The 72,089-nt window shown below is 42.3% G+C and overlaps 1 protein-coding gene across 2 annotated transcripts; it reads right to left on the bottom strand.

Annotated features, from left to right (window-relative positions):
• Positions 1–25,452: 25,452 nt before the first annotated feature.
• Positions 25,453–64,317, bottom strand: LOC118788817 (rho guanine nucleotide exchange factor 7-like). 2 transcript variants are annotated; one of them, XM_036544925.1, is made up of 22 exons: positions 63,862–64,317; positions 61,627–61,710; positions 51,134–51,218; positions 48,893–49,026; positions 48,252–48,453; positions 46,063–46,151; positions 42,534–42,628; positions 42,243–42,338; positions 41,031–41,153; positions 40,585–40,723; positions 40,067–40,126; positions 37,310–37,456; positions 35,876–35,962; positions 34,752–34,830; positions 34,408–34,547; positions 33,588–33,809; positions 33,397–33,490; positions 32,999–33,088; positions 30,956–31,135; positions 26,894–26,993; positions 26,457–26,511; positions 25,453–26,267 (listed from the first exon to the last, which is right to left on the bottom strand). In XM_036544925.1, the coding sequence occupies exons 1-22, from the start codon at positions 64,024–64,026 to the stop codon at positions 26,145–26,147; spliced, it is 2,589 nt and encodes an 862-aa protein (XP_036400818.1). In that variant the 5' UTR covers positions 64,027–64,317; the 3' UTR covers positions 25,453–26,144. The 2 variants fall into 2 exon arrangements, with proteins under 2 accessions (XP_036400818.1, XP_036400817.1); XM_036544924.1 differs by lacking the exon at positions 30,956–31,135.
• Positions 64,318–72,089: the final 7,772 nt, after the last annotated feature.

Here is a 72,089-nt window from a genome sequence, read left to right as displayed (position 1 = left end):
GAAATAGTGAAAAAAACAGGCCAGAGTATCAGGTGTAATTACTGAAAAAATGATGAATGAAATGAAAAATTTAGTTAATACCTACCTGAAACTACTCTGAAATTTGGTACTCGGTGTCTTTGCTGGGATTAGGCTTCTAACATCATTGTGTACCACAAGAGTGAAAGCAAAAAAAAGGCCCCACACTTAACCTGTAGCCAAATGAGCAGATACTATGCACTGCATTCATTAGTGTCACCTCACTGACTGCCCCATGAAAGAAATGACGAATTAGCAATTCTGTGGCTAGCTTTATAATGCTATCACCCCCACATCACAAACTCAGCAGATCTCTGCCCCCACCTCTAATAACTCAGTGCCCGCTTATTCCCCTGGCCCTCCCTCTGCCCCATCAATAGGACTTTAAGGGTTTTGTGCTAATCACCAGCGTCAAGATAAAAAGGCAAGGTTAATGGTTCCTGACGGCATTGGGCGCATGAGGGATCTTGATAAGGGGGACCCGGCATTATTGCACTGTGTATGTCTATTTCCTGCTCAAAAATACAACAGTGTGGAGGGAAATCGATGCGACGAGTTAGTGGCCGTGCATCTCAGGGCAGAACATAAATTGCCCCTTCACTTCTCCATTCAGGGCGAGGGGAGTGCGCGTCACATGGCGGGGCAAGGGCGGGAGTACCCCTTTTGTCCCCCTGCCACTTCTTCTTCAGATTTATGATGTCCAATTACAAAAGTGTACAGCCGTTCCCTTTCCATTAACCTATCAAATTCTTTAGTGGCTTTCCCCTGAATGCCTTGAATGGCTTATCAGGCCTTTCAAAGGGTACAAAGAATTTGTAGTCCAGTAAGTTACTTCCCACAAAGCAGGGCGGTTTTGTCTACCACCCAATCCATCGCACAGGTAATCAGGAGCAGGGCAGTCCATGTTAAATTATTTTAATTACGTTCGAATTGTGGCTCTTCGATCCACGTTTCAAAATAAGAATCATGGGTGGACCAGCAGCATTTGTTGAGAGTGAATACAGATGATATGACTGGCGGAGTCAGAGGGACTGTGGAATGCTTGCCGGTTCTATATTTGCACATGGACATCCACTGAAAAAATACATTACAATTTTTTTTTTTTCCTGACACAAAATCTACCTTTTTACGGGAGAGACAGAACATTTCAATTTTGTTCTCTCTTTAGAAATTGGGTTTGTGGAGTGAGAGCTTCCTGATTGACAGGATAGGGCTCAAAAAATAAACTGCAGAAAATTTATGAGACTAAATGCACACAATTTTACTCTGTTTGTATTGCACTATTAGCATGGGGGCCAGCAACAGGTCAGGGTACAGGGTACTAGAGCTGATATACGATTTTTAATACCGATACCAATTTCGATATTTGAGGATTTAAAAATCCGATAATGATATATCAGCTGATTTTTTTTTTTTTTTCAGAAACACAAAACATAAACAAAGATTTTCCCTGACATTTGTTATGTGTAGTTATTTAAGAGTCCTCACCAAGATAACATGACATAATACAGTTTAAAAATAAACTTGTTTTATTGTCATAAATAGTACTTTGAACAAAAGTACAACAAAATATATTAAAGTTTTGATAAATAAGAGTCAAATGTATAAAAATACAAGTGTCCCCTCTGGTTTAACCCTTTCACACGTAACTTATTTTTATGCTATGTAGCGCGCATGTTACGTTACATGGTTCATTATGTTTTCATTAGCTTATTAAGCCTCTCATAGTTTTCAGTTAAGATTTTCTATATTTTAAAGAGTTAAATCGCTGTTTTCTCAAAGCTAAAATTAGCTAGAACCTAATGTACTAATCGCACCAGTTTTAGCATAGGCCTACACAATATACGGGTAATCACACCGGTGTGACCATACACGTGAAAGGGTTAATAATTTCCAATGCACCGACTGTAACTACAGACATGCGAGTCGCAGATATATTTACCATTGCTTCATTTAGGCAGAATAAGTTAAACGCTATAGTTTAATCGCTTATTAACATTAGCGGTTTTCCACTGATGAACATGGCATTAGCTAGTTTTGTGGGTAACCTAAATTAGCAATGGACAACGTTATAACCTGCTGTAAGCGATGTTGCCAGAGAATTTTTAGAAGTGACGAGGGAGAAATGATAGAACCATTTTTTTGTTTTCTCGCTAGAACTGTCACATTGTTTCATAAATAAACATACAATCAAGTTTGTCAAAAGCTTAGCCTACACCACTCAACTACCGTAACGTTAACCGTAATTCTGATGTTTGACTGACGGTACCGGCTTTCACGTTACTGCAGCAAAACCAGGCATGGCTGACACGAACGTCGTCAGGCTTATTTAGGCTAAGAGGAGAAATGATGAGGAATATTTATTATTATTTAAGTAATGTATTTCACGTGACAATTATCAATTTACCATGAACACAGATGATCTCCGTCGTGCCCAACTCTGCTCGACTCTGCTTGGGTCAGCTAATTGTTGTGATTTGTGGCGTTCCAAACACGTGTGTTGCCAACAGTGGAGTTGCGGTGTGCCCTCTGGTGGACAAACTACGCAACGACAACACTATACAACACAATAACATGGTTGAAGGATCCATCTTCTGTCTCTCCGTGTCTTTCTTAATTGTCATTTATCGGCGGTTATAAACGCCGATACCGATTTATCTGCAAATCGGGCTCTGCAGGGTACCCTTACATTCTGATTCTGGATCAGTTTTACTTTGTGGCTTGTATTGGTCAATGGTGTCACAGAAGGAGGGTACGTTGATCTTGGATCAGCACTTTCTGCCTAGTGAACATCAACAACAACAATTCTATCATCCAAAAACTTCCCTGACTGCCAAATTTCAATCATTCAGGATTATAAGAATCTAGCTTGCACAGTGTTTGAGCATTTTAGGTATAGTTATTTCAAGATCAATGAAGGCCATGAAACACAATATGGCATTAGCAGGGGAGCAAGGCTTTCCAGCATAGGCCTACACCACTACAATGACATTCATCAACAAAGGAAGACATTTGTGTTTACCATCTTTAAAAAATTCCTTAGCTACCTTTAGTAACTTGACATGACTGAACAAAAGCTTTCAATGTTAGGACATTAATAGCTTTATCTAAGTATCCTTCACACACTACCTTGATACACGACCATGCATAATGATTTGAACAAAGACGAAGAGGAGGACGAGGCAGAATGCTACAAGAAAACAGTACCTGAAGGTTCTGAAACTAGTATTTCCACTGCGATACATCCCTATCACACTGTACAATCAATGACATAAGCCTGCTTTTAAAGTAGCAGCACTTAGGTTCTGCAATGAAAATGTATTCAGGACAAAAGCATTCAGATACTTTCTAGTCTTTCTAATCTCAAGAGAAGGCCCTGGCACACAACATTGTAAATGTAAAGACAATTCTAGGAGCACAAAACAGAAAACCAAAACAAACGAAACACTCATTTCACAAATATGTTAACCCGTGCAATTCGTAAGATTCACAGTAAAATTAAATAATTACATATTTCATATGTGCCCAGGAAGGTTTAAAACAAAAATCATTTCTGAACAAACGCCAATTAGAGCTATCAAGTTGAAAGGTCACGGCGTCACTGCCCCTCCTCCCACATCAATGATTGAATGTGGAAGGCACCGCTCTGATCACTCAACCCCAACTCCCGTCAGTCCCATTTCAAATACCCTGAGCTAGAAGATGCTCTTCTTCTGTCACAATTGTTGGCAAGGTGCCATCATGATTTGACAGGGACATAACTGACTTCAGAGAAAATAATACAGTCGCTTCAGTTGTGCACTGAAACAGCTTTGGGGGGGGGGGGGGGGGGGGACATTACAATACACATACTGTCACTGAACACGCTACACTCTGCAAATGTATCTCTGAACAAAACGTTGCTGCAGTTTCTGAAACATTGCGCTACATGCATTAACTACAATACATGTGACAAAGAGAGGTTGGTACATGTCTTTTTAGAAATCAATCACTCTCATGGAGTTTGTATTTTGCAAGCAATTAAATAATTATGAAAATGACATAAGGTTGTCTTGCCTCATAACTGTATGTGCAGTTCAATTTATTTCAGTGCGCGCACACATGTATCACACAAGTGTGGTTATGTTTTCAATATTTATTTCTGTTATCAATTTATATTCATACCATGACCTTCATCTCCCAATTTTCAATGACAAATAGACAGTGGTGACTAGGAAATAGGACTCAATTTCCTTTTCAGTAATGCAAACAATATACATTTCTGAAATCAATATGACCGTGCTGTGAGAGGCTGACCATTACACTGATTGAATATCCACTCTAATGCACTTATATTCCAAAAACATAGGTACTTGGTTATCTCACGGAGGGCCGCTTAAGTAATGCACTAAATATTGATATTAATGTTGATGGTTCGGCATTACGGTCAATCTCCTTTATGCGGTCACTTAGGCGGTCATGGCTCCGCTGATGTATTTGACTATCAAAAAGCATTAGAGAGGGAAAAATGCTAAATGAATGATATGTGGCTGAAAAATCAATCACAATTAAAGCACGGTGTCGCAAGTCTGACTTCTGTAAGCAAGGAAGCCCAGAGCACTCCAGCACGAACATGCAAAAGCACTCCTCCTCACCTCCTTCTGTCACAGATAAAAGAACAAAACGCATACACCCCCAAACTGTTTTTGACTCAGGAAGAGGTTTCCCAAATGGACATGTAGTTTCACCATGTACTTGTCTGTGGACCATTAAAAAACACACACGTGCACATGAAAAAAATACACGCGTGCACGTGAATGCACATAATCACACATATGTGTGCACGTGCAAACACACACATGCACATACACCCTAAATTCTATGAATTTTGCACACCCAGGCAGGAAGTCTGAATAGATACACAGAGTACCAAGCATAAATCAGTCAGCTTTGCATGGGCTTTGTATTTTGTAAACATGTAAGTACTTCCAAAGAATATGTATTTCAAGTTCTAATCAATTAATGTGGTAATTTAAGCACACACACACACACACACTCACACACACACAGAGGTGCTTAGGCCTAAACACCTGTTGGCCAGTGCTTAAACAGTGGGCATTTGAAATAGAGTCAATTTAACATTCAGTGAGACATTTCACCAGAAGGAGGCCCAGAGGGAACACTGGAAACTGCCGCTGTCATAGCAACAACTGCAAAGTCTGCGGCCAGCTGAGTCACACCAATTTCCCTGACGTGGCTCTGGAGCCCCGGCAGTCAGACGGTGTCACTTTTAGGGTGTTCTTCTAGTTTCTTTACATCCCGCCTCAGAAGCAGAACCCCAAAAACACAGCCAGACAATCGAGCGCAGGGAGCAGAGAAGAAGCCGGAATTCATGGCAGGGGTGGGGAAACAGCACTTAAACTTCAGTCTCTTGCCTCACGGCCCCCACTACCCCTCTCTCCTGCCCCCCGCACCTTCCCCGACCGCCCCCTCCGACACCTCTCCAGCTAATGGCGAGAGTAAAAAGGCAGGCTTAAAAAAGGAGCTGAACTGCAGATCAGCTGATTGTGTGAGTGGCCGGCGGAGACTGGGGAAGGTAGGGGGTAATCCGTGGGGATAATTGCGCTAAAAGAAGTCCGCTATTTTGTCACACTGGGATCCACCAGTCAGACGGCTGCTCTCGCATGTGCAACACTGAATGGCTGTCAAACACAAACGAGCAGCTCCAGACCCCACACTGCCACGAATGGGGTTAAACAGCAAAAAATAGAGGTAATTTAATATACAGTAATAGCTGGAGAGGCATCGGACAGTCTGAGCAGACACAGTTCTTTTCTGTAATCTGTTTCCTTGTTATGCATTTCGGCACAATGGGTGAATTTGCAGGGCAGTGGCCACGAATGCTGCCGGCACGGCTCCTTATGGCCCATAATTCCACCTGGCTCAATGGTGCCGGATGGAACAGTTCATTACCACCCTCCTCCTTTCCATGTGACACACCTGGCACTGCAGGCGCCACTGTTGCATGAATTTAGCACGCTGTTGCTGTTTCTGTTTTTCTCTCCTTTTAAAAACTGAACAGTAAACATTTATATTCCTGAAAGGTAATATTACCGCGGGACATTCGTCAGTCACGGCTGCGCATGTTAGACGGCAAGGCATCCCACGCCAGTGTCACATGTTTTCTCTGCCTTGACGAGTAGTCAGGTTGCTCATACACGCGTTTACCATGCCTGTAATTTCTACCCCACAGTTTGAATGCTGTTTTTCCCCACATTCTGCACTTTAATAAAATGTTGAACTCTTTTATGCACCTCTACTCATAAACCTTACCTATTTTGCAAAATACAAAAGAACAGTGACCAAAATTATCCCCATATACAAAGACAAACACAGACACGTTACAGATGCAAAACTAGCTAACTATGATGACTCATGAAGAACTAAGGATCCTCTGATGACGGCATATGCCTACTGCAAAATCTTCAATTCTATAAGAACAACTCCAGCACAGCCAGGCACACAGTTCACCTGTTCCTGCTCTGGAAGTGTCATTTCCACACCTATGCTGAACACTTCCCTGCCTCTGTTCTCAAGTAAGAGCAACTCAACATGACCGCCTAAGTGAGGATATGGCCATCTGGTGAAAAGGGAGAGAAAATAATAATAATAAAAAAATATTAATCGGAACGACAAGGAGTACCCCAACTGCAGCCAGACCTGTTAATGATCCAAGATGGTTTTCATTTCAATGTGTGATCACAGAGTGAATATTATGGTTTTTCAGGTGGTATATTTTTAGTATCTTCCTGTATTAATTTGAAATATATATATTTGAAAAAGAAGTAAAACTGGATTTTTCGATTTACCTTAATTAATAAATAATGAAATGAATTGCTCGAGAATATAGACTTCCGGTTCATGCTGAAATGCATACAGTTAAACTGCGTTCCTAAATTCTGAAACTCGCGCCAACAATCTTACTAAAATGTCTAAACTTAGAATCGACAGTTTTCAAAGCAATACATTTTAGGAATAAACAATCAACAGAGTACACTATAGTTCCCTTACAGGACAGCCAAATATATTGTTACACACTTGATTTTTTTTTTCCTGTTGTGGGTTGTCTGTTGTATTTGTGTAATTTCAGGGATAATCAGCGATCAAATTGCTCGGATCGCTGCCACGGTGTTTACTGAGCGCCTAATTACGTCTATCGTGCCAACGAGCCACGTTGACCACGCTCTCCTCTGTTTGCCCAGCTGCACCGCACACATCCTGCTGTCACAATGCGCTTTAGCGAGCGCTGGGCCGTTCTGCATGCACGCTCCACTGTCGCTCTTTGCTCAAGAGCCACGATGTGTGTGTACAGCGACATGACACAAGCAGACCACTGTGCGGCTTACGGTTGAGGTCTTGCACGCTTGTAAATACGCCCACTTCGATTGCAAATGAACTTCTCTCTGTATGCATTATACTCGTGCATAATTTTGAAGATAACCGGACAATTAACAAAGGTGCATGAAAATGGTATATAATTGCAGGAAAGTTTACTTTGGTGTTCTGATATATAGCCTAGCCTAGATGGTCGAATTTAATTATTACATAACTGAATATTTCCGTGCAATGCATTACAAAAATTTTGACCGGACTTTTATTTGGAAACAACTTTGCCTTTCATATATGTAACTGATTGGCTACTATATGCAATAGTCCTATGTTGAAGGTCGTTATCTAAAACAAGTGGTTGCATAATACGTGTTAAACGTTTGACCAGTTGTACTATCTATATAGCCTACATGACGCTTCGTGCACACAATTAATCTGTAGCCTATCAAACCGAAAATACGACGGCAGTTTTTAAAAACTGATTCAAATAATTTGGTACTGCAAAGTCTTTGATTCGTGGATGATTGATGATTTTAAATTAGCGGAACGTAGTTGAAAAAATGTTATCAATCTATTTTAAATTAATTATGCCTGTAATCACAGCGATAAATGTTTAATTTTAACTCACTATTAAGGGTGAAAAGTTGCTCTCTACTGTAGGCTATGGAAATGTGGACAAACGTTCAAATTTTAGGATATTACTTATTACTCAATACTGTTGTGTCAATTCTAATGACCTCATTCAGACAAAATTATTTCTGCTTTAGTTTAAGTTGTATGACATCGTATGATACCGTTGGTTGCTTCTGAAAAGTTCGTAAAACGTAAGTAGGCCTATTAGGTCGTAGGGCCTACCGTCTCAATATAGACGTCTCCGCTCAACGGACGTCTCCTGAAGTTTTTCCAGGAAACCTATTCATTGGTAAACTGAAGGATGTCATGTAATTACTATCAACGTAAGGACAATACCTAATTGATTGATAGCTACAATACATCTTTCTTCAACTACGCAATGTCATAATAAATGTTTCATATCACAATAAAGCATATTTCGTGCCTGTATCCAGTTTTTAAAAATTTACAATATGATGTGCTCCGTCACTCATATTTGTCATCTTTGTTGCAAGATTTTTGGCAAAACTCTTCGCAGTAGCAAACCTTGAGCTGTGAAATGCCTGCTTGCTTTGTTTTTCTAATGATGGACTGTAATCAAATTATTAAGATATGGTAGCCGGGGAGAAGAAATATCTTTTAGTGATTTAAACTTAAAGCTCAACTTAACATGCTGTAATAAACGGTTATGATTTCAAGTGACTACCTGGGCAGTTGCCTCCTACGTGTTCCTCCATTTGTTAGTTCCGTATCTTCTTGCCTGCAATGGAGCAATCTCCCACTTTCTCATGGCTCTTGAATGACCTCTAGTGGTTACTCATAATACTGTCAAGATTACAAACCAGGAGAGGTTATGTTGGAATGTATATTACTCTGTGCCGACATTGAAGTTCCAAACAAAACAACAGAAACACATTCAAGGGTTTAAAATTTAGGGCATGCTTCGGTGTGAGTTTTGAGGTTCGGAAATGTTGTAAAAAATCTGTCCTATTGCTTTATTGCATCAAATTATTTATTTATTATTATATAATTATTTAGGCCTATTTAGTGCAGTAATAACCACCTCATAGGTTTGCGGAATCTATTTTATAAGACACGATAACATACAAGCTGTGTACTCATGGGTAGGCTGCTTCTGAAGACTCCAGTGGTACAAACGTACTTCCGAAAATCAGTCTATATGCATTCATTTAAACGCAGGATGGACATAGGAGCGTTTCAAAACAAAGGGATGGTAACGTTACTAAATCATGGAAACTCTAGATATCGCGTACACAGATTGTGTCGCCATGGAAAACATTAACCAGTGTGACACAGGTCATAGGTGAACGGAATAGACAGCACGGTACCTCATGTCCTCGAAACAAATTATTTTCATAGCATTATTTCACGATAGCAGCGTGTGACTGCATACAGGATGGATAGATAGATTCATGTCACCTCTGGCCAATGCCATTTCATCCTTGAGGAAGGACAGTCAGTAAACTATGAGCTTTGTAGCCCAGTCATCCTAGTCACCCTAGTCATCAAATGATTAGTTCTGTGTAACATAGGCAGACAAATAAGCAGATAGATAAAAGACATACAGTATTGGCAAGGTAGATGGATGAAGGTCAGAGACTTGAGAAATTAGCTACTCAAATTTAAAATTCCATAAAGTGTTCTTTTTAATGGCCTTCAGTCCTTCTGTTAATATATGCACAGAATATGACATCTGTTCATTCTGATTCACTATACCTTCTGCCTGAAGAGCACAATGTTCACAAAGTTTGTTTGACATGAGGAGGCTGTTTGAACCCGAATGCTTTTGAGAGCTGCTTGCTGTTTGTCACCTAACCACTGTAAATACTGCAGACATTAATCAATATCTCTTGTACAACTTGAACCCTTGAACATTACTTGCTAGTAAAATCTATACCAAAAATTAAAAAGAAAAGTTGATTTTAATTTCTTGTTTTGCAATAGTAATTAAACGATTGATATCATTTTAAAAGAATTATATTTCTCAACCATGACAAAAGCTATCCTGTGTGACTCCAATGGCTTTTTGAATGGACTTCTTAAACTACATTTATATTCAATCACCTAAGCCTACCAAGCAATTACTTAAAAAAATGTCAAGTTTGGATTTTTCTGAAAAAGAGTCAGATAACCTTCTCATAATAGCACGCTAATGCATTTTTCCAAAATTAAACTTCAGAGGAAATGAAGGTTGGAATTTTAAAGAAACCTGAATTGGATTTTTTTCCCCTCATCATAAAGGCTGAGGAATTGCTGATGAAATTTGCTCTCATACTGTCGGTAGTTCTTTCAGGCAGGCCCATATCATGGAGGTCAGAGTAGATTCCTGTATGCCTGGCCTTCAGTGTAGCCTACAACATTTCTCTCACTATTCCAAAGATGTATTCTTCCATTGAAAATAGAATGCAAAGATTCTGCAATGAGAAATGAGTGGAGAGAGTAGTCATAAGAGGAAGAATACTAGAGAAAAAAGTCAGTAAGTGATGACATAAAACAAGAGACAGACAAGCTTTTGCAGAACAGCTGGTTTGGGAATTCTTGCATTTATTCCTCTTTATCTGATTATTTAATCTACATATTGTAGTCTGTACATTGTTATATAATCCACAGAGATTAAAGTCCACAGTTACTACTGTACACATTGGTGCTATACAGAATATATCCCATTTTGTCTTGCAGTATAGTACCTGTCACCTGTCATTTTATTCCACAGTCACCATCAGTCATGTAAGACATATATTTTTCCTCATTAGTGTCATGTGAAAAAAGTATGATTTGTTTATTAAACAACTGTACTCAACATTCCATGTAACTTTAAAACTGATACAAAAAAAATTATTGTGCTAAATTGTGCACTTGATGAAGTGCAAGAATTTGATGCCTAAAAATGTTCATTGAGGATGGTAAAGTTGCAGTGTATGTTTATCACAGTTTGTATCCCTCTCACAGCACCTATTGTAAACTACAGCTTTAAACAGCCCCCTATGAGTGCAAACTGCTCTGTGGAAATCAGCAAGTTACAGCATTTTGGCCTTAGTGATTCTTGGTTTCTGGCTCATGTAACTCCCAGATTGAAAAAAAATGTTTTGGATTTCCTTTCATCTTTTTTTTTTTTGAATTGTTGGTCAAGATATGGGTGGCTGTGTAGCATAGTGGTAAGGAACAGGGCTCATAAACAACACGTCGCTGGTTTGAGTCCTTGCTGGGGCATTAGTGCTGTACCCTTGGACAAAGCACTTAACTCAGAATTGCTTCAGTAAATATCCATCTGTATAAATAGATAACAGGCGAAAATTGTAGCCTAGGTAAGTCGGTCTGGATAAGGCTGTCTGCTAAATGACAACAATGTGATGTAAAGATGTCAATAGGTGATTGGGAGGTTATCAGGACATCTTAACCTTAGATAGGGCTTCTTCTTCACCACTAGATGGAGACATACTGCAATGTGTTCTATTTTAGTGTATGTCATAGTCTATCGGGGAGTACAGTATTACTTTTTTAGTGCAGAATTAACGCGTAAAACGGCCATTAAATACAATATATATCACAACAATAACAAGCACCGTGTCCATAATATTACAATTCTATTTAAAATATAATAGATACATGAATACATTATTGGTTTAACATTTAATAGTCCAAATAAATTTGTTTTGCTAAAGTCAATTAAATTCTGCCACTAAGACAAACGTTTTCCATTTCATTTTTTAAAACAACACTGCCATCTACTGATGAAAAGTTCCTCTCAACCTGAAAAATATAAAGGTTACCTAGTGGTGTACAAGACATTTTAGACAGCGTCATCAGGCTACAGCGTTTGATAGGTGACCTGTCATAAGTCGGTTTAAATAAGCTTACTGTCATTCATACAATTCCGAACAGAGATATAGTCCATTTATATCTACTTACCAATTTCAGCTCAAAACGTTTGGTAAGAATTTTTATCCAAGGAAGGCAGGAGATAGTCACAGTACAGAACGGTTTGTCTAACGTAGGGATACTGAGGCGGCGTTTGCGTGGTAACACCAATGTATGAATTAAACACTAGCGGTAAGCATAACACCGTTTCATCACGGCCTTTCATAAACCGCACTCTCGCTAACAACAATCACCAGATTGCTCTTGACATCCCACCCCTGGGAACACCCGAGGGGGTATCCTTTATGAATATTTTAAAATACAACAAAAAAGTGCTTTTACAGTCGTCGGCTCGTTGGCCATTCAGTCACTCGTCGCTTGATCAAATAACCCCGTCTTCAGTGGCGGAGAACAATGCGGTTAAACAGCACGAGTCCGCTACGTGCCGTTGACCAGGTAAGTGAATGTGATGTGTCTCTGTTGGGGCTGCTGAAGTCCCACGGAAACACGCTTCGTTCTCCACATGGCACTTACGCAGAACAAAACGGTAATGAGGATAATAGTGTTCTGATTGTTGAAAATGAGCTCGTGTTCTGTATTGGGGGCGGGGAATGTATTCAGCCGGACACGAATTATCCTGCTGTTTTTGGACTTACGAACTACATCATGTATTAGAAGAACTGTATTCATAATTTGCTGTTAAGATATTTTGACCTCAACCAGGCATATGGACACATTAAGATCTATGGTGGTATTTTTGTGAACATTAATACGAACATGTCACATCGATTGTATAAATTAAGCTTTAATACTCTAAAAGCCTCGTGTGACATAAACATGTGTCATGTACCTGAGACATTCATCAATGTGTTCCGAAGCTGGTCTAATTAAGGTGTTATTCGCTAATGCTAAAGTTGCACACACGCTGACGCTTCAAGCCAAAGAGGTATAGGAGAGACCAGGCAGCCTGAACCTTTTACCGGTGTTCGCCTCGCCTACCCCCCATTAGTTTATGTGAAATGCACTCACAGGAGTTGATGCAGAGGGAGGAAGATATCTCTAGAGGTCACAGAATGTCTTAAATAGTAGCAAGATTGAATCGAAGTTTTCTGTATTCGGAACGGCTCTGGTTATTACAGCAACGACTGGCGGAATGACACGTTCAGATGTGCTCTGCCGTTCTCCTGTATGAAAAGTTATTCATGTGCCTTCATTAGATGCCGTTTTGTACCCTTGCTTTATAAGTGGCTAGGGATAAGAAGTACATGTTAATGCAGAATTACATTTTTTTTGTTGTAACCCCTGACCCGAACACAGTGATCAAAGATCCGATAGTGTACATTGGAAACGAACGAGGCGACTTAAACAGTAATACGAAACGCTGCAGGGTTTGTCTCTCATCGCACATTGCTGTTGACTTTTCAGTCGAATACAAAGTAAAAAATACTCCTAAAACCAATATGTTCCACAGCACTAAAGTCTTATCTGACATGAACATGGATGCAGATTTCGTCAAGGTGAAGGTTTAGAACACCACCGTACTAGAGCGCATGATACTGATCAAGATACTCAGGCGTAAAGGACGGGTGTCCAATGTCAGTTGCAGCGACTACAGTTGTAACCTTTGCCTGCCACACCCCAGTCTGATGAACGGTGTCTTTAGAATCAGGGGAGAATAATACCTTTGATTTTCCGCGATCAATTCCTCGAGGGAATAGGAACGAGTCTCACAAACTTCTCTCTGGTGAAAACACATCATGTTTTATTTAAGTCCAAGCCGTTTCGGACGGGAAAAAAATAATGGTGCAATTGACAGAATAACCGAGGAGCACAACGAGAGGAAGAAGCAGTAAAGGGTAACAAATGTTCATAAACTCTCATAATGTCCAAAAATGAGCAAGTTTATTGATACCTTTTGACGTTGCATACTTTGCCAAGGTGTGATTGAACTTCTGGGTGTTACATAAGTCTTGGCGACCTCACAAGAGCAATAAAACATGTGTGGCACTTCAGTGACCCTCTGTCCCTGACACTGTGTCCCTATTACACAATGTCTGGCCTTTGGTCATCGTTACTGACTGACTTTTTTGCAACAGGTTTGGTACAGTTCTGAGCAGGTGTTTTTTTTTTTCTCTGAGGAGTACAGAGTAACTTAATTCAAATTTGCTCTGAGTGAGCTTTTCCCACCAAAAGCCAGAATCTCAACATCACAGTTTTAAGTTTTGGATTGTCACTGTCCATGAGCTATACACAAACTTCCATCACCACAGAGGTCATGTTGCTTGAACACAGTAAGGATTTCATCTTAAAGCTGCCTGAAACACCATTACCATTCACAGCTCATTCAGTTGCATTGCAGTGCCTTGCTGAGATGCTCAACAAAGGTATTCACCTCAAACATCTTCATTTATATGTCCCTCACCTGTAGTACTGTGCTAGGTATCTAAGTGGTTCTACCTGTCACTGAGGTTTTCTCCACATTCCTGGAGCCAGAGACCAGAGAATGACAAGGATGTCACCATTGGATATGTTTAAATGTCAAAGGTTAATGCAAGTGAATTTTCCATAAAGTTACCTGCAGGCTTCAACGAAGAGCATAGACTTGCCTTTTCCTCTCAGCATCGTTCTACTGTTGTCATGTTTGCTTATCTCACTGTGTTCAGGATATACTGCATACTGTAGGATGCATATATGCAGAATGTATTCTCTCTCTCTTTCCCTCTCTCACTCCCCCTCTTTCTCTCTCTTTTTCCCTCCCTCTCTCTCTCTGACGCGGAACTGTGTTGTTCTAAACAATGAGAGTGAATAGGAAGATTACCTCTCTAAGCCGCTTTGCCCTCCCTCGTTCCAGCTTCTTTCTCTTTCCTCCCTTTCTCCTGTGTTTCCTCTGTCTATCTGTGCCTCTTCCCTTTCTCTCCTTCCCCACTCCCCCTGTACCCCTTTGTAAGCCTTGATCCTATTAGAGGAGGAACAAAAAGGCCCAACGTGAATGTCTCAAAATCAATATCTCTTTCTCTCCTCCTCTCTTTTCAAAGCAGGCCGCGGCACTCACTGTGCTGGCAGCCTTCAGAAGAATATGTCTCAGAGCACGCCGGCAAGGTATTTTATATATATATATATATATATATATATATATATATATATATATATTTTATCCTCCTCATCCATTGGGGCGGGCCTTTCTGTACGCCACCAAGATTGACCAAGATTGAAGGAGACTCACACGGCAGTATTGGCAGGTGGCATCTCAGTTGCTGCAGCCTTTGAATGAGCAATTTTATGAGCAGGACAAAAAAACTTCTCTCAGGACCATAAATAGAGGGAGCCAAGCAGCGCTGCACCCTGCTTGTATCTGGGTCCATGTTCAGGTCCTGGACCTTTCAGGTCCCTGTGACAGGAAGGCAAGGAAAGCCAGTGCCAAGCATCATGCTTCTGTGAGTTCACACACTCTGTCGCAGGCGGTAATGAGGGGTTGCATAATGGTATAGCTCACTGGGTCACACATGCAGTGCAGATCATCAGTGGCTGTGATCTGATCTGAGTTTCCACTGAGCCGTCTCAGCAGTGGGTCCAGCTATTCACGAGGAGAGCCAGATGGGCTTCCACACCAAACAGCTGTGCTACACGAAGTACGTTCTATCTTAGACCAAGGGAGTCAAGTCGAAGTTGCCGTGTTTATCCCATGTAAAATACCTTAACTAGAAAGTATAGTTTTCATATTCCTGCTAACTTACAATGCACAAACATTTTTCTCTTCCTTTTTGTTGTGGTCTCTCCAGAACAGGAATACCAAAACCACAAGCAAAGGGATGTCCATCTCCATAAACAAGGAGCAAACGCACAAATCTGCCAAATGAACTAGCATGTCCAATTACATATGATCATGATATGGGTGCATGTAGGCATAGCCAGAAAAGTTAAACTCAAGAGATGTGCTGGGGTCAGCGGCTCTTTAGCAGGAGGGGGAGTTTGAAACAGCTGAGGCAGGGACTGCTACACTGGGTCACATAAGAATGAAACACAGGCAGCTAAAGCGGATCAGCACAAACCAGGCTCTGGACCGAGTCGCAGATGCTGAGCAAAGAGTGATGCCTCAGCCATTATGAGCCAGGCTAGAAAATGACTGTTAATGTCTGCGGTCTGTTCACAATTGGAGCCAAGCTTTACCACATTCCTCCTTTGAAGAGAATAAGTGACGAACGCTACCATAAGATTATCTCACTCTGAACATATGATTATTTTTTTATGGAGGAGGTATATTGAGAACAAATACCCGTTTATTAATTTGAACCTCCATATATTGATATCGGTTTGACATGATGTTGGACAGAAGTTTTTGGAGACTTTGTCAAACTTCTTGTGACTTCTTGTTAACATGAAGCAGTCCCTAAGAGTCCAAATATGTTCAACTTTATGCCTTATTATTATTTAGATATTAAGAACATGGCAATGTTTTAAAATATTACATTCAGCAGTGCATACTTACAAATGTACAAAATAGGATGTTAGATTTTATAATAGTAAACACATATATGATCAAATAAGATTTGGAGGTAGAGGTATACTTATGTGTTAATTTATATGCCTTATAATGCCTACCCACTTAAATAATGAAAATTTCAATACTTTCTTCAGATCTTAAACTTTCCTTCTGCATCTCTACCAGTGCAGCACGCAAAGAAATCTCTCACTACATACATAGATTACACACACAACACTTCTGGTGTTTATGTAAAAATTGTGTCCTTGTACATTTTTTAACTTTTCCAAATATCAGGAAAAGCACTCTAGAGAAGCAACCCACAAACTGAAATACACATATGCATCAACTATGCACAGGAGCCTGACCCAAAACTCCACTGCCCAAAACTGGCTGGCTGCACACTGCTGCCAACAAGTACACCTTACACTGATCCTGATGAGGACCACGACAGGATCAGGATAACAAGATCCAATCAAGAGGCAAAGAAACTGTTGAGGCACATCTGTGGTCCCTTTGTGGCAACAGTGTGTAACCTGCTCTGCTTCTTCATTCATAGCTGTAGCGTACAGCATACAAAGTAACGTGCAGTTACTTTTCAATACAAGTTTCAATACAAATGCTAAAAAGTAAGTTTTATTTTTACACAGGGAGTTTTACTTCATAGACCTCAATATTCCTATATTCCTCTGGTGGTTAATCTTACTTCACTGTAAAAGGCAACATCCCAGGTTCAATTAACAACCAGCAATACACTCAGTATGACAGGAAAATGAAAGAATTTTAAGTGATAAATATACTGCGAAGCTTTGTGTATGTACAGAACCGAGTCAGAGATGAAAAAGGAACTGAACAAGGAAGAGATTTTTCTCTGTCTTCTTCTGCAGTGTGTTGAATGATCCACACACTCTATAAACTGATTGATAAAATTAGTAGGATTCTGTGTAACCAAGCGTGCCTATGTACATGACTATCGTTGTGTATCACATTGTAACCCAGAGTTACGCTGAGTCCTTCAAAGGGAACTGTCAGTCATAACCATGTCCTGCCCTGTCAATATTATCAGTTTCCCTAATCAACTGTTACCTTTAACAACAAATGACAAAATCAGTTTTAGGAGAAAATGACATGTATTAACTGTACTCTTAATCATGTTGTTTTTCCATTGTAGTGTGTGGTATCACAGTCTTAGGCAGACTTTCTGGAGGAACACTGACAGGAAAAAGTTGCCGTTTTTAACCCAGCAATTGGTAGTTATTCATTGACTGAAACAGTAGTAGTCTAAACACAGTCTTCAACTGATATACCTTGATTCCTTGATGTAACTGCACATTTACAATCAATTTTACCAGAGATCACATCCACAGTGATAATTGGTTAACAGCTGAAAATTCTGTATTCCATATACAGAAATACTGGGAGGTAGCTGCTGCTGCCTCTATTGACTTTTTGCTATATCAGTTATATACTGTCTGTCCCCTACATTCTGTTGGATTCTCATGAAAATTAAAGTAATTGAAGCCCCTGGAAATGCTATCAAAATGGAACCATCTAGCAATATGAGAGAGATGAGTAACTCATCAAAAGTAGTTTCAGTACTTTGTAGTTTGCAGACTGCGCTCATGGAATTGGAATTTTGGAACCTCCAGCCCAAAGCAGTGCTCCATGCCTCAACTACACCCATACAGCTCCACCTTGGTCTTCTAACTCGCTCCACAGCGGTGGACAGCAGTTCCTGCAAATCTGTTAACCACAGGCACACATGGCTATCCCCACCCACCAAACCCACTCCTACTGCCTGGTCCTACACAGCCCAGCAGGAACTAGGAGCTGGAACGCTCACTTACTGTGTGCGGAGTCTCCCAGCGCCGCAGCCAGTTCCTGGAAGTCCCTCTCCATCGAGGAGAAGACCAGGAAAGAGTCCGTCCCTCTTCTCCCTCCTCCTCCCGTTGCTGTCCCAGCCCCCTCATATCCTCCCTCCCGTGAATCATCCATCTCTCTGGAGACGCCGTCGCCACGCCGACACTGACAGTGAAAGCCCCCCGGCGACAGAGCAAACGTGCTCTCCCACCGTCAGCCGTGGTGGAACCACACAGACAGATCTCTCTCTCTCTCTCTCTCTCTCCCCTTCCCCTCCAAGGTGAATGCACAACACCACCCCCCACCCCCCCGGACAGGACTGTACCTCTAAATCCTGCAGAGGTAGTGGAGGTGCATGCTCAAGCTCGTTCTCTCTCTCCATCACCTCTACCTCCAACTCAGGAAAGTCCCCTTTTAAAAATAAAAGGGAGGGGAGATTCTGGGGAGCGTACTGAACCCCCCAGGCAGAAGTTCTCTTGGAGCAGAGCAGATGCATTGATGATCAGTAGCGTGAGAAAGAGAGAGAGAGAGAGAGAGAGAGAGGGAGAGAACGGGGTAGAGAGAGAGAGAGAGAGAGAGAGAGAGAGAGAGAGAGAGAGAGCACAGAGAACACAGAAGCAGCAACCAGCGCTCACAAACCTGGCAACTGAAAATGCACTTCAGCCAACCCATGCCGCCTTTTATACACTGTACCACAGTGCTAGCGCTCTGGCTTTTACCCCTCTCAGAGAGCATGAATATATTATTATACACACAAAGGAGCTGGTTATTGTTTATGAATTACCAGCCTTCCAGGCAACAAAGGCTATTTTCATAAGAAAACTCATTTCATTTCAGCTCCAATTTGATTACCAGCTAAAGAAAAGGAGCCCTTCGGTCAAACCCCCAAAGGATTTTTTTTATTCATGTCTTTTGAATGGGCTTTATTGCATTCTTTTAAAAGCTGACGTGGAAAGCTTTTAGAGTAAAACATAGACAAAAATTATTGCGCCGCTATTTTTGTGCAATAACAGACCTGAAGAGGACATCAAGCCCTTATCCATCCTTCAGCGTTTTCTTTTCTCTCTTTTTTCCTCTTTTTTTGGCAAATTGCAAAGGCTGGAAATTAATGACAGGCAGTGAAGAGGGAGGGGGTGGGGGGGGGGCAGCTCAGACCTCACAATACATGTCAAAGCTAAATGATCACTAGCCACAGAATAGACCCAGCCGAATAAGGAGACAAGTCTTGGAGGGGGTGGTAGTCTTGATTGATTCATGGCTCTGAAAAGAAAGACACCTTGATGTCTTTAAAGCCCCACAATTGGCCGAGCGTTTATTGTGAAATGTACACAGTGACTAGCTGTCACTTTTTTTCTGGGAACAGAAAATTGCCGCCAGCTGGATCTCTGGCACTTCACATGGACACAATATTCCTCGCTCTCTGCGACCCCAGAGACCACAGGGAACGGCTGAGAGACTTACAGTGACTCCGTCTTCTGTGTCGATACCAAGTGTCAAAACAGTGACAGGGAGAGAGAACGTTTCCTGTTTAGAAAAGACAGTGGAACTCTGTCTCATGGAAGACAGGTGCTTTTGTCCAAACTGTATTTTCTGTCCAAGAGTTTGAGATGAGTTTGACAGATAACCAAAATCATGCAGTGCTGGAATGAACTGTGGTAACACTAATTTCAGCAGTCTGTTGGTGCAGTTGTTTGTGAGCTAAAGGCAACAATCTGAGAACAGCAAGACTCAATTCCTTAGAACCTGACGTAACTGTAGAAATGCAGGTGAGCTGTACATATTTAGATGGAAATGTCAAACATTCATGGTCTGTCTGTAGATATTGACTGTTGGCAATGTGTTAGCTATTGAATGTTGGTGTACTGTACCTGTATGGTTTATCCATAACAACCCTTGAACTGAACCCAGAGCAAACTGGCAGCGCAAGTCTGAGAAATGTTAAGTGACTAGCCGTGTCGATCAGATTTCTCTGATCACCAGAGGGGAACTCTCTAGCAAGAGCCTACCTTGAGAAATATAGGTCTCCCAATGAACACTCAACCCTATTTCAACATGCAAACCCAATGAGGGCTCATTCCTTCAGCCTTCCCAAGTCTATGTGTCCATAGGCATTGCAGCTTTTCTCACACGTTTTAACACCCTACACCATTATCCTGGTTGAATCTTGAAAAATGTTTGCTGGACACAACATCAATTGTGATTAAAACCCAAAACCGTCTGTTTGCAGTGTCAATGTTTCCATAATAAAATTAGATATTGAGAATATATTTTAGAGAATATACATTTTTATCTCAATCAATATATTTCAGGTATGTAAATTATTTCCATTTTGGTAATTAATTGGTAATTGGTATTTGGCCAATTTGATCATTACTGCCATATATTGCAATATATTTCTGCTTTGCATCAGTATAAATGTAAGTGGTGTGTATTTGCAATGTATTCTTGGGCTGAACAACATATTTCTCAATAGATTAGGATATATTTTAATTTTGTATGGGTTGTAGGCCCTGCTGCACTGCACCTCACTGCCACAGGGCGGATGGTGTCTGACGCTCTCTTCATCAGCCCAAACACCAGCCAACTGCTGGGGAACAAGAGGAGGACGATGGCTTTGATCCTTTCATCATCCAAATCAAACCCCCCGAACCTCCCACCTGCCACCACAGGTCTCCCATCCAGCTGGCTTGGGGCACAGCCTGAGTTGGACCCTGTGGACCCATCAGCTATTTGTGGCAGCCAGTGCTATATTATGGATGCTTTGCTAATGCCAGGACTCACTCTGTAGTAATGCTACTGTGGCTGCAGTGATAGAGTGCCTCTGGTCTGACTTAAAGGGTAAGTTCCCAGTTTCACCACTAGAGGCAGAAGAGGGCAAACATACCAACAGAGTAGTCACAACCATCATAAACGAACAGTGCCTGTTCAATTGTTATTGCATACAGTTTGGTATTTACTGGAATTCTGCAAGTCTTTTGTTCAGGGGTACACCACTGCCCAGGTCTTCTAACAGGTCTTCTAATTACTTTTTAATTCCTCCCTGCTCTGACAAGAACAGTGAGTAAGTTCTCAGGTAAAGAAACATCCCATTGGAACACCAGACAAAAGCTTACAGATGTGGAGGTCTCCTGAAGCCAGAGGAGTTGAGACAGGTGAATTGTACTCTACAGAGAGAGAGAGAGACAGAGACAGAGACAGAGACAGGTATACTAACATTTCCAACTTCCCATCCACAGTCAGAAAAAAGTGCGATTCAGCACTTATCTCCAGATGTGATCTATATGTTAAAGATAAATCAGACATTCTTTTATGTTTTTACCCTCCTTTGTATTTATGCAGGAATATTTAACTGTAGACAAAAGGTGACTTATTCATTATTCATCTGAGAACAAGGGAGTGTGGCAATCTGAAAGGGATGACATTTGAGCTTTTTGCCAACACCAGCAAAATTATATCCTTTCCATTGTAAATCAATGAAGTAGAATCATCGCTCACAAAGGAATTAAATTGCCTTGTCACTTTAATAAGGCCACCTTATATACAACCTTCACCCAGCGCTGTTGTGGGAGAAGAAAAGGAGAGGCGCTGTGGTCTTCCGCTCCTCGACCCGCCTCGGAACCCCGGCTTTCCAATTAAAGCGGGGCCACGTTCACCCTTTCTCTCTGCCGAGCCGCGCCTCGCGGGCCGCTGATGTCACCTTGTCAGGAGCACAAAGACCTTCGGGTCGGGCCCAATCACGGCGCATTGAGTCCGGTTTGATGGGAGAAAGGCCTGCCATTACCCCCTCCTCCACCCCCTCCCTCCCATCCACCATTCAGGGCCTTGCACTGCAAGCTAAAGGGCTGACGCACACTTCCGTCATGTCGAAACGGTAATTGTTTTAATCCTTCTCCTCATTGTTTTCCCGCCTTTTAAATCGGCTCTCTTGTCAAGTTTTGCCTTTTTCCCCCTCCTTGATTGTCGCGGTGCTGTGGAGTAGGATTCCATGGTATTGCTTGGCTCCCCTGCTCCACTCCTGTTACTGCACTTTCAGATGTCACAAGCCAAGAGCGTGCTAATGCAGGCAATCACATGGTGTGCATACGCTTCACTGTGTGTTGGCTTGTGTCAAGCTAAAGCAGATATGGGGGTCACTAATTTCTGTGGGTGGTGTTAACAAAAATCGTTGTTGATGAATTCTTTTGGAGGCAAGGTCAACACTACTTATGATAATAAAAGTAAAATGTTTTTCCCCTTTTATATCTATGACATTGACATATTGAGCAAAATCTAAAAATGTCACTGGAAATGCTCCTTCTGGCATAACACATTCAGCTCAATGTTCCTTTATTTCCATAGACTGCCATTTCGTCTTTGAAACAAAACGCAACCATCTCTCCCTCAGTACCTCTCAAACAAAAGATTCTCAAAAGCGTGAGCGTGCGGAACATACTAATCAAGCCAGGTCTTCACAAAAGGGATGATGTGTTTGGAGCTTGTAGATATGTTGTAAAATGCAGGACTTTAGTGACAAAGGAGTAACTCAGTGCCTTTGAGCCGGGAGAGTTTCCCCAGAACCCTCTACTTCAGCTCAGTGGAAGTTAACTGAAAAACCTGCAAGTGAAACTCATGCTCACGCTGCCATCCAACTTCAGTCCACTCCAAAGAGCAGCAATAAACAAGCATTTCTCCACAGACCTCCGGCTATAGAGATTATTCTAATTAGGGACAGGTAACATTTTCCCTCCCTGTTCGGAGACGGTGATACAGCTCGTGGTGAGCTTTGTCCTCATGTAAATGTCTTCTGGATGTCATTCTCTCTCCAAATGTCATCCTCTCCTCTCCTCAGACAAAGAGATTCCGCTTCCCTCCGACTGGATCTTCGCCAGCGATTAAATCTTTCAATGGCATTTGCGTCCCAGTGGGGCAACATCATTTAGATCTTTTCCTTTATGTTGCGATTCATTATTTATTATAATAGGCTGGGGAGCAGGGGGTAGCATTTGTGCAACAGATATTAAAAGTACCTGATTTTATTTGGAGGGATGAATTGCTGTGCAGTTGTGTACCTGGGAGGGAGACACTGAAAGAGTACTGCTGGGCTTGTGGTCAACTGGCCACAGACACAACAACGCCTCCCTGAGGTCACAGTGTCAAGAGGCAGAGAGCCTGTGATCTTAAACACCCTTAAAATATCGCCTTCAGACTGGAGAGGGTATGCAACTGTTCACTGCACAGAGAGGTAATATATAAAATGAAGATGACAGACACTACACTTTTTCCCAGAATATCCATCCCCACATTACTGACCTGAAAGCTCCAATGCAGGAACTGGTTGAGTGATGTGGAAGGCAGGCTGAACTCTTTAGCCAAGCCAAGAGGAAATATGGTGTGTGTGATGTCCTCAGCAGCATCTGACTGCTTACTTACCAGGATTCCTTCTAGGATACACTTAATGCACTCTTCAGAGCTTATTTCCCAGAAGGAAAGCAAAGAAGTATATTGTCTGTGGATACAGGACTAACACCTTAAGTGACATTCGAACATACACATATCTGGTCCAATGAGTTCTGGCGCCTTTACTACTGCACCTAAACCTGCTTCCCTTTAAATGGACTGCGAGAGAAACTGCACTCCCCCCAGCGGTACAGGGAACACACAAAGGAGTGAGGCACGTCTTTCAGCATGGTGCCAGTCATCCAGGCTCCTTCCCTCTCTCAGGCCCAGGCCTGGATTACCTCCGCAGCACAATGCAGGGAAAAGGTGGGCTGAACGCTCACAATGGGGGAATTACCATTGTGGGACTTAAGGCCAGCTTATGCTAAGACAGCGCTGGGCACAGCATTAAAGGGTTCCTTTAGTTTAAATCACAAGAGCAAAAGGCATTTTTTTCCAAGCATTGATTCATCCAAGCAAGTTACAGAAAGCAAGACACAGAGCTCCCTACCAACAGAAATTGACCATGTGATGTTTCCTATCAAACAGGGCAGACCGATCATTTGCTTAGTGGACATGTGTTCCCAAGGTGACTAACAGATTATGTTTTACATGATTTACATTTACACAGATGGGTTAAGTACCTTGCTCAAGGGCACAACAGCACTGCCTCAATCCGGAACTGACCCTATAACTTTTGAGGTACAAGCCACACTCCTACGTACCTATGTCAAACTGCCACCTGCAGAGAGAACTGACCTTATTGATTACCTACCAACAGATTTTAGCATACACATTCAGAGATATTCATCTCCTTGCAGTACTGCAGATACATGCTGTATGCATTTGTACAGCTACAATCTGGACAAACGGGCTGTACACTATGGCACTGGCAATGGCATTTCATGCACTGATAAAGTTCAGAGAGTAGAATTTAGCTGCCAAACAGAATTGGCTGTGGAAAACACAATCACAACTCTCCAAAGCAAAGGAAATGCAAAGGGCTCAGGTCTGCACAGTGCCAAAGGTGACTATGAGGCAGGCCTTGGTCTGGCATTAGAATGAACAGGGGCTCATCAGCAAAAAAAAAAAAAGATGTGAGAGGTGGACTGCACCGCAACATTTAGGCTCCCTCTTTTAAGGGTGCGAGGCTCAAGTTACAGCACTTTAGTGAACAAAAGAGTCAACAGACAGAGGGCTCTACTTACAGGTTTAATTCACAGAAACAATGATACAAGTTAGTGAGGGGGGGGGGGGGGGGGGGAAATAAATACAGTGGTCAAAAGGAAGGTGTATGGTGACACCATCTCCAGACAATGGAAGCATAACATCCACACAGTGCACACAGGTTGTTCTCAGACAATTTCATTTAAATATATAACTTAGGGAGAGGACACAGAGGATTCTTGAAATGCCTGGTGAGTGAGTGTGCATTAGTGTTAATTATGTCAGTCTCTGTAGTGCGTTTTCTTGTGCAGGAGGCCTTGGAAGACTCCCTGCAGGACGGGAGATTGAATGTTTTTGAGGACTGCCAGAAATGCAAGCAATTTCAGGACATCCATTTACAAAGGCACATTATTTACAATATAAAGGCAATTATTTCTGTAAGACTCCTGTATGAGACATTGTAAATAATAATAAAAAGATAAAACAGGAGAGCAAAAAAAGGCCTACCGAACATGCCTTAGCCTTACAAAGACTCTCTAAACCCACAAAAATGAGGTAATTTAAAAACAAACAACAACATCTAGAACAGCTTCTAAGAGATCAGTACTGAATTCAACTGAAATGTTTCCACTCTTAATGCTGTATTGCTGTATTAAGTTATTGCTGTGGTTTCAGTTGGTCCAGGGTTCAGAGGGACTGCGTAAGGGCTCCTGAGAGGGCAAGAGAGACGACGCTCTCAGGTTCTCTGCTGACGGCAGTGACATAATATCTCCCATGGCAACAATCCACTCTCCTTGCCATGGATCCATGGTTACAGGCTTTACACCATTCCTATGTAACACTTATACCCTCCCTTTCCTCAGGTGAAGCGGAAGACAGAGATCAAAGGATATGTGCCACTTCTGAAGGGGTGTGCAGGGTACTGCTGATATGTTGGGTGGGGTTTAAAAAAAAAAAAAACAAAGATGTACAGCAAGCTGAATTTGACTGGAGCCGGGGTTTATAAAGTGTGTTCAGGACACCCTAACTCTTACATGTTCATAACAGCCCCTAGTACTGCAAGTCAGCTAAAGACCACACATAGCACCCCCCTTCCTCTTCAGTGATCCATCCCACAATTCCACAGTGGTTTAGCTAAGCATCACAGCTTTGCATTGAGGTGGCCTGCGTGGTCTCATGGACCCACTGCTAAATGACCCAGATCTCTGCAATGTTTCTGAGTGAACTGCAATGTCCTGCTCAACTGAAGAGGACATTTTGCAGCATTCATGGCCCACCAGGGACACGAAACAAAACAAACCCAAAAAAGAACAGAACAAATGAAACTAAAATGGAAACGATCTCTTTACAGATTGGTCTCGTCCCAGGAGGGATCGTTCATGCTTTTTAACACTTTCCTTACAATTTTTTCCAGCTCTTTCCGAGCTCTCTGTTCTTCCTCTAACATCCTCTTCATCTTCTTGTAGTCCTGTTTGGAGAAAACGACAGGGCAAGGTGTTACCACCATTCTGCAGCTAATAGCATGCAATCTAAGCTATGGGCTCCACCTTCTGAGAAGGTGATCTACAGTTCTACTGAAGGTAAACCCTAGATCCAGATTTTATTGTTGCAAAATAAAATCTGGATGTAGAGGAATAAAAATCCAACAGGGACCTACCAATTTAAGCTCCTGTACCTCATCCTTCAGAGCATATACAGTGTCCACTAGGCTCCTTAAAAAGAAAAAGGTTTTAAAACTTTAGCAGACAAGACCCAGGATGAACCCTAAACACATCATCAAAAACAAAACTCATGACAGCAAGGTACTATCTATAAATACAGTTATGTCACACCTCCACTCAAGAAGCAATCAGGATTCTCCACATACAAAATAAATGACCTGGTTATAGGTGCCATGCTTTGGCATAACATATTACTGTGCTAAGCTGGAATACACAAGAACAGGAGAATATCTGAATAGGACCTAAATGAATCCATTTCAGTACCTTACATGACTTAGTATTTGCACAGTCAAGCTACACTGTTGTGCTAATGTAACATTTAAAGTGAAAGTGAACTGATAAAGCACATGCAACAGGTGGAACATGGTCTTACTTCTCTTCAATCACAGTCTGACCATTGCTCTTGGTCTCTTCCACAATAATTTTCTCCTCCTCAGGAAATAGCATATGAGGTCCAGATTCCTTCCTAGATCCTGTTTTAAAACAAGAGAGTGTTCGCGGTTTGGTTTCAGCTTGCTGGCCACTGACTGATTCACTGACTATTTGAGTGACTGATTGTTGCTTTGACAGACTGAGGGTGATGCCGTGCTACTTGCAATGAGGGTGCTCGGAGATAAAACTAAATCTGGGTCCATGTGAGAGCCGCAGTGCCTAGCTGGTGGCAGCCGAGTCATGCAGTGGCCTGGTGCATTATGGGTTCATCCAACAAGCCAAGAAAGAGAAATCAGACCATCACACTTTTAAAAATCAGGTGCAGCTGGGAAAAGTGCAACAATCTTTCAACCCCCTGCCCAGTGTTGTTTTCAGTTTCATTGGGATTATATTTAATTCAAAAAAATATTTTATTTTGAAATAAAAGCCACTCTACTTCACAGGAAAGGCAAAGACTGTAAGCCTGTTCATGGCAGGTCACTAGGAAGTCTTTACCTGTATGGTACCTTCTCAAAAAGCTATTCACTGAATGGGATTCACCGAATCAATACCATGGAGTTTTTGTTTGTTTTTTAAATCCCACAGCCATGGACAAATTGATGATGGTTCCCATCTCTTTGATGTAAGACTTTTCAGCTCTAAGTTACCATGACTAGTAATATCCCTTAGTCTTTGAGTGTGTAGACTTGAAAAACAGCACAAAACTGACCAATTGTTTCATAAGTGTAGTGCAAATGGTCTGATAGGAGTGGGGAAATATTTGTCCATAGCTGTGACCAAAAATAGTAACTTTAGAGGCAAATAAGTTAACAGAATAATAATTTTAAAAAATCAGATCAAATAAACCAAAAAATACACATTTACAGTGAATGAACAGCATCTGTGTTACAAGTAGTGATCAGTTTGCATGTCCTGTAAAATACCTAATGAAATACAATAGCTTCATGTGACAAATCATAGAATAGCAAAATCTAACAAATGAAAGATTTATTTAAAATTTTATATTACAATGTTGATGACTTTTTTGTTATATATATTTAAGTCTGTATATATACACCACACTTCATTCACACCATATGCAAATTGAACAATACACATATATAGTACAATAAATATGCATCATTCAAATACACATATACATAGAAAGTAGGCAGAAAGGCAGTCACCCATTTCAGATGCTTGCGTTTTGTTTTTTTTTTTTTATATTTTTTTTTTGTTTTTTTCCCCAACCACAGAATACAAGCAAGTCACAAATATCATCACGCAATATAACAACGACCTTGTTTTCAAATACTCAAATACTCATATGCCATATTTGGCAAGACTTTTCCCAGGGCAAACACTATGTAGACAATTGGAGGGGAAAAGAGCAGTTGGCTTTGTTTTCACTGTTCCTTTCTGTTGCCTCAACCTTGGACCCGTTATTGTAAGACCGATGGGGCCCAGCGGATATAGCCTGCCGTTTTAGCGGTGGCTTCTCACCAACCAAAAATGGGCACAGTGTCGCAGATCTTATCGGTCAAAGTCTAATGCACAATGCCTGCTGCGCAGGGCAGTGATACAGGCAAAGAAGCTGGCAGTAACTGCTGCAGCACTAACAAGGGGGTATAAACCAGCACGCACACCACTCGCACACAAAAATGTGGAGAAGAAAAACCACTCTATCCCTTGTACACCTCGTACTCCAAGTGTATGGGAGAGATGACCCTGCTTACTTTGCTGCTCTGTGTCTATTGTGAGTAATGAAGATGATACTGTGTCTGATGCTAATGTCTGCTCTGTGTCAGTTCTGTACAGTTACAAAGTGACCACAGATGTTATAAATTAAAAACAGATATTGGGCACCAGCATTCCTTCCATCCTTATCTTCTACCTAGGAGCCTCTGGCTGGTAGCAGGAGGTGCTGGTGCTGTCTGCAGTTGCTATACTAACATTGGATGTTCTGTCTCAGACCAGATCCCATCAAGAATGTTTATGACTATCCAGCAAATCAGAACACTTACAGCATCAACAATGGCAGAGACATAACTTTCAAACTGATCGACTGGGAGATATTTTGTCCCTTGTAGAACATCTGTAGAAAGACCTTTTTTCATTTTCAATTCATGTGCTCACACCATCACCATCAGCATCAATGCTTATCAATCCTGAAAGAGACCAATGCTCTCTCCCTGTATATTAATACTGTTAACCTCTGACATGTAGGATCATAAGAGATCCTTTCCAGCAGCAGAACTATATGGTTCTCATTACAAGAGAACTTGCCAATTATGTGGATCAGATTAGGAAACATCACTAAGTATGAATATTCCCTTCAGAAAAATACAAAAAAGTGATGGCATCCACAGTGTTATACAGCATTTTTGGACTCTACGACAGCTAAGATACATAAACCAAATCAATTCCCCTAACCAATTCAAGTTATTGAATAAAAAAGTACATTAAAAACAAAAAAAAAGTATAAAATGCAACACATAAACGATAAAAGCATTGAATAAATTAAGAAATACATAAATAAGCCCATACAAATCCATCATTATGCACTGCAGGCTTCTGTGTTGCTATGTTGTAGCAGGAGAACATAATTGTTCAATGACATTGTACAAGTGAACAACAAAATACTTTCCCCAAGAAACCCTTTAGTCAGTAATTCGTAAATTTTTACTGTAATGACCCAAACATGTTCTACCTGTTAAAAATATCACTGTCAGTCATATTCCAAACAACTTGCATTTGCTGTGACTGCTCAAAGTATATACAGGGTGACGGACCACAAAGGATTTTTTAAACACATTAAAAAAAAAAAAAGTACGGAGGAAGAAGAAGCTGTTATCTAATGATATTTCCCAACAAACAAAATTCAGCTCAAACATGATTCAGATTAAATGTGAAGCATACATGAACCTGGGCATATTAAATGTAAATCCATAATTTTGGCAGCAGACATTGCTGAACAGTAGCTTATTTGAACTGTGTCACAAAGAGTGATGTAAACAAAATTTTGATGGGCTTTACAACACAGTCAGTTAAACATTATCTTGCCAAGATGACCAAGATGACACCACCTTTATTCTTCCTTTCCAATGTAATTCATGACAATGTAATCTGAGTATAACCATGCAGCTATATGGTACTTTGGTCATAAGTTAACATTTGTACTAATTTGTCTCAGTAAAAGAAGGAAATGAGAAAGTTGAGTAGACCTTTTTTGTTTTGTAGTATCAGGAATGTGGAATATAAGAAAGCTAAATCGACAGGTTCTGGAATGTACTTGTGGCAGTACGGGCACAGGGTGAGTATGGATCACTGTTCCACTACAAAGCTCTTGCCGTTACGCATCCAGCCAATCAAACAAACGCCATACCTGTGGCACTGACTATACGCATACCTAGAGCTCACACGTTAAAGCTATTACATTGATATTGATATATATGCACATAGTATTCAGCCCACAGAGACCTGTGTCTGCAAACAACGCCCAGGACAGCAAAGCTACTGACCAACCATTCTGGCGTTTGAATTGTGGTCCGAAGGCATTTCAGTGCATGGGAAAGGCCAGATGTGGGTTTGTTAAGCACAACATTTTAAGGGCTCAGAGAGAGGAGAGTTCACATTAGCACACATCAGAGCATGGGCAGCTGTGTGTACATACACATGTAGAGAAACACTGAACAGAGAGGAATTGACACCTCCCTCCGCTGTGCTACAGCACATCTGAATATTAGACACAGAGCACCCCCCACACACCCACCCTATCTCCCATCTCCTATGTCCACAGGGAAAAAGAAAACGTTGTAGAAAAAGGATTTTTTTTTAAAAAAAAAAACCTACCCAATAACCACAATGGGGCACAGAAAACAGGAGGAAGCAGTCAATGCAGCAAGCAGCTGGTTAAGAGGGTTTGAATACAAAAAGAGGAATAAACAAGTAAAGAAATAAATAATGAAGAACTATAAAGGAGTGCTTTAGTTCTGGTGAGAGATATATGAGCAGCAGCTCTTACGGGATGTGGAACCCATCCTGTAACTATGGGCTGTCCATACACTGTCATAGTCAGAGTCTTCAGAGAGGTCAGAGGTCGGCTCCGGGCGAGAGATACTGCTGCGCCGGCCCAAAGAGTCCACACTGGACAGGTCATCATCGGCCAGCACGTGATTATGCATCAGATCAGTGCCCTGCCATGCTGGTAGAGGGAGGGGGGTCAAACCATACAAATGGGGGAGGGGGGGGTCAAACCATAAAAATGGAAGGAAGTGGGGGGGATCATAAAAATGGGGGATGAAATTATACAAATTTGGGGGGAAGGGGTCAAACCATAGTGGGGATGTCAGGGGTAGTTGGACAAAGGGGAGGGTAGGACAGTGGATGAAGGTACAGGAAAGATTCAAAGGAGAAATCATGTTTTTTGTTAAAAAAAAAAAGGTTGTTCAAATGAAAAGGGAACAAAAACATAAATCCGTGAAAATAAAAAAGGGTCAGGGACAAAGAAGGGACCAAATTAATATGGTCAAAAAATGTGAAAAAAATGAAATTCAACCAACAGAGTGGAGGAGAAGAAAAGGCAAAGGAGGATGAAGGGAAAGAGAAGAGAAAACACAGTTAAGAGCGTGTCAGTAACACTGAGCCATTGTTAGCAATGCACTGGAGACTGAAGGGACACACCACACCCCCATGTGGGGAACCTTTTTCATGCTCAACTCAAAGCCTTGCCCCTCTGCGTTCAGCAATATATGCTGATGTCAAGGTTAGGGAGGTCAAAACGATTAGATGTAACCAACAGACTAATTCCAAATGTAAGGATTGTGCAGTTAAACCTTAACAGCAAAACCTCCCTCTCTTCTCTCTGTAGATAGACTAATGTCCCTGTCTAATGCTGACAGTATCTGCCTTGAACGTCTGCTTGGATACAGTAATCCACTATGAACAATACCGAGAAGACTGTAGGAGCCATGTCTAATATGATTACAAAGATGACTAAAATCAGACACACTGACAGTTTAAAACATGCAAAAACTGTATGTTATTCTCATACTTTAGTGTCCTCTGGAGGGCACTGTCAGTGGTTTAATGTCTACTACTATGGAGAACAGGTTTAACAAGTAGGTGAGAGGCAACCTCAGTACGTAAAAAGCTGGAGATGATCTTGTTCTGATTCCCTCCAGAGCTGCAATTGAGCCAACATGTCTAAAGAGAGAGCACTGACCCCTCATGGGGAATCCTGGTAAGTATTTGCATTTAAGCTTATGAAATCCACTATGACCAGAATATACTTTTTAAAGTATACTACTCAGTACACTGGTAGTGTTAGCAGTAAGACAGCCAATAAGGGTTAGCCCAACAGCTGCACATTTGACAACGTCCCTAGTAAGAGCATGATGTTAGTACATAAACAGCACAGGTAGAAAGCAAGATTTCTCTGGGTACGTGGAGCTACCTAATGTTCCCTTTGGAAAAAAAAAGTGTTGAGGTGGTCGTTTGAGCATGACTTTGAACAGAAGCAATGCACTCTCCCTCCTACCTGACTATAATTAAGAATACAAGCACTGGGCTGGGTTTTGGTTTAGGCCAGCACCACTACAGTTGTATTGAAAAACATTCCCACAAAATGTAGTGACACTGAAACATACTGTAGCCTTTGACTACAGTTCAACACCAAGTTGGAATACTCATATATAGCATTCAGAGAGAAGTAAAAGACCTTTTAAATTTTATTACAAGACACAATGCTATCTAGCCCTTGGTGTCTCTGATAAAAAAATGCATTAGATGACCTCTTCCTTTATCCTTGCTCATGAATATTCATGAACAGGCACATGGAAAAAATGTCTTTTGGCTCAGGACAATTTTGAGATTTTACAGATTCAACATCTGTCACCCATGATTATTATAATAAGAACCATGGAGGTCATGACCTGGTTGCTCTCGAGTTTCAGTCAGAACCTGTTGTCACTGCACTGCTGTAGATGCAATAGCAGAGGTATAAAGTGACTGGTGCAAGGTCAGTGTGAGGGTAGTGGCTCAGTCGTGGTTCGGTCATGGCTCTTACTCGAGTTGAGGGTCTGCCGCGTCTTGGCGCTGGTGCAGTACGCCTCGATCACCTTCAGGATCTGCGCGTCCTCCTCCAGGGCGGCCGTGCCTGTGGACGGGGGGGCAACTTGTAAGAGATGATGCCACCTCCATTTCAATACGGTCAATTCAGGGAACGAAATGACATTAAGACCATGAGTTGAGAAATCTTTGTAGAAAATAATGAGAGATTATCGATCTGAGAATTGAATTTCAAATCATTTCTTCAATTGATGGAACTGAAACGGAACTGATCCCCACCCAAGAGTCAAATAGGATGGATAACAATAAAAGATTGCTTTTAAGGGTAAATCTCTTCCAGTGGTTCTCTGATGACGCAATTGTTCAGAAAACTCCAGAGCAAGAGATGCCACTTACTCTTTCTCAGCGCAAACTCCTCATCGGAAGGCTTCCTTTCCGGCTTACGTTTAGGAAGTAGCTTCTTCATGCTTTTGGGGCTTTTGCTGAGATCCTGTGAGAGGGACAGAGAATGGACGGGCGTGTCAGTCCCACAGAGACGGCCCGTGCCCCTGGGGGCCACGCGCTAATCACACCTCAGAGACTCCTACCTCCTTGTAGCAAAGCGCTGCGGACGGCCTGAGAGGGGGCGCGGGGCGAAGGCAGCTCAGGCTCCACGGTTTCTGGGTCTTGGGGGGCTCCAGGGGACCCCACATCATGGTGCTGTGGGGAGTCCCATGCGAGGAGGGGTGTGGGAGGGTGTGGTATGCCGGGGCCACGGTTAAGCTCCGGCTCTCCGAATGCCGGGACGGGGTGACAGGGTGTGAGGGGAGCTGGGGGGGGGGGGGGGGGGGGGGGGGGGCGAGGGGGACAAGGACACACGGACTTAGATTAGTTTCTTTCCCACAGGGTAAGATTACAGATCGCACTGAGATCTGTGCTCTGAGGTCTAAATGTAACAAAACAGGCAGCAGTAAGGGGTTGGCCTTATAACCCAAGAGTTGATGCTTGGATTCCCAGACAGGGCTTTGCTGTTATACCATTGGAAAAGGTACTGAAGCCCTAAACTGCTTCAGTGCAAAATCGAGACGTATGAAAACAGACCATTCTTAAATGATCTTAGGTTCTCTGGGTAAGATTGTCTGTTAAGCAAATGTTATGTACCCAGAACATTTTGAGGCCCAGATTTAATCTAACCACCATGGCAATTTGTTCTTAAGATAAAAGAATTAGAGAAAAAGAGTGTTTGTTTAGTTTAGATAGTTGGACATTTTCACAATGTCAGCAGTAACAGAAAAAAGATAAAGATATTTTTTTAAGAATAAAACTGCTTGCTTAATCTCATTACTCATAAGGGGAAAGCACCATAGTGGTTCGACTGCATCCAGCCCCTGGTTTCTCCTAACCCCCAAACATGGCAGAGAGGCTGACCGTGTGGCAGGGGACGGACTGGGGCTTTATGCTAGGCGCAGACAGGGAGGTGTGCTTGGTCTGTCTCAGCAGGTGATCCACCCAGTCCTGCAGGTCCTGCTGGTTATTGCAGGATACCTGGATCCTGTCGATCATGCTACCTGCAGCACACAAACGAGACAGCACATGGCTCAAAAAGGCTTGAAAAAAAATCTCTTCTCTGAGGGAAACCGAAACCAAGACTGGATTACACCAGGAACGTTTTAGCTGTGAACTAAAATAAAACTAAAATAAAAGCTTTTTCAATCTTAGTCATGCTGCTCATGGCACACTCAAAATGAGAAGCTAGCTGTATAATGACTTACCAGATATTTCAAATGCATTTTTGAGGTTTTCACTGTCTTCTAGCTTGGAGATGGTCATTCCTGTCAATGGAAGCTTACCCTGAAAAATATTACAAAAACCCTTTTCAAAAGAAACAACACACTGTGTACCTTTGTATAACCTAGAGTAACTAATCAATGGAGCATTTTTAAGGATGAGCACATCAGGTTTTGGAGATTCAGCCAAGAGCTTTTAACACTAATCTATTTGCTCTTACAGGTGCCACGCACTAATTTATACCAATTTAGAGCATTGCATGAAGACTTCTGACCAAATGAACTTGTCAAATTTTATGTTGACAACTGGTGACTCTTTATCCCATAGCATTTCAGGGAATCATCACACAGTAAACAGTGAAAGGACCACACACACACACACACACACACACACACACACACACACACACACACACACACACACACAGAGTAGTTCTGAACTTGGGCACTGCAGAGCTCTTTCAGAATGTAATCTCTGAAAGTGCTGAGGCCCTCCAGCTCTGGAGTCTCTCATACAGAGAGGTGTGGAGAGACAAACAGAGACAGAGAGAGACAGACAGAGAAAGAGAAAGAACGAAACAGAGGGGTGATGAAACACGCAGGGACTGAGAACAAAAGGGCCAGGATGACAGGACACCCTGGGGAGACAGGACAGGGCAACAGTAGAACAGCACACCCCTCAGATACGAGGAAGCGGGAGAGAGACAGACAGATAGAGATAGAGAGAGAGAAAGAGAAAATGAGAGCGAGAGCAATATCCCTGCATTATATACAGGATAATCACATTATCCCGTGTATACATTTGTTTTACATAATTGTAGCTACTTAATTAGCAGTTAACTTGTTACTATTCATATTGTACACAGCTGTTCTGGTAGCACTGCTTTGGATTGTCCTGCCAAGAAAACACCACTGAACATGTGAATTAGAGAGAGGCAGAGACAGAGAGAGGGAGAAAAAGACAGGGAGCAAGAGAGAGAGTATATATCCTGTGTATATCTATCTTCAGTATACAGTATGTTAAAAACAGAGAAAGAAGAAAACATGACCCAGGGCAGTCCCTGGGCAACTGGGCAAGGGGGCGAGAGGATGAGAGGGGCAGGTCTCACCTGGTAAATGAAGCCACTCATCCTGGGACTGGCAGAAAGCATGAGGAGCACGTGGGGGAACAGCAGGAGGTAGCGCTCACTCCTCTCCTGTGACACAAACGCCCCGCACTGGTGACAAGGCCATCCAAGAGCCGCACTCAAAGAATAAAAGCGTGCTCTACCACACACACACACACACACACACACACATACACCAATATACAATAAAACCAGACTTTCTTACACACACAGCCAATATACACATCTCTTACTCACATACACACATACGTATGTACACAAATACACACGTGCATACCTGTGCGCACACACACGTGCAGTTATATACACATTTTTGCACACACACTTAAAATATACACTCACTCACATACTTACAGACACATACATACACTAGGGTCCAAAATTATTGGGACACCTGGGCATTTTGTGGTTAAGTGTGGATGTGTCCATGTAGCTATTAGTTTTATCACTTGAACCTAAATTTATGGTGTGGTGAAAACAGTTACATGTTTTGGCAACTATTAACATTTTCAAAATATCTCTTTATGTGGTTGGCACAAGATTGCCTGATGACTACCCTTATTTCGAATATTTTAATAATATGTATGACATTAATTCTGCTAAAACAAACTGACAATTCCATGACATTAACTTAATTTTAAAAGGTACCTACATACTTATTGAGTGCAGACAAGTGAACATAAATGACCATCACTTCAATTAGGCCTGATTGAACGTTGCCTTGCCTCCTAATTGAACACTCATACTGAAGCCTAGATAAACCTAACAAGGTTGGAACACATTGACATAAATACGACTTTCCCAATGTCTGATTGAATATGCAGCAAAAATATTGTGGGATTTCAGAAAAAAAAGTGAGCGTCCCAATAAATTTGGACCCCAGTGTATACATACATGCATGCGCATGCATAGACACTCACACCCTCATGTTCCTGCACTCAAATTCAGACACGTATAACAACACCCATACAAGACACCACAGGTCAACACTGTATGCTACCGGCATCACAAGCCAGTATCTCACATAGAGCCTTGCATTTTATCAAACACAGTCAATTTTTTACCTTTTATTGTGACCTTTTATTTTTATTTATTTTTTACCTTTTATTGTTGCCTTTTGATTGTGACTTGTGACCCCTAGGATACCCTGTACTTTCCACCAATAAATACTGCATGAACAGCAGTCAATCATTTGGTGTTAAATGTCACCATAGAGCCAAACCAGCAGCATTTGTAACTGAGCTGGACTTCCTATGACCTGACTAATAACTAAGCAATGTCAGAAAGTTTCTGTACATGTCTATGCACAGCACTGTACTCAGTCTAGCACAAGATTCTCTGTCAATCCCGGAGCGGAGCAATCCTGACCGCTGGAGGGCATGACGTCTGCCAGTTTTTGGATGGTGGATCTCTCACCTCGTTGCCATGGCTCTGGATCATGACTTGGGACATGTAGAGCACTGAGCCCAGGGTCTTGATGTCGTCGCCCTCCCAGCACCGGATCGACTCTGTCAGGATCTGCAGCTCCAGTTCCTTCCGCTTCCGCACCTCCTGACACTGAGCCTGTTGCCATGACGACACCGAAAGTGTCAAAGAGCACAGCCCAGACAATTAAGGTGCATGACATCACGATCCAAACAGCTGAATGACATTACAATCAATTCATCCTTCAGAAAGTGCACTGTAACATTTTTAATACTGAAAACATACAACATAATGCACTGAACACAATCCCATTATCAAAGAGGTCTCCTTTTCACAATACCCATTCATTTAGGCATTTATTGTGTATAGCCCTGAACAATGTCAGGCCAGTGATCCATAAAATAATGCCTTTAGTCTCTGAAAGCTCCTCACTAGAAAGAGTATGGGACAAGCTGCTATTAAAAAGTCATATGAACTGAGAACCCAGTCTTCTAGGATGAGCATGAGTCCCAGATCCGAGGCCGTCACACAAAGAAAAATCTACCTCCCTCCCTTTTTCCTCTGCAAACTCTCCTCTCCACCCTCTCCCTCTCTGCCGTTAAGCTCCCATCCCCTCGTCTTCCTTTTCACTGCTTGTCACATCCTACCCATCGTCTCTGTGAGTATCTGCTGCGGAGAACAAAGCACGACACCGCCACATGCCAAGGCCCATCCATAACAGCAGTAATCTCCCATTCAGAAAAACACGTGCGCGCTCCAACCACATCAAGCGCAGGAGAAAACTAAACCATTGGAAAGCGCTAATGCTGCCAGGGCCCAGAGACTGGCTGCGGCTTAATGAAACGGAGGAACTCTCCTTTTCCACCGGATCTCTGAAAGCCTGTTCTGGGAAATGGAGTGATAAGTGGGGCTGGAAGAGAGCGGCTTGCTGTGCGTAGAAGATACAGGCGCCGAACAATGCCGGCGGCGTGCGGGGAAGGGGAGCGAGCACGGCGCTTTGTGCCGGGGGCGATTAAGCCGCTAGGCCCCCCCGCGCCCCCCCTTACACGGGCCAAGGGCTTAATACTGCCATCTGAAAACAAAAAAAACAAGGCATTAGCGCGGGCCGACGCTGCGCAACCTCGGATGACTCTGTGCTGGATTGCGGCAGACCCAGCCAGCTCCAGCACTTTGTTTTTTAGGAGAATAAACAGCGCCCCAACATCAAGGAGAAACCACCCCCAGGTTCATGTGTTCCTTTACAAAGGGGCACCGCTCCCCAGGGCTATAAGTTCCTGTAACTGTTTCAGCTTCTACTAAATGTACCCACAATCAAGACCGAATTTAAATAGCAGAGCATGAGCACTGTGTTTGTAAACACAGTGACAACAGACCAGGAGCACATGCTTGTATACAGTGTGAATCTGAAGAGACTTTATGACAGATGACTTTATGACCCTAGTGTCTGGTGTGTCTGACAGATAAGCAGTATTCTGGTACAGGCCAGATCAAGCCATTCAGGGTCCTGGGAATAGAACCAGACAGGGCCAATCTGGAGTCCTCAGCAGGCCCTAACAGAGTGTGCCACACAGTCCCCCCGCAGGCCTAGCCGCACACGGACACTCTGCCAAACACACAGGCTGTGCCAGGAGTACCCAGGCTCCGCGAAATTGACAGCCGAGACACAAACTGGGAGAGAACCAACATGGCAGCCAAATGCCTGCAGTGGGAAAAGGGCTTTACTGCAGCTGCAAATCACCACAGTCTACCAACATGTCTCAATCACTCAGTGCTAATCTCTCACAGAAGGGGAGAGAGACTGGGAGAGGAGAGGGAGAAAGACAGAGTGGGAGAAAGGGACTGAGAGAGAGGGGGAGAGGGAGAAAGGGAGAGAGATGGAGAGAGAAGCAGAGAGAGACCGGGAAAGAGAGGGAAAGAGATGCAGAGAGCTAGAGGGAGAGAGAGGGAGAGGAGGAGAGAGAGGCAGGAAGAGGAGGGAGACAGAGGGCAAAAGAGAGAGAGAGGGAGAGAGCCAGAGACGAAGGAAGACACAGGGAGAGAGGGAGAGAGATAGAGATGCAAAGAACAACACACAGATGTACAGAGGAAGAGGGGGGAAAGACAGAGATAAACAGAGAGAGACTGTGAGAAGGAGAGAGGGAGAAAGAGACAAAGAGAAGAGAGGGAAAGAAAAGAACACAGGAGAGAGAGAGACAAAGAGAGGGAGTGAGAGGGAGACGTGTAGCACCATAATTTGTGCTAGCAACAATTCATCATATTCTGAGGAAAAGCAAGTTAAACAAAAGCCATCAAAAAACTTGTGCTCTCATTCAATTTTCCTCTAACCTTCCTTTCAATAAATATTTTTAAGTATATGATTTTTGATTTGTTATTGTACTAATTAGGTGTGCATGTGCTTTGGCAATATGCATATCCTTCATAATGACAGTCCAAAGTGACGGGAGAATGAGAAAGAGTCCAGAGCTCCCAAGCTGGGTTCCCCCCGTGGTGCTGTTTAAAGTCTTATTTTCTGAAGCCTCCAAAATGTTTATTCATAGATTATGACACACATGATGCAGTAATCGACATAAAATCTTGAACCAATCACAGTGACCCAGTATTCACAGGGCTTCAACGCGCACACTTCATTTTGGACAAAGTCCTCCTTTTATCCCAAAAGAGAGTTAGAAAAGAACAGTGCCTCAGCATGCCCAGCTGAGAGCTTTGTTCTGAATGCAGAGTTAGCTTGGCGCAGACACACTGACTTACTGAGAGGCTTTTGAACGATGTCATACACTTCTGAATGTCTGGGCGGTCTGGGTGAAACTCCTACGGAGAAGAGAACAGAGAGGTGGTTATCAAAAGGGAAAATGTCATATACACTCACTGACACTCGCTAGGGCACACGCACGGGTGCATGACGATGTCCGACACACTTGCTCACACTTGCACACGTGGAGAAAGGCACACCCACACAGCAGTACAAGCGTGTGCAAGGCACGGCAGTGCAGTCCTTTCCCAGAGCCTTTCACAGGTGCCCTCAGAAAGCTCTATCTAAGAAGAGTACCACATGGTGTCTGAGGGAGGCATTTGTTCACTGTTCTTGTTCACTCCTATCTACGCGCACACACAAACACACACCCACCCACACAGACACACACACCCACCCACACACACACACACACACACACACCAGCAGCAGCAGCAGCAGCAGCAGGCCAAGAGACTGAGAGGCCTGCAAGTGGTCACACATGGTCACACACGGTCAGACGTGGTTAAGTGCCCACCTCCATGTGCCTCTCCAGCTCCTTCAGCAGGGTGGGGTACTTATCTAGCCGGAGGAAGGGTTTACTCAAGCCTGTGGTCAACATGAGGATGCCTGGACTGCTGGCCCCTTTGCTCTCCATGAACTCTCCCAGCTCCTCACTGTGGAAGACAGACAGACAGACAGACAGGAAGAGACAAACACAGGCAGACAGACAGACATGGACAGGCAGGTTGACAGAGACAGACACAGACAGACAGAAACATAATTATGTAGCAACAGAAATAGGTACCACTGTTTATTCTCTTGATGTCCATCTTTATTTGTTAGATATTGAGTTCATATATAAAAAAGCAAGGATCTGGTCATAACACTAGGAATTAGACAGTAATACCATAACAATGATATATTAGTCTGAGTAAATGGCAGCATGTTATGCATAAGCTTAAACCTGACCAGAGGGGTTACCTGTGCTCCGTGAGGACACTGACAGCAGAGGGGTGGTTGGCACAGTACGCCACGTACAAGCCCTTCATCTGGGGCATGAGGTTGAGGAAGAACCCCCCTATCCTCTGCTGGGCCTCTGGCAGCCTGGAGGCAGACATAAACACACAGGTACATTAACACAGAGACACACACACAAGTACAGTTATATTAAAACAGAGACACAAACACAGATACATTAACACAGAGAGAAGTACATTAGCACACAGAGATACAATTTACACAGACACATTAGCACACAGAGACACAATTTACACAGACACATAAGCACACAGAGACATAAAAACATAGAGGAATATTAAAAAGAGACACAACTGAACACAAAAGAACATAATCACAGACAGACACACAGAAACACACAAAATATGCAAAAAGGGATGAAAACAGGTAGACATACATACAAATAGAAGATTATTACATTATCAACATGTTGAATTAGATCATAATGATACATTTTCTAATACACTAACGTGATGTGGATATTCTGTAATGATACTGATCAGTTTCAGTTCCTTTCATTTTAATACACTTGTATACACATCTTGGCTGTGCCCCCTTTTCACAATTTGGAATACTAAGTGCATCATCATTTCCTCAGCAATATATGTAATAAGGCAAAAGGAAGACTCCTCCAGCTTGCCACTAGATGGCCCCATAATACATTTAAGAAACTGATGTAAACAGTCTTCTGTCACAGAAGTTTAAAAAAAAAAAAAAAAAAAAAAAAAAAAACAAACTTTACAGCTGGTCTTACTCAGGATATACCACACCTTGGACATGCTTTGTCTGGGGAATTTTAATTCAACTTTCAAACGGTGACACAGCAGGTATCTTATCCAGTGGAAGGACATTAGTCAGAGACTATTTAAAACCTGTGCTGAAGATGAAAGGAATGAATCATATGCCAAGTCAAAATCGCTCAATTATCCATCTAAGCAGTTTCTGGAATACAGGTCAGCAATATCCAATGATAAATCACAATGTTTCTCTACAGCATGAACTCTCCAGGGCCAACACCTATTTCTCTCCAGTAAGTTTAAAAAAGTAGATATGCCAACGCACACTCCCAGGCACGTGCTTACTGCTAGATTGTGAGTGCCTCCTGCTTTAGAAATTATGATGATTATGAATGATGATTAGATGAGTGAGTGGAAGAGTGAAGAGGGGAGGGCTTACTTGGTGCATTCCTCCAGGGACTGGACCAGCATCTGCTGAAAGGTGCTGATCTCCTCCAGGTTGCCCATGATGTGGGCAATGTCCAACGTACTCAGCCTGGGAGAGGATCAGAAAGCCCAGTCAGACTCAGACACACACACACACACACAGACACACACAGACACACACAGACACACACAGACACACAGACACACAGACACACAGACACACAGACACACAGACACAGACACAGACACAGACACAGACACACACACACACACACACACAGACAGGACATGGGTCTAAACTCACTTGTCTGTGCTCTGCAATGACCGCAGGTAATTAGACAGAAGGTTCTGAAGCTCCTTGGAATATTCTGTCTCTATTTCTAGAATGTTCTGGAGCACCTGGGAAGAAATATCAGAATATGTCAGAGCAATTAAGTAATTTCTTTCATCCTTCATTTGGAAGCTTGACACTTTACAATAGGCATGGAATTTACCTTTCAACTGGCTCGTAACTGCTGTATGCATTTATAAATGTTTATACATATTAAAACTCAATTTCTACAACTGCGCATTTTTGGAGTTTATGCAATTGCAAATCAAGACAATCTTTGCCGTGCCCCTACACCCAACACCACACTTGACCTCAACTCCAAATCCCAGCCCAAACCCCAATTTCACACACTGAATTTAATGGCACAATGCAATCACTTAGACTTCCAGATATAAGAAACACATAGCAGGTACTAGATGACACATACACATGTACAGTTATAAGAAACACATCTTTGGTACTAGATGATACACTTTGCATCCTTTAAGAACAGAATAACTTGGCTTTTCTGTCTTAATAAAAAGTTACCTTTCCTACAGCAAAGAAGCTTATCTCACTGGAAAATTGAGAACGACAAAATGACTATGGCATGAAAAGTACAGTAGTCAAATGTCAAACTGTCCCCATTCAGCGTTTGAATCTGATTTGTTGAAAATAACACTAGCAATCACAGTCTCATTTCTGGAGCAAACAGTACTTTTCATCCATTACCATACACACTGCTCCTCTAGCCTGATTTCTGCCAGACACACCAAAGCCCGTCTTTTCCTCCCACACCCAGGAGGAAGCAGAGAGGGTTCAAGAATGAAGCAAAGTGACAGAACGAGGTTGACCACTCCCTCCAACCATAAAGCAAAAGGGCTATTTCCCTCAAAGGTCTCTTGGGACAACTAATCTTCAGGTTACAAATGTTCTGCTTTTAGATTTTTATTCTGTGTCATTTCCTGGTTTGGGCAGAGGTAAGAAGATGCAAGAAGCTTCTGAGTGATCTGCCTTCTAGTATAGAGCAGAGGTTTTCAACCTTTTGGGGGCTAAGGCACATCAGAGGTCAAACCAGAACGTCAAGGCACACCAACTTAAAGTTGGTTATCGATTATGAAGAATGTCGCACACATTATGATAGGCTATAATGTCATTAACGAGATTTGACCCATACTGCACTACAGTAGACTGCCAAATAATTATCAAACAGATAGTTACACCAGACAGGCAATCGTATAATTTATTAAAATGCATTGAAGTGCATCGGAGCAAGAACTTGTCTGAACAGCAAAATACTAAAATAAAATAAATAAAACAAAATATTATTCCATTAACCCTTTCGCATGTACGGTCACACCGGTGTGATTTGCCGTTTAGCACATATGCTAAACCCGGGGTGATTAGAAGACTACATTGAAAAATTCTGACAAATTTTAGGTTTTAGCTTTAGCAAATGCTAACTGAAAAACTATGAGAAGCTTAATAACGCTAATGAAAACATAACAAACCATGTAAAGTAACGCGTGCCACATAGAATAAAAAGTTACGTGCGTTACGGGTAAACTAAAAGTTTATTCGCAGTAATTTAAATTGATTTAACTAAATTTAGCTCCATTTTGTAATTTGACTTTTGTAACACAAGAAAGCTATAATGTGAAACATTTAAGAGAAAGATTTGGGATTAGGCTACTTGCCACTTAATTATTCGAATTGCCATCCTTGTTAATTAAACAATCTTATGCTGTATCTTTCACAATAGCACACAAATTTCAGACAATGTGCAGTGTTTCACGAGCATAATCATTTATTCTAATTATGTGATTGGTGTTGATTATTCTGTGAATTATTTGTTTTATTGTTAATCAAGGAGGACAAAAGGGAACAGGTTGAAAGTAATGATAAATTTAAAGGTAGTGTTTAGGCTTCCCCTGTTTCCAGCTCACCAGCCGCCACTGTGTAACACTAATAATTTTACATTTACAAAATTACACCGCCGAACGGCATACTGGGTACAGCTCGCTAGCTGGCCAGGTAGCATAACAGCCTGTCAACAGCTGGGAGAGGTGTTGCTGTGGTAGATTAAAGAACAGAAAACAGAGATGGAGGATGAAGAAAGTCACACCAGTGATGCACCAGAAGAACTTCTGCCCAAGAGAGGAGCTGTGTCTGCAGTTATAGCTTATAGAACAATCTTAAAATATTTTGTTTTGAAAAGGAAGCAGTGTTAAAGTTGTTGGCATATCTACTTTTTTAAAGTTCTGTTTTTACTACATTGCAGTTTGCACAATAAAAATTGTTTACATTCTGCAACTGTTTCATGCATACTGATTCCTTCATATATTGTGTCATTTTGTGGGGCCAAGCAAACCCTATAGTAATCAAGGCCTTCATTATATACATGATGAAATTAAAATGTTTTTATATTCTATGTACTCCTGACAGTAGAATAAGCCACAAACCTATATAAAGGCCCAGTCATGCAAAAAAAAAATGCCATTATATACCATAAAACCGCCAGAATCTTAAAAAATACTGTGATACAAATTTTTGGTCATGCTGCCCAGCACTAGTACATAGTAGTCCTTTACTGCACCCAAAAACATCAGATGGGACAGTCAGGCCTCCTGAACTCCATTCTAATGTGGGGAGCTGCCACATGCCTTCAGGGACTGATTGGTCTGAATTAAAAGACAACAGCAAAAGAGAATGATCAAATCAGTGATTCAATAGTAACATATGATGATTCTGCCCATTGAGTGATTTGTGAAGCTTCCCTCTCCGATCATGACAGAAATAAATAACCACCGTTACACCCCTTCTCCCCTTAGTGTGCACTGAAGCTGAGGCACGGCTTCTATGCTGCGCTAACAACTGGGCCAGTCAACCAATGGCCCTGTCAGCGCATGCGACATCAGCCGCTCGCAGGAAGACAACGACCTACGTCGCACCCCGACAGACAGTCCACCTGGGTCTCAGTCTGTGTCCCTGAGCCTAGTTCAGACAACAGCAGAGTGAGGTGGAGGGCGAGTTTCACGGAGCACTGCTTCATGGGAAGTGTAGTGCTTAAGCACTGGGGCTATGGGAAGATGCTGTGGGTTTGAGTCACCGTAAATAAGGAGGATTACCAAGTAAACAAATAATTCAGTGTAATGTAATATTGAGTGACTGCTTAGACAGTCTGTCTTTGTGGGGAGAAATATCCAGCTGTATGAATGGATAGCATGTAAAACTATAAGCTGTGCACAGAGCAGATAGATAGGGGATGCTCCCTGCTTGTATACTGCTCTCAATATTCAGATGTAGCATTCTGAAACATTCTGACATGCCACTCCGCTAAGACAAGTAGTACTCCTTTCAGCTCGAAATTCCACACTACTATGCCAGAACATAAAAGATCACAAAAACAAACACTGAAGAGAGCAAGAAGTTTTGAGTGCATGTAAAGATCTCTGGTTTCCGCAGTGAGATTTAGCACTCAGCTAAAAAATGGCTTCATAAAATCATAAAATGGCTTCCTCACCAAATTGTAGTAGGTCTTGCTGATGGCAGAGGTGTCGAAGGCTTTTGGTGGGCTCTTGAGCGTGCCGGACTTGGGAGACACTGGTTTGTCTGTGCGGGAGGGAGGGAAAGAAGAGACAAGCGTGTCAGACAGGCCTTCCAGCATCTGGACTCCTTTCACTCCACTTACACTGAGTGCAGGATGGAAGAAGTCAGCCTCTCATGGAAACACTGGGACTCGTTCCGCCATTAGCCCTCCAGGAAAGAGCAGGCTGTGCGTCTGAATTATTGGTCAGAACAGAAAGCACTCTGCTCTCTGCAGCAGAAATGTGGACACTGTCCTGGGGACAGACGAAGGGGACCCATGGACATGTGACACACACAGACAGGCCTTCCCTGATACAAATCCCCCCAGTCACCTGCAGCTTGGTTTGGGGAGAAATCCCAGGCATCTGGTTACTCCATTGGCAAACTAATATAAAAATGACAAAATTGAGCCATTTGAATTCTTCCCATGGGGACAGCATTAATAACGGTACAACAACTGGGGCTGGCATCAACTACTCATAGATTTTTTTTTTTGTATTCTCTCTCTCTCTCCCTCTCCTTCCCTGCCTGGAGAAGTGGGGATAGAGGGCTGCATTTAGCATGAGTGTTTACATGTGAGTGACTGGACACAGGGCTTCCAGAACAACAGAGGGGCTCTTGTTTAGAAAGGATGGGCCCATCCAAAGGCTAGAGCACTTCCTGTCTTTATGAGCTTTCTTTCCTGTTCTACCTATTTCACTGACCTGATATCATAAGGTGATGTCACTATCAGTCAAAAAAGAGCAAGAGCAGGTGCTCTGACCACTGCAGTAGACCACTCTGCAGTGCCTTACTAGTGCATTTCTGCCACAGAGTGATTAAGCAAAGGCATTGCTGTCATTTTGTGGGAGCCACTGAGTGAATGAGTGAGTGAGTGACACTGAGGTTACTAGGGTCACATAGAAAATGGCATGCAAGTTTTCAAAAAAACCTAGACAAACAGAATTTCTACACATTAACATATACCAAATATCAAATATTTCCTGTGCAGTCATGTTTTTAACATGACTGAAAGTCATAACTATGAGCACTTCAATTTAGCTGTTCCCTAAACTATAAGAACTGCTGTGAGTCAACCCCTATGAGGTAAAATCTTAAATTAGGTCAATTAAGTTTGGTGTCATTTTAAGAGAGGAAACAAGTCTTAGAGACAAGGAGGCATGACTCAGGCTAGATCTGGGTTTCATGGAAAGTTACAGTGGGTGACAGAGCCTCAGAATGACTTGATGTTAAGACCTTTTACAGCTTTGGCATAAAGCTGGAGGCTCTTTAAACAGATACAGAAAGAACACTGCCCACAGCCCACAAGTGATGGTTTTTCCAAGCAGTCCTAATCCATCACATACTGATAACGTCAGCTTTGCGATATGCAGACCCAAAAACACACATATTCCAAACACAAACATATACTGAATTATCTTTCCATTCTTTTTCTGTGTTTTTCTGCATGAAGCAAGCCCCTGTGTTTTGAATCTGCATTTGTAAACTAGGCTCATCTCACCACAATATGCACTCTGTCCCTGCAGAAACACTGAAGGGAGATAAATGCAACCCTTCAATATACTTGCTCACAGCCAACAGCTACTTCTTTGCACCGTGAGTCACCGAGAACACTACAGCGGAGTGGAGGCTCACTTGAGGACAGGCTCTGACGGCGTGGTCCGAGCAAATCGCAGGCACCTGGTGCTCGAGGGAGGAATCCCTGCCCTCCCCGCCCTCGGGGAAACAAATCCAATCTGTTAGCACCAGCATGTCCTGGTCGTCAGCTGATGACAGGGCTAGGATTGCACCTGGGCCACAGAGCTAAGCCTGCACTCAGAGCAAGGGCCTTAACCCCTGAGCTACCTGTGAGCCCAATATAAGCCCAATATGGATCTGATCAAAACTTGAAGACTGGATTTTTTGCCACTTACTTGGTCTAAATATATGATTTATTCCTACTTTTCTCATCTAGATATTGAGGGAACAAAATGCCTTTTTGTGAATACAATATAAGAGACTGGGCAGATAGCTGGTCAACTCTATAGTGCAGGTTACGCTACGGTGGTGGAGTGAAACTTTCTAAAAAAAAAAAAAAAAAAGCCACCCCCCCCCCCCCCCCCCCGCAGAGTAGGTAACACCCACCACTGCCTTTAATTTCTCTGACGTAGTTGCTAGGGAACCAGCCGGTCTTGCCATTGAGCATGCCCTCCCACCAGCCGCCCTCCTCCACGCGGGTGACATGGATGATGTCACCCTTGGAGAAGGACAGCTCGTCCTCATTGGTCTGTTGGAAGTTGAAGCGTGCCTTCACCACTGTCTGGTGGTTGCTGTTTTCTGTCATGTCCTGCAGGGGGCATAGGAGAGGGAAAAAGAGGAGGACCCCTAAACCACTTGGTTTTTCAAAGCAGCTTTGGGTGCAACAAAACTTCAGTACTGCAATCTTCTAATTTCTTTCTACACCTAGCATGGGTCTAGCATGACCTCTGTTTAAAATACTGAACAAAGCCCTGGAATCATAATAAAGCATGGCTTTTTTAGCTACTTATGCTATTTGTTTATTCTTTTATTATTTACAGCATACTTTATGGTATATTTGCTTGAATTTTTCCTATATGGAAACTAACTCAGTACTATGAGACAATGATATGTCCTTTCTGTTATAGGTCTGTTTATGCCACTGACCAGTCTGCGGTACAAGACCCAGACCTGTGTCACTTAACAGGTTGTGGTCCTGGTTCTTGTACTCACTAGGCTACAGTTCTGGTTCTGGTTCTGGTACTTACCAGGCTGCGGTACTGGTTCTGCAGGAGCTTGGAGGATCTGCCCAGGGAGGGCTGGGAGCCCAGTGAATCAAAAGACTTGATCCGGTGGGACGAAGAGTGACGCGTGCATACAGAGTCACTACCTACACCGATATCTGTAAGAGAGAGAACAGGGTTTAACAGTGTCACTACCTACACCGATATCTGTAAGAGAGAGTACAGGGTTTAACAGAATCACTACCTACACCGATATCTGTAAGAGAGAGTACAGGGTTTAACAGAGTCACTACCTACACCGATATCTGTAGGAGAGAGTACAGGGTTTAATAGAGGGACTGGGTACACCCAATATCTGCAGGCAGAAAGCAGTGTTTCACACAAAGAATTGTGGCCTGAAGCACAACGAACAAACATTCCCCTCAAAGCAAAGGACCTATATCACAGTGTGTGGGTTTCAACATCCTCCACCATTACTCTGTCAGGAGTACAGCTTACAACAGTGCCAAATCTCAGCTCTTAGGCCTCACCTTCTCAATAATCGCATAATAACTGACCCTTAGCACCAAACCTCGTCCCTTCCTCTCACTGCAGATCATCTACACTTGCTGTGCTTTGACTGATCCCCTCCCCAGAGACCAAAACCATCAGGAAATAAGGCAGCGAGAGGCAGAAAGAAGATCACAGAGAGGGTGGACAAGGAACAGGCACTGTGACAGACAGGTACCGTGTAGTAGGGCTGGGCGATATTGAAATTTGCAAAATATTTTAATCTGAACATTAAGTTTCCCTTGTACCGCAACCACAGGTACTGCATTAGCCATTGTGGTTGAAAGTGGTACTTTTTCCTTCTTCACTGGCTCAGTCAGTCTCTTCCTGCTTACACCTGAACTCTCATCATCAGTTGTGTCTGAGTTGGGACCTCTCGTTGGCTCTCCCTGTCCACCAGCCTCCTCTCTCTCCTCATTTATTTATTTTTTTTTGTAACCCTTTCGCGCATACAGCGACACCGGTGTGATTAGCCATTTAGCACGAATGCTAAAACCGGTGCGATTAGAACACGAGATTGGAAAAAAATCTAGCTAATACTAGCTTTGAGGAAACAGCGATTTAACATTAAAAAATACAGCAAATGCAGCGGTGAAAACTATGAGAAGCTTAATAACGCTAATGAAAACATAACAAACCATGTAATGCGCACGACATAGCATAAAATAAGTTACATGTGAAAGGGTTAAAATAATCAGTACCACTTCATCTTTGGAACACGGTAACAGGTAAATGGATTGTTTCTCGTGTTTCATCATCAGTGCACGTGTACAGGCAGGGAGAGCATCCTGCACTCACACCAATACGACCACGTGAAATTTTAACTCATACACTCTCAAAAAATGATCACATATGCGACCATTTTGGTCGCAGTCTGGAGCCCTGGGTACCCAAACCACTGCCAGACAATGGATGCAGTGCTTTTTCTTTTCGGAACCAATTCATCCGCCTCCATCTTCTATTACCGTTTCCAAACTCAGCACATATAAACTCGCTTTCGCTCTCTCCAGGCTCTTTCCCTGTTCCCTCCAGATACAAAAACGCACGTCTCACCTATATACGTCACACACACTCGCCCAGGAGAGTGGTGTGGATGGGTGGACGAGTGTGTGTGATGCATGTATGTGAGTTTTTTTTTCCTTTTTGTGTCTGTGAGAGGGAGAGAACCATAGGAGAGAGCGGGAGAAGCGAAACACCAAAGCGAGTCTCGTCAGCAGCTTAAAAAAAATTACGTGACAATTTGTACTCGATGTTCGCGATATAGTCATTTATTACATCCCACGTAGAACAAGCCGTGATACATTGAGTATATTCGATATATCGCCCACCCCTACTGTGTAGCTCATGCCACTTTGCCAGCCTCCATTGTATTTAAAAACTGGGAGTGTGGAAGTGGGGCTAAAGCTGCAAGTTGCCACTGAGCACACAGGAGACAAGAACTCCAGCATGCGTTCACACCCCACAAAAGAGAGGCACATGCAGTGGGATAAACAGTAACAACAGCATCAAACAACACCAGAGCAAATGAGGTGAAGGGTGGAATGTCTTGCTCTCTGATTGGTGCATCAAAACACTGAATTTGGAGCAAGGATTTTCAACTGTATCTTGATCATGTTTGACCAAAATCAACTGCCATGTCACACTAGGGCCATTTTCACACTGCAAACCTTCAAAGACATCTTTTCAACACATGCTCACCTGGACAGACATGCTTACCTGCAGTGACTTTGTTCAGCGCCACCAAACAGTTCAACACCTTGCTGAAGTTCTGACCCTGAAACAGGTCATTGGCATCAAACGTCTGTGGAGAGAGAGGGGAGACATGAACATCTGATTCTTACACCAGTAACTGACATTTGTGTATCACGCGAGTACACAGCAGTCCAGTCACCAACCAGCAGATTTGATTTCATACGGTTTCACCAAGCGTGGTGCTCCACCTCAATGATCCACACTTCTACGTGCCTTTAAATGATGCACATCTGCATGCTAATTCACCTGTCTCACGGTCTCCATCTGCCTCCTGATGGAACAGCTGCCACAGAAAGACTTTTACTGAAGGGCAGGGCTGCTGGCAGTCCAAGGGTTAAATGGAAAGGATTTGTGCTTTGCTCATTTTTGTGGTTTTGATCGATTTTTCTGATTTCCTAACCTTGAAAATGTGTGTGGGTAACTAAAGCACCACTTGTAGTTATGGAGTAAGCTCCAGAGAGCTGGGATAAAGTGCATTATGTAGCAGTGTGCAAGGGACAGGCACTGCTCTGATGCCACCTGTTCATCTTCAGACTTAAGAGGGTAAGGGCTGAGCCTGTGTTTGTTGAAAGGTTAGCATCTTTTGCTGTTAGAGAACTTTGCTAGCACCTGGATCCAAGTCACTAGCACTTTATGCATCTATATAATCTACATTATTTGGAAGGACAGCTTGGTTAGTTTTACCCTTGATGTGTACTTTATTAAAATTTTTACCTCCTTGTCAAGGTCCACATCTTGCAAAATGTGGACTGAGGACCATGAGTTCAGGTGCTGGGATCAGAATCATGACTCCTCCACATGCATGGGCAGGCAGGCCTACATCTGCGCTCTGAGGACGAGCCGAAGGCGAGGGCAGATTCTAAACACACAGGCCCTAACACCGTACAAGCAATCACAAAGCCAGAGGCAGCAGAAACACAGTCTTATCCAGACTGATACGGTTACTGTACACCTTGTTCACATGCACACAAACACACGCACAAAGACACAAAAAGGCACTCACACAGGCAAGCTCACACACACAGTCACACACAGAAAAGCATACAACACAACCACCATCATTCTATACACACACAAATAATGCACATAAGGCCAACACCACCAAAAAAATGTAGCATTGGCCTTACATAAAATGTAAATATCTTAAATGTAGGTATTTTATAAGAAACCCACATGGCTCACAGGCATAGTCTTTACAGTGATGATGCGGGGCTCATCTGGCCTGTATCTGAGATGCAGAGAAAAGAATAACACAGGACAAACCTAACGACTAAGGCCAGGTTCACACTACGTGACACTAAGTCGTCAGATCACTGTACTGTTCACACTACACAACTTGCTGTCTTGTAATCGGGAATCTTGAAGTCGTTGTGGTTTGCACACTACATGACTGATCAGGGACAGGGGGGTCACACATTACAAGTTCTTTCACCAGGAGGAATCCCCGACGAGTCTGTCTGGTCTCCAAACTACGTTTTGTCAAGAAAACACACGCGAGAAGTGACAAGGGGAATGACACGATACCATGCGCAAGACAGGGATTTTTTCTTCAAAAAATGGCTACTGTAGACAAAGATAATATGCTCTGTAAGCAATAGGGCCAAAATATCATCTCACAATATTTGTATTTTGATGGGGTACTGCTATTATTGATATTGTTAATGTAATTAAATTGTAATGTAAGAGTCACAGTCTTAAGTTGTGAATTCATATTCACAGTACTGCAAAAAGGCATTGGTGTTCCTGTCAAAGTTCAACCAAAATTTCCTCCATTTCTTGGGTCCAAGCAGACCGCGGAACTTTTGTTGAAGCCATGCTTGTTGATGTTGTACAACTCCTCCCCCAGGTTTCCCCTCACCCCATGTCTTGCACTCTCACTGGCTGTAGCTTGTCACCGCACTCACTGCCATTCACAACCGGGTCACAACACCTTTCACACTACAGGATTTGGACTCCCCAACAGGTCCAGATATTTAGCATGCTAGATATTTTTCGGACATCTGCGAGGCATCGGTGAGTCTCTTTTCCGCGCACCTGTACATAGCTTTCCACTGTTTCATTGACATTGTGGATGTCCAAATACATGCTATTTTGAGTCCAATGATCATTAAAGAGATAGTTAGCTATAGCTATACTGCCAAAACTTCTCTCTTACGATGATTAATAACGTTGGTTAGTAGTTTATTATCTATTTAGTAGCTAGCTAAGCTGTAGCTAAGTAATAGTGATAAGTATAGTGAGATAGGTGAACTGGTGACCTAACATCACATAGCGAACAACAAAAACTTACCTTATTGTTATAATAGATGTACAATTAAAAATAAATTGTGTGTACCAGTAGCACCATTTGGATAGCTATGTGTGATTTTTTTTATAGGCTACCCAAAAGTATAATAGCTATGTTCACCTTCTCCTCCTCCGTGCCACATTATGTACCTGTACCACCAAAAGGTAAGACATTGAAAAGAAAAAAAAATAAAAATAAAAAAAAAAGAAAATACTTCAACTCGTGAATACTTTAGGTGATCTCGTCAATACTTTTCACTCGTGAGAATGCAAGTGGCGTCTAACTGGAAAATACCATGAGGAAATCTGGACGTTTCTAAACTCACTATGATTTCAAGTGACAATGCATATCATATAAGTGACAAAAACATCATGCAGTATACAGTATATACTTGTGTAGCACGCAGTACACAGTATGCAGTAGGCGGTTTCGAATACAGCCACTGCGATTTCTGCAGGGTACTTTTTGCATCATATCCTGCCTCCTGCACGCTCTACCCAGGTGCTGCCCCTCAGTGGAGTATTTCCTGTAGGTGAGAACGCATCTGTCACGGACAATCTCCTGTTGAGTGCTACATGTGTGAAAGGGCAATTCCGGCCAAGTTGTGGACTTAATTCTCCGCACTTTGTCCAGAGTTCATATGCGAAAACGGCTACAGTGAGCCAGATTCACTATTCATGCATACAAACTTTTTGGTATGTATAGTGTATGTTCTATCAAAATCAGAAACATTTTGGGATTCATCAACTTCCATCAGTTACCTGGAATTTGTTCCCACATACAAATGCATGTCGCGCCTGCTCCAGACCACTCGTACCATATATGAAAGTGCACAAACTTCAGCAAGACAATGTTTTGTTTGGCATTCTGACAAGTGTCCAAGTATCAAATTTAGTGAACTAAATGATCATTTCTAGTTGAAATACTAAATGCAATTCAAATTCAAATAAACCAAAAATATACTATTCTAAGCCGTAGGTTTATACCGCCGTTACCTAACTTGCCAAATTATAATTGCAAATCTGTCTCTCCTGTAGGTAACAGAGATTACATCAGTGTGCTAAAAGGCACACAGGTGTTTGGACATAGCAGACGGCACGCTTTTGCACACAACAGAGATGTTGTGCAATATGGCCTTGAAAGGCGGCATTCATTCACCATCAGAGAAACAGCAACAAGAGGACCCTATGTCCATATCACTAAGATTCAGACTATGCACTACATTAACTAAGCATCTTTGAATAAAAGTAAACACTACACATAGCTGTGCACCTTTTTATCCATTAGATTTATCTGTGTACTCTCTCATACTTTAAGTTAGATAGAAATTTCACTAGTTGACAAGATAAGAACAAACTTGATTTCGATGTTGGAGTCCTTTCAAAGCTGTGCTTATTTTTGACCAGAGATTTACCAATGTTGCAGACACTCCACTGTTGACACTAAGAAATATATTTTTTTCTTCCATCAACTTCTGTCAAAGTTGTTTACGTCTCTGAATCAGAGACTCCTTTCTTCCCTTTCGGCAGCATCACCTATACCTATACCTGTTTACTTATGCTGCACAAGCATCTAATTTAAGATCAGCTGGGATTCACCATCATACAAACAATGGCGAAACAAAATTGGGTGTTTTACATATATTTCATGAATCCTAAGTGAATTTTTGTACACTCTTTTCCCAAGAGCTAAGTATGACCATTTCTATGAACACTGTGATGAGTGAGACACAGTGCTTTCAAAGTGGGCCCTGTCTGCACCACATCTGCACCTGTCTGCAGCCTGTCTGCATCTGGGCGACTACATCTGCATATACCATCAGCTGCGCATCCTGCCTGCTCTGCCTCTGAGATCTGCTCACAGTGCCATAAATGCAAATGTTCTGTCTGATGGAGGCGTTATGCAAAACAGAGGAGCTTGCTCTCTCTCTCTCACACACTCTTACACACACACCATTGGCTTCCTCCTCCCCTTCATTTACAAAACACTCCATGTACCCCCTTCATCAGACCCCATTCATAAGGCTACAGCTCTAATGAGCAGCCTTGTGACGGCAGGGGGCATCACCCCTGGCCCCACAGATCCAGATCCAGCTGAGAGTGACTCCAGCACCTGTGAGTGGCACCTGGAACAGGTGCAAAGCTGAGTAGTGGAGTGACAGTGACATCTGTGCTGGTTGTACTGAAAACTTAATCTCAGCATTAACCCACATCTCCTTGTGAACAGGTAAATGCATGGTGCCTAGCTCTAACTGCTCTGTGCTACCATTGGCAATGAGTTTAATGCCCATTAATAACACAATGTAAGGAATTTGCAACAAACAGCTGGACCCAAAGGTTTGATTAGTGCTAGTCTTCATCTGGACACCATGTAACAGTAACTTTCTCAGATTAATTCTTACTCTCTATCACAGGAGACCTAAATATTTTGGGGAAAAATCTAATGTTAATCAGAACTAAACAACAAAATAAAATAAGGACGTTTTTGTATTTTCTTGATAGAGGCTGTTCAAAAGGTTCCCATGGATACAGTCCTTAATGACATTACTGCTCATTTACCACACATCAAACTTAGATTTATAACACTGCAATCAAGTCGCTTAAAGTACAAAACTAGGAAAAAGAACAAGCCTCTACAAAATTGCATCAAGATTTCTCAATATTTTGGAGTGAACTCAGATGGTTACACATGTTATATGAATTCTGACAAACAATGTAAAACATAGTAGAGTATTAACCATTGTGATAATGTAGGGAGACCTGCTTCAGGTAATGCAGTGAATGGGAGATGGAGCATGCAGAGGTCTGTTCTGCAATTATACATCTCAGCAGCAAAGCACAACCCAGCATAGCAGTCCCCTGCACATTCACATATGGTAGTGGAGGCGACTGGAGGTTGTGCCAGTGTGACTGGGGGACAAATTACTGCCACTCGGCTTACAGATGTTCCCTGAGATGCGCGTGCAGTCCTGACCACACACACACACACACACACACACACACACACACACACACACACACACACACACACACACACACACAAAAGAATTCAAACATGCAAAAAAAAACAAGTGTGCTCACGTAAACACACTACCACACTGACAGACACACACACAAGGCCAAACAGACAATCCCTTTCACGCAAGCACAAACATAACCACATGCACTAACTAATGCACATGGAAACATGAAAATACAATCACAGTCACACACAAACATACACACACAAGCTCATACAAACACACAGGCGTGCACTCACCTACACTCACATGCACAGACACACACTCCTTCCTTCAGGTCCCTCTATCTGATCCTGACCTCAGCAATCCTCAGGCTCGAACAGCTCTGGTCCCTGGCTCCGCCCCCATGCCTGTCTATCAGCTTACTGTAAATCTGATGTCTCTCACCACATACTCTATAATCTCCTCATACTCAGATCCGGCTTTCTTGCACACACACACACACACACACGTATGTACTTCCACAAATTGTGTCATGGTGCATGTCTCCTGTCACCACAGGCCACCTCCCTGTCGAAGCCAATCTGACAACAGTGCCTCCATTTGGCCAGTCAGTGTAACTGTGGCAGGCGCACTGTAGCGTAGATTATTAATAGAGTATTTGGCAGCATTTGAAGGAACTGTCAATGTAGTCTGTAGCTACTCGAAATATTACATTAAAAGCACTTTATTTGCCAGGGGGAAATGGGTGGGGTTGAAGAAAACCTGTCACTTTCTCCTTATCTGATAGGTTTCCATTTATATTTATTCACTTTGCAAACACTGTAATTGAGAGCAATTTACAGAAAGTGCATTCATTCAGATAATGAATCAATGATTACTAGTAATAAAGCACTATTGTGAGAAACAATGCCACAATGAGGGCTGTTGTAATGTGCACAAAAATATAATTCTATCGCCATTTTCAATCCACAAAGCCTGAACTGCCACAACGTCCTAACCAACAATATCTCTACTCCAGCTTTACTCTCAAAAGATGAGCTTGAGCAAGAGAAGCATAGGCCTATGTGAAAACTATTAACAGTGCTCAGGGGTCAAGTTTATTTCAGATGGAATGAACCAGAGAGACATTTTGCCAGAGCTGATAACTCCCTGACCACAAATATGTCTCTCCCGCAGGCCCCATGGGACAGGCAATCATCATATTTTGGGGAAGTTCTTTCTGCCAGTAACCACAATACCACATCAAAGGTGCCAGAAGAGTACAGCTTTCTAAATCAACTAAATAATACACCAAATAAAAACTTTACCTGGAAATGAGAGCCGGGTTAATCAGAAGTTTATCATTGCAGGCCCTCATCTGTCCACTCCCCAAAGCCATGAAAGCAAAGTCGAGCCAGTCACAGCACACAAAGTGACAGGAAGATTTAACCCAAACATCTTCAGCCCCTGCAATGCACTAGAGACAAGACTTCCTCACAGCAAACCCACAAGCACTTCCAAAGCAGAAGACCTTGAAAGACATAGCATGCTTCATCTGTTTCTTGAACACAGTCATTTACAAGGCCAATTACCTGTGAAAATGGTCACAATTTCAGAGCTGGGCAGAGCCCATAACCTGCTGCTCTTTTCCTTTCCGCTGAAAACGAGGTCCCTTTCTCTTCACGGTCAACAGGTTTAGATTTAATGCGATCAAGCAGCATGGTCAGAAACAGTTAGACCATCTGAATGAGCTATGGATCCAAAGCCAGTAACCAAGGAGGACAAACATCCTGACTCTGAAAAGGACACATTTTAAAGGGCGGACAACACTCAGGAATCAGCTGCCATAAGCTAAATCATGGATTTAATTTCATTTCGGAGGGTGTCTGGAATGGGAACTGCTGAGGTCTTCCTCTGCAGGGCTGGCCTGCTCTTATAACTGAGGCGATCCTTGGCAAACGCTGAACCACTATTGGAATTAATGAGGTCCGAAGAATGGCCGTCCAGTCTGCAGCTACATCTGGGACAAAAGGACTCCTGTCTGGGCCTCGCACAGCTGCCCCAGGCCGTGGGGACCGGCTACGGCACGGTTGGGGGGCGGGGGTGTTGGGGGGGGGGGGGGGGGGGGGGGGACGTGCGCAGGCGTGCTAGCACCTCACACTACCCTGTGCACTACTGTGCTGTGCGGCACACCCGAATCCTGTGAAAAGGAGGAGCGAGAAAGCAAACGGAGATGGCGAGCTACAGTACTGGATTAATGTCACACTCTATAGAGCAAGACAGGAGCGCTGTACTTTCACAGCGAGTCTGTCAGAGACAAAACTGAAGTTGTTCATTCTCCTACTGGCAGCGCTTGAGTGTGTTCTTCAAATCAATATCTCAATTTGAAGCAAGGTTTGAGTCAATTTGGGGTTGGGTTAAGTTGTATTTTTTCATTTTTTAGCATGATTGTGTAAGAAGCAAAACCTTATTATCACCTTCAAACACTACATTCATAATGCAGAACCCTACCCAAGCATGGGAGACAGAGAAAATTAGCGTGTTGAGTAGACATCTTGTGTTTGGAATGTTATGTTTGCTGTTACGCTAAAGCTTTGGAAATGATTAACTAATTCAAGAATGTGTTCATAAAAATTTCCACCCCGATCATAATCTCTGCTACCTTCAAACACAGGAGAACTGATATGGAATTAATAACTGAAAACATAAGTACTGTGTAATACTTATGCTCAAACTAAAATGCTGGAAACTGCTGTGAATTTGCATTTTGTGGGACTTTCCCTTAACAGGCTACAGGGAGCTGTTGTTTAGCCATGCTATCAGGCCAGCCTCACACATCCAACCTGCATCAGTTAGCCAGCCTTCTGTAAGCCTGGAGACAACCGCACTCTGAACTGAGATAACTATCTGAGACCCTCAGGGAGGCGCACTGCTCATTGGAAACGAGTCTCTTATGTAGTGAGGAAACACCTTGTACCTGCAGATTGGCTTCTGGCTACTCTGCCTTCTGAACACTTAATAAAACATGTGGTCAGGTTGATAGGCAAGGCTACCATGACAACTGGGCCAATTTGCCCTGATGGTAGCTCAGCAGCAGACTGTTTCTGTGGAGAAGCTGGCTGACACTTCTCACAAAAAATGAAACCAAAGGAACAAAAACTCAAAAACTAGTCATTCATTCATTTATTCATTCAAAAAGCAGCCAAACAAAAAAACCAGCCTCAAGCCCACAGCCCAGAACTCAAACAGTCACCTTCCACACACCTGTATTTAACAAGCCTGATTCGGCAGGTGGCTCGTTAGCCAATGGCTGGCTTTGACAATCACAAACTGACTGACAATGAAACAATTAACAGGTTAGATGTACTTGATGTGAAAGGAGCTCAATTACTGACAGGGTTGAAAATTTACAAATAAATCCTTAAACATTTAAACAATTAAACCATTTTGGGTGACAGGGGAAGGTTTTCACTCAGTCTCCAGGAAAACCTAATGCTCTCCTTTTTGATATCATTGGGCTGATATTTAAATACCACACACTATCTTTCACTGGCCATGCAGCCACACACAAACTGGGAGCCAACGGACACCGGCTTCAATCAAAGTGGTCAATGTCATGGCCAAGCTCAAAGCGTGGACCTTTTCACATCACTCTTGCTCTTGTTAATTTCACAGCTGGAGCTACACCAATCCAGAAAGGAGAAAAAAACACACAGGTTGCAGTAGCCTATGGGGAAAGGGGGGCCCATGAAAATATGAAAGCAGATCTGCTTGGCACATACTGACACAATGGCCAGTGATCAAGAGCATTTGTTCCTGAGGGGGGTGTTACTTTGTCCACCTGGGACATGCCCTTCCACCACCGATGACTCCGTTCCAACATGACACGTGCACCAACACGCATTCCAAAGTACACAACAGGGAATTAAGACCCTTAACATCACAACAAACACAAACAAAACTCATGACTCAGCATATTCTTCTGCAGCATTTGACCAGGAGAGCAACCTAACAATCTCACCATTTTACCTTCATACATGATCCACTGTCCCACTGAGCAGCTATTTAACTTCCCCACAATCCACATGAAAATCATCATGAAATCTTAATACTTAACTCAGCATTGTTTGCTATTTAGCATTTCCTTGGTCAGTTTAGGATGAATTACACTGGTCTAGCCAGTCGCTCTCCCACACTGAGAAGCCCCCCCCCCCCCCCAAAAAAAAAGAACAGAAACAAAGAAAATCACTGACATTCAAAACCTGGTTAGTAAGTTAATTACATGTTTGGTTCTCTAGTTTGATACACTAAAAGGCCAAGTGTGGCACTCTACAGCTACTCTACATTTTAAATCCTTCAGTATCAGTTCATTTTTAAGACAGATTTGACAATGCATGTCATCTCCCTTGTATCACGTGTTTAAAATACATCCCTGGAGCTCAGATACCTGGTGATGGAAAGCAAAGTTTCAAAGAATGTTTAAGATAACTTTATTACACGGAACTTTCAGCAGAATGTGCTCGTTTACCTCTCGAAGTAGGAGAGGCGACAATTAGAAAACTAGACAAAGGCTAGAACTCTGATATACACAATACACAAAGGATAAATGGTCATTATTTTAAAAAAAGGCACTTTGACGATAGTCAACGATGCAGTACTAGGGGTTCATATAGAAAAAAACACCTTGCAGTTATAAAGGGGACAGATTCTGACACTTAAGATGAAAATGGTTTCGCCATAGAGATTTTCAAAAATTTCCTACAGTCAGCTGCTACCAACGCAAATTATTACCGCACGCACGTCCACGCCCGCAGGACTGGAAGACGTAACACGGGTTACTAAATTACCAATAATCTTCTGCTTCAGGAGTCTTGCACTCCCAACAATGCAGTTTATAGGCTTGTCTCCATGTTTACTCTTGTTTTCCAAATTCAATGCTCCGAGAACACTGCACTATGTTATTCCAGTAACGTTAACTGAACAATGTGATTGCAGCCGGCGATATAACCAGGCGTTCTCCCAAACGTCTCTCAGCGGCCCATTATTCTCGGTTCAGAGTTCTACCACCCACGGGACCGTCTCCGTATTCCAGCATACGTGTCTCTGTTGTTGCCTGGTTCATCCCTGATATAACTTACTGCATTCTTTGCAAAACGTGAGCCTGGCAAGACGGTAAACAACGATTGGTCGTGTTGTGTAAGGGAGTTTATGAAAAATACAAGCACTCACCTCCACGCGAAATGAAGCACAACCTTTCAGAAACTCCCTGATGTTTCCCAAGCATTCGCTGTCGCTCCTCGGTTCCTGGTAAATCTGTGCGAGCAGAAGGCGAAGAGTGAAACAAATCCCGATCCGTACTTTTAACCCCGAGTGCACTCTCCCCATCTGAGTGTGGAAACTGAATGATTAAAGCATGCATTTACAATTTTATACAGTTATGTACGTACTGTCGTTTTAAAAATTATGATTATTTTAACCCTCGTACCGTATCACTTGCAAGTAAAGCACCTTTTCTTCTCAGCTATCGGGAAGTGGGTATAGGAAGAAAGGAAATGACGTTGGGTGATAATGTGAGTCCACAATAACAGAGCGCAACGGGGCAAATGGGGCTAACGCCAAGAAGACGAGAGAAAAAATTTAGCCTACCATTTTTCCGGAATGGGAGGTTTAATGTCAAGTGTCAAGATACAGCTGAGCAAGGTTACAGGGTAAAATACTGTAAATAAACAGCACACTGCATAAATGCAGCTAAAATGTTTCAGAATAAAATCGTGCCAGACAGTGCAGTGTGGCCCATGGATTGCAGGCATATAAATTCTACTACCTACTGTCCCTATCTCTAAGTTTATATGTTATCCTTAATGCCGGATATTACTTGTGGAGCAAAGTGTTACTAATTGTTTCCTGTAATAAATGGCATCTCATTTCTATCCTAAATCCCCAATGCTGTCATCTTGAAAGCTCCTAATTTGCTGAGCACACATCCATTTGACATGTTTCAAACGACCTGTTTTACTTTTTGTCAAAAAAGTGATGCAAAAGCTTAACTGAGCAAGGTGATCAATGGTGAGGGCTGGCCAAAGAGCTGGGCGCGGAGAAGCGGACTATCGCCTAATAGCATGCTATGTGTAAAGGGTAGGATACTAGGTAGGGTAGTTTATTCAGTTATTCGCGTGAATTCAGTAAATTTAACAGTTAACATATGAAATCACTGAATAGGGTGTGGATAAGACTTATACCCCACAACATTTAAACGTGCAGACTTAAAATCAGTGTACTCGGTAGAATGCTGTCGAAGCCCCCAAATGATCAGGATGTGAATTAATATGCAACCACAATGTAGTTTCCTACTGCTGTCTAAACTCATTCGGTATAATAATGATGATAAATTGTTTCCTTGAACAGTACAGCCTGCGCTTTACCTTGAGTATAATAGAATTGATTACCTTTAGAAGCTTTTTGTTACCGTTAGAAGCCAAAATGATGCTTAGGCCTATGTTACACTTTTATTAGGAAAGTGTTAGAGGCAGATCTTGTTTGTTTTAAACGGCCAACATAATTCTTAAAGAATTCATTCTGGGAATTATAAGGCTTTTCCGCGGCATAACATGAGTTAAACGATTCCTTGTAACTTCATAAAGCGGTGACATATTGCTAATTTGGATGATGCCGGAGTTCTCAGTTAACGTTTGCCTGCCCTTGTTCAAAGAACATAGTACATCAACCTACTACATTGGCAAGAATACTTGCGTGTAAAGCATTTTTTTAAGACAAGGACTTGTCCTTATATCCTGAAAGACACCCGGCATGCTGAGAACCCTAAAACATACTGTTCCTTTAAATTTCGAGGTGCGTCCTATTCTGTGCATGTTTTTGCAGTCAATGGCGGCTCGCTCATGTGGATTGGTTTCAGTGTAACCTTAAAATCAATACTCCTGTTGATTTGAGCAAGATGTTCCCTTGCACTAAAATAATATAACTGACATAAAACACTGTTAACGTTAGGTTAGTATCAAATGTGAACAGTCATTGCCTTTTTGATCAAAGACAAAATGTCCATATTTTTTTTCCTTCTGACAATAATAATCAATGAAGAATTACCAATAAAACACTGCTGTTGTTTCGTAAGGTGGGATACAGATTCGGCAAAAAAATCGCAGCTTTTGTAGTCTGCTGTAACCAGCTAAAACGTTTAAGCGCGGGTTCGCTCTTAACTCGTGCTGGACTGTGGGGAGTTTATTGTTATCGTATGTTGATAGCCTGTCCTCACGCGCGGATATAATATTACTGCCATCTGTGCAAACATTTTATGCCGTTAAGGGCAATTTTAAGTACAACATGACCTACAAAGCAATAGAAATGGGAATTCTAAAAAGACCATTCAAAACGGATTCTGCCATGGGTTTGGGCAGAGGAAACACTGGCGGGGTGCGGGAAGACGTTAGCAATCAGAAATGTCCTTACTTTGTCGATGGAGCCAGGGCGCAATCGCTCCAACAGCTTGCATAGGACCACCCCATCTTTGAGAGACGATTGCAAAAATCCTTCAGGATCCGTGATGGTCTTTTTCGGCGATTCCAGGACCCCCAGGGTAATGAGCCATGTTACCGTCTGTTCTGCGGAATTCATGGCTACATTCACGATGTATATCCAACGAGGGGTGTATTATAAAACAGGAAAAGAGGTGAGAACAGATTGGGGTGGCTATTTTAATTAAAGCATTTCTTCTCTTGTCTACACTAGTCGCTACATTGGTGCGAAATGTGGGGCACAGACCCCCCGAGTAAACCCTCCTTCTTCGTGTAGCTTCAGATGACGATTTTTTGGAAATCTAGGAGGTCTAGTTTTTTCCCCTTCCTCGGTGTTTTTTTCCCCCTGGCAAGCTGTCAAATGCCGTTCTCTGTTGTACACTCAACCTGCATCGGCTGCACCAAAAGATCTTCCGGCAGATGACATCACAACGGGGAAAAGCTACATGGCCACTTACAGTTGTCCTCCAAGGGGTGGATTTGCATTTCACTGGAATACTTTTGCATGATTTTGCATGTGTCTGTTTTAAACAGGAAAGTGCAAATAAGCAAAGTGAAATGCAGGCATTCAATGCAGTTGGAGCGATTAATGAATTTAGTATGTCTAAAATGTGTCCATTAAAATGTGAAATTAACCCAGAGTGACTGGGTACGTTTGTGTTATTAGTTATTCTGGTCATAACATTTAAAATACACCGTGGTGCCTATGAGTTACAAGGGGTTTTGCACAAACCAAATACATATTACCTTAGTGGTTATTGCAATTCTGTAATTACACCTCAGTAGTTATAAAATAATAACTACATCAATATGTACATTACTGAGAAAGGGTTATGGCTTTAAGTGAGTGTCATCATAGAAAATTTGTAACGGATCCATCTTGGAACCCTATGACCAGTAAAACCCGCTGTTATCAAAAGCCATTGCTGCTGTTTTTACATGCATCGTCACTGTTTACACCCTGTGTATGCATCGAGTCCCCATTCTTGGCGTTTCACGACATCGACGTAATGTAATTAAACAATTTCTTTGAAATGTGTTGCATTTCGTATGTGTCGCTGGCATCAGAGTTGAACAGAATCAAGTATGTCAATTATGTATTATGATGAGAGCGCCTCAAACCGGAGAAGTGCTGAGGAAGGACAAATTTTAAAGATCTGCAAAAATTCCTGCATCAGAATGCTTAACAAAGACTTATGATTTAATAATGATAACGAATTGCATTCGTGTTGTGATTTGCATCCCTCTGAAGGAGCTTAATGTTCTTCATGACCTGGCTCACCTAAACCACCACCCATTTTAGTTTCATGTGAAAAATAGCAACAACACTGGGTGAAAACATTATATAGTAATATTAGCTTAAAGTAAACTATATATATATATATATATATATATATATATATATATATATATATATATATATATATATATATATATATATATATTGCAGCATGATTATGGAGCTGAACTCATACCCACAAAGTGCCCAAAGTGATACTTTAAGTTTCAGTACATATCCAATTGTGTAAATGGCTAATAAGCAGAATCAGAGGTTGACTCTGGATACTGGTATCAGTTTAAAAAAAATGCAATATGAACAGTGGATCTCCACATGTCTTGTTGTGACTTCTGAAATGAGATGACAATATAACTAACCAGCTCTACCAGTAGCAATCTAAAATTTAAAAAACATCCAGATCAGATCAGCTCCTTAACCAGAATGCAGTTCAGTTCCATCACAAGTCTATGAGATTTATTTGAACGAAGAAAAAAACATAATGCTAACACATCACTACATCATCGGGTTTTGCTTGGTGTTTATATTCAGAGAAGCAAGCATTCTTGTTTATTGTTCTTTTGCCACTGCATCTGTTTCTGTTGAGATAAAGTAAATAAACTGTAGGATTTGTTTTTAGGGATTTCTTTTGCCATCAGCTGTGTCTCCTCTCCCCAGTTTGCACACATTTATGACTTATTTTCTACTGTTTATTCGCTCAACAGATTCCCCTATCTGGGGTTTCATGCTTTTACATACCGTTCACCTAGACAGCAGGATATGTATTGAAGCTATGCAGCTTAAACATCTTGCCCCGTGCCTAGGTGCCTGCCAGGTTTCAGACCTACAACCTTCTGGTTGCAAGCCCAATTCTTAGTCACGTGTGTATCGGAGGGGTATCAGTGGCTACTTGTGGTGGGCAGTTGTGTTTTTACTGGGAGAGTGACACTGCACAGGTCTTCATCCCCCAAATGAGTGCTATACAGAAGTGTCCTTGGCAGGTCTGTAACACTGGGTTGAGTTTCCCTTATTTGGGGCGGAAACATGTCCTTTATGCAGCTGTATCTTTCAGACGCAGTTAAAGAATACGGCTCTGTCTTGGCCTCTCCCTGGTAGCTGTGTGACCCCAGTCAGTCCCCTCAAGGGCATTCATGTCTGCTTGTATCAGCTGGTCTCCATGGTCAGGCTGTGCTCACTGAATCTCTTCTTTGTTGGGGTCTGCTGAAGTTCTTTATTCGCAACTGTGGTCTTAATCATTGCACCATCTTTAAGGGCTTGGTAGCACTCAGGGTTGCCAGGACAGGAATCTGTGTTGTTTTTGTAATAGTCACAGTGGATCAATAAATGTGTTCAAAACCTCTTTCCTCTGTATATTTTTTTTGGGGATCATATTGATGTTTTTTTACCCCCATATGGCAATCAAGGCTTCATTGCTACAAAGAGTAATAGGCTGAAACACAGATTCTAATATTCTGTGAACTAGACCAAGGAGGTTCAGACATGGTAAGGCACTTAACAGAGACGTCAGTCATGTGACCAAACCTTGGAGCCCAGACATGAAAAAATAGTGTCTCTCTACATACTGTAGGATATATTAACACAGTAACCTCCAACAATACATTTTCCTCTGGTTTGGGCGCCATGGTTTGGTCACGTGGTCAACGTATGTTGCTCAGCCCCCTTTAGGGGATCTTGCTGCAACTGAATTTCCCTGACACGGTATCTAGTAGTGTGGTAAGTCTCTGTTCCAGCAGAGGGCACCATAATCCCTCACATGTCATGCTGCAGAGCCCGATTTGATGTGCAATTTATCCTTTACATATAAAAATCTTGGACATGAACAAAGTCTGAATGCGAACTGTTTGCACTGGTATGTGAAACATCAATACGTATCAATAATCTTAAGCATATAATTTATTTAGGTCTGTTTTACTCTCATCGTATTGCTCTTTATCAAAAGCATATCATGAAGGTATTATGGCATGCGATTTTGTTATTGGTTTTAATTGATTGTCTTTAGCTTTCAACACATAGATAAGATCTAATCTACCCAAAAAGCAAGCTCATATGAAGTTACTGAGCAATCAGATTATGAGGGTTTCTTCTTACTTAAGATTCAGAATTACTGCGCCCCCTGCTGGAAAATATTTTAATTCCGATCACAGAATGAAGTTCACTGTATTAGTCCCAACATTTATTTATGATGGGGGATGTAGCACGTTTTTCTTCGTGTATCTTAATGATTCCTCTGTTTTATAAAGTGACATTCAGATAACCTTTCCCTGCTGTAGTTCTCTACTGTAGTTACTGTGGGTTGTCAAATTCCTAAGAAAGGTAGCAAAATAAAAAGTTAAATGGTGCCTCAATTCACTGACAGACACTGACAGTAAAAACAACCTATTTCTGGAATAATGTAAACCACTGAGAGAGAGAAAGAGGAGAAAAGGAAGTGGGGGCAGGGAGGAGAAGGAAAGAAGAGACAGAATCTTACAATATTTGACAATGTTTTTACCTTGTCCTGAAGCAATATCCTGCTGAAGTGCACCTACCAATACTTCATATCCTACGCACCAATGTTTCCCATATGCTTACATAAGAACATAATCCTTTTCTCATAAATATTTATATTTCCTTTTAGATTTGCTGGAATGAGTAAGCAACTCATTAACAGCCCTACTGAAAATAGAAGCACTGATTGGAAATCTGTAATTAATATGTACACTTGTGATTTTAAGGTTGGGTTTAAAGGTTGCCAACAGAATAACACTTTTCAATAATGAAGGAAGCCTTCTGAAACATCTGAAAAGTTCAGCCCCATCTTCATGAGTGTAAATGCTGACTCCAGATCCCTTCTGGTTGTTGGTTCTGAGGTACATTAGGTCTAACATCTATATAATATGACATTTTCTAGTGCTGCTTGACTACTTGACCTACTGCTGGTCCCTGCATGTATTCACTGCTGGACATGTGACTAGGCAACCAATGACTTAAAAATGGTACTGCTGAGGTGTTAATGTACTTTCATCACACAGACACTCAAAAATGATTTCTTTCTTTCTCTCTCGCTCTCTCTCTCCTTGCATTGGTCCAGTTCCATTCCCTGCAATTGAATGATTTCTGAAGATAATTCCTGCAATTTTATCCTGTTTTGTGATGTTAAAGTCACATTGTGTCACGGGGGTGACTGGGACACAAACGTGGACCACGAGATTTTCAGGTTCCAGGCGTTTATTGTAATCGGCAGGCAGTTCATAAGACCAAAGACAGGCAGTGTTCGAAAAACAGGAAAACAGTCCGGGGGCAAATCCAAGGTCGGGAATCTGAGCAGACGGGGTCAGGAACCAGGTAGGCGAGTAATTAGGCGATCGAGTCCAGGCAGCAGGCAGAATCAGCGAACCGGCAATCAACAGAACAAACTCCTGCAGGGACAAGACAGGTAGAAACACTGAAATGAACTAGCAACAAGACAGAGACACGCAGGGTAGATATAGGGCTGGGGTGACAAAGAGATGGGATGCAGGTGGGCAGGCAGGCAGGTGAAGGCGATGAGGAAATCAGGCGGGCGGGGACCAGGCGGGGAGTGGGGTGGGGCTAGAACACAAGGAAAACAAAAGCACATGGACAGGGAAAAACAAAAACACCACACCTAAGGGGTGTGGTGTGGTGCACAGCTTTGCCCCCACCGCCAAATACACACTGTCTTCCCTGCAATGGCTACAGACAATATTTCAAAGCTCACAAGCACAAAAACCCCTGCTCCTACATAATACAAACTTTCTCTTCCAATATCCCTGTGTGAAGACCTTTCAACTATGTGGTGATGTTACTTCCCACAGAGCTGCGGTTTGAGGGTCCAGTTCCCTGCATATTCTCTCTAACTCTGCTATTCCCTACCTCTTCACAGGGGGCACTACTGTGCAATATGTCGTTCTCCTGCTCACTCTGACCTGGGAGTTGAATGGGCTGAATTTGTTCTTATTTACACTGATATTTCAGTGTGATGTCATTACAGTCCAACTACTCGTAATCACCAACAAGCTGTAAAATGTTGTACAGAGTGTGTTGGACGTTCACCTGTATGCAAAGCAGATTAAAATCTGGCTACAAACTTCCGTGATACAAACACACACAGCAGTTAAAATTCTGGTTTTGTGTGTGGTGTGTCTTCCTCATCATTTCCAGGGGAGCGAATGACTGTTCACTGAGCATTTATCCAAATGATTTAGCCACCTTTTCATTTAGGCTGTGGGTTACTACAAAGACAATGATGGTTTTGAATCACTGTGTGCTTGGTATTCAGCATTTGGAGATTTGAGTAGAGGCCATGCTGTTACCTGGCACACTTCATCTACCTGTACCATGCCACAAAGCCTAAGATTGGCTCCCATCTTGAAATGAGAGATGTTAAGGCCTATTGCCTCTACTCAAAGGCTGAATTGTCCCAAGGGTTTTTTTTCTCACAAATAACTTTTTGACCTTTTCATAACCTTCTTCTTATTTTATTGTGCAACAGGAAGAAAACAGTTTGCAATGTCAAATCTCATTAGAATATGAGCTCTTGGGTGATTTTGCTGTCTGAAGTTGGTCATAAAATACTTCACCCACAGTGGGTAATGATGGAGAGAGAAATGGGCTCTTTGACTCAGAGGGAGAAAAGACACAGACAGCAAGACAGGGAGGGAGTGATAGGGAAAGAGGGAGGGGCAGAGAGAGTAGAAGGAGAGAAAGAGGGAGAGAGGGAGCAACAAAGGGGGTGAAAAAGGGAGGGACAGACAGAATGTAAAAGACAGGAGGGGGAGAGAGAGAGTAGAAGAAAGAGGGAGAGAAGAAAAATGGTGAAAGAAAAAGGGAGGGAGGGTCAGAGAGAAAAAGACTGAAAGACAGAGAGGGGTGGCCTTGAGTCCCTCTTTGATTTGCATTAGTGGGTGACACAGCTATTCTGTTCAGACCAGAGACAACACAGTTTGGCTTGCCTCAGATAAGAATGTTCAAATGTACTGACTCATAGTCGTAACACCATCATTCAATTGGCTGTATCAGTGTGTGTGTGTGTGTGTGTGTGCGTGTGTGAGCATGGTGTATGTATGTATGTGTGTGTGAGTATGGGTCTGTGTCTGTGTGTGTCTATGGAGCAATAGAGAAATGTGATGGTTGCTTACATACTGAGATGGTTTTATAAGAATGAATCAAGTAGCGGGGGGCAGTGACTGATCTGTTAGCGGAGACTTTCAATTTTTAAGAGCTTCTACTCCTGCAGTATTTCTGCATAACAGCCTGGCAGTAAACAGAAAGTAGCACCCGTTCCTGTGAGAGTGAGCCATGTCTCCATCATGCACGCACACGACTCATCCTCATTACCACTGTAATGCACCCTGTCTTGACTCACTATGTTTTATTAGTGCAGCGTTGAAGCCATAAACCAACACTGGAGAACAACTCCAACTCCTTTTGTTCTCCTTTTCTGGGTAAAAGAGAACAAAGAAGTAATGACATGGACTTATTACTCTTTTATATCAGTTTAAATCATCACTAATAGAGACATAGAGAGAGAAATTTTTGTCCAGAAATTTCAGCCAGTGATAACTGCAGGTGAGTCAAACCCAATCAAATGTTTTATAAAACCATTGAGGTGTGTTTGATGATCTCCACCATTCACTCGGTTGGGTCCCACGGCCTATGAGAGTCATATGAGCACACGTTAGCACTGTTCCAGGACATTACATAAGTATGTCAACATTTTTGTCACAAAAAACGTATTATGCAATTATGAAAAAGGGGTTGAGTACATCATGAGTGTTTGTCACCACTCACATAATGGTGGCATGTGGATGTGGTGCAGAAAAACACGCAGGGACAGGATCATATGCTGTGCTTATGGCTGTCCCCTGTAACAGAGCAGGGGACTGTCACGAGGGGTGAAGCCCTCCTAGAAGACACTGAAATCCCAGGGGATCACCATGGAGACTGATAGAAGCTCGGGTGTTGGTAGGGCTAAGGTCTACCCAAGAACCTCGGGCTAAACGCAGTGTCTTAGGCCTTGGGAGAGTAGCTCATGCTTCCCTGAGGCCATGTCACTAAGGGCTGTTTCTAAGGGTGCTGTTGTCGCAACCTCTCTCTCTTTCTATTTCTCTCTCTCTCTTCCCCTCTCTCTCTTGCTCTCTCTCTGTCCCTTCCTCTCTAACTCTTTCTCTTTCTCTCCCTTTCCCTCTCTTTTCTGTTTACCCCTCTCTGTCTCTCCTTCTTTCTCTTCCTCCCTATGTCTGTCTTTTTCTCTCTCTCTCTCTTTCCTTTATTCAGATTGAATGCCATGACATAAAGTAAAAAGATCTCAAAAAAACAAACTACGATAAGAATCAGAGAGGAAATGTGGGGAATAAAGAGAGATGAAAAAACCCTCTCTTGATCAAAAGAAGAATTCAGCCTAGGCTAATAAATTACATCTATTAATGTGTCCACAGAACACTGAAATGCCATATTGTGGTTTGCATTTCTGTGATCCTGTCAACATGCATGCATATGGGACAATGAGAGTGAGAGTCACATTACAGCTCACTTCTTATCTGAATTACATTGGGTATCATATTAGTCCATGCCTATCAGGGGTCTGTGTAAAGCAATTCTCATAAAAGTGTTCTCACTTACTAGCTCCTCTCTCAGAAAACACCGCTACAGTGTGTGTAAACAGCATTATATTGATTTTTATACCAGTTTTATGAACACCTCCTTTGATTTATCATAATATGGTTTGCTTACAAGGCCTTGCTGGTTTTGTGGGAGAGAAATAATAACTTAATAACTCACGCTATTGTCCCAGCTGCACCCAGCTTATTTCAGATGTGTTCCACTGTGTGCGTGGTCCTACATTCAAATCAGCCTGCAGAAAAAGA

The sequence above is a fragment of the Megalops cyprinoides genome, chromosome 14, assembly GCF_013368585.1.
Source record: "Megalops cyprinoides isolate fMegCyp1 chromosome 14, fMegCyp1.pri, whole genome shotgun sequence".
NCBI lineage: Eukaryota > Metazoa > Chordata > Actinopteri > Elopiformes > Megalopidae > Megalops > Megalops cyprinoides.
Note: the sequence above shows the minus strand (reverse complement) of the source record. Positions and strands in the feature narration are given on the sequence as shown.

Bases quoted from the DNA above. Each gene is read 5' to 3' on its own strand.
- LOC118788817 (XM_036544925.1), bottom strand. From the start codon at position 64,026: ATGAATTCCGCAGAACAGACGGTAACATGGCTCATTACCCTGGGGGTC. The intron at 34,831-35,875 runs GTGAGACCTGCC...AATATTTTTCAG, and splicing joins TGAGTGGCTTCATTTACCAG to GGTAAGCTTCCATTGACAGG. The intron at 34,548-34,751 runs GTAAGTCATTAT...TGTGTGCTGCAG, and splicing joins AAATGCATTTGAAATATCTG to GTAGCATGATCGACAGGATC.